General features: G+C 44.0%; 3 protein-coding genes and 1 pseudogene across 9 annotated transcripts; 2 read left to right on the top strand and 2 right to left on the bottom strand.

Annotated features, from left to right (window-relative positions):
* Nucleotides 1-1,575: 1,575 nt before the first annotated feature.
* On the bottom strand, nucleotides 1,576-10,417 carry LOC100281236 (uncharacterized). Of its 2 annotated transcripts, none has more exons than XM_008649570.3 (5): nucleotides 10,197-10,417; nucleotides 8,213-8,289; nucleotides 2,786-2,997; nucleotides 2,595-2,661; nucleotides 1,576-2,340 (listed from the first exon to the last, which is right to left on the bottom strand). In XM_008649570.3, exons 1-5 carry the CDS (start codon nucleotides 10,216-10,218, stop codon nucleotides 2,050-2,052), a joined length of 669 nt encoding a protein of 222 aa, XP_008647792.1. In that variant the 5' UTR covers nucleotides 10,219-10,417; the 3' UTR covers nucleotides 1,576-2,049. The 2 variants fall into 2 exon arrangements, with proteins under 2 accessions (XP_008647792.1, NP_001384506.1); NM_001397577.1 differs by lacking the exon at nucleotides 10,197-10,417 and adding an exon at nucleotides 9,717-10,186 and having other exon boundaries at nucleotides 1,766-2,340.
* A 15,490-nt stretch (nucleotides 10,418-25,907) lies between these two features.
* On the top strand, nucleotides 25,908-28,529 carry LOC100191773 (Protein JASON). Of its 5 annotated transcripts, none has more exons than XM_035959362.1 (8): nucleotides 25,908-26,295; nucleotides 26,377-26,428; nucleotides 26,538-26,611; nucleotides 26,755-26,850; nucleotides 26,929-26,999; nucleotides 27,098-27,821; nucleotides 27,918-27,994; nucleotides 28,108-28,529. In XM_035959362.1, exons 1-8 carry the CDS (start codon nucleotides 26,179-26,181, stop codon nucleotides 28,154-28,156), a joined length of 1,260 nt encoding a protein of 419 aa, XP_035815255.1. In that variant the 5' UTR covers nucleotides 25,908-26,178; the 3' UTR covers nucleotides 28,157-28,529. The 5 variants fall into 5 exon arrangements, with proteins under 5 accessions (XP_035815255.1, XP_008647300.1, XP_008647299.1 ...); XM_008649078.3 differs by having other exon boundaries at nucleotides 27,083-27,821; XM_008649077.3 differs by having other exon boundaries at nucleotides 27,083-27,821; nucleotides 27,912-27,994; nucleotides 28,108-28,506.
* On the bottom strand, nucleotides 28,429-48,217 carry LOC103629655 (molybdenum cofactor sulfurase). Of its 2 annotated transcripts, none has more exons than XM_020539337.2 (22): nucleotides 47,909-48,217; nucleotides 46,690-46,788; nucleotides 46,530-46,588; nucleotides 45,964-46,124; nucleotides 45,452-45,627; nucleotides 45,215-45,335; nucleotides 44,986-45,088; nucleotides 44,861-44,906; nucleotides 40,381-40,419; nucleotides 40,142-40,298; nucleotides 39,967-40,066; nucleotides 39,744-39,821; nucleotides 39,321-39,398; nucleotides 39,123-39,224; nucleotides 38,904-38,997; nucleotides 38,697-38,807; nucleotides 38,513-38,577; nucleotides 30,705-30,853; nucleotides 30,009-30,241; nucleotides 29,654-29,784; nucleotides 28,849-28,959; nucleotides 28,429-28,766 (listed from the first exon to the last, which is right to left on the bottom strand). In XM_020539337.2, exons 1-22 carry the CDS (start codon nucleotides 48,018-48,020, stop codon nucleotides 28,602-28,604), a joined length of 2,490 nt encoding a protein of 829 aa, XP_020394926.1. In that variant the 5' UTR covers nucleotides 48,021-48,217; the 3' UTR covers nucleotides 28,429-28,601. The 2 variants fall into 2 exon arrangements, with proteins under 2 accessions (XP_020394926.1, XP_020394925.1); XM_020539336.2 differs by having other exon boundaries at nucleotides 28,431-28,766; nucleotides 39,705-39,821; nucleotides 47,909-48,216.
* A 1,487-nt stretch (nucleotides 48,218-49,704) lies between these two features.
* Nucleotides 49,705-50,148, top strand: LOC103629654 (putative H/ACA ribonucleoprotein complex subunit 1-like protein 1; annotated as a pseudogene).
* The last annotated feature ends 20,709 nt before the right edge of the window (nucleotides 50,149-70,857 follow it).

Genomic DNA, 70,857 nt, shown 5'->3' with positions numbered 1-70,857 from the left:
GTGGCTGGCCTGCGCCCTAGGTTGGGCGTCGTGGAGGCTCCTCCGAAGCCGAGGTCGAGTCTGTCTTCCATGGCCGAGGCCGAGTCCGAGCCCCTGGGTCGGGCGAGGCGGAGGTCGTTCGGCAGAGGCCAGGGCGGAGTCCGAGCCCTGGGGTCGGGCGAAGCGGAGTTCGTCGTCTTCTAGGGCCGAGGCCGAGTCCGAGCCCTGGGGTCGGGCGAAGCGAAGTTCGTCGTCTTCTGGGGCTGAGCCCGAGTCCGAGCCCTGGGGTCGGGCGAAGCGGAGTTCGTCGTCTTCCGGGACCTAGCCCGAGTCCGAGCCCTGGGTCGAGCGGAGCGGAGTTCGCCGTCTTCCGGGACTTAGCCCGAGTCCGAGCCCTGGGTCGGGCGGAGCGGAGTTCGCCGTCTTCCGGGGCTTAGCCCGAGTCCGAGCCCTGGGTCGGGCGGAGCGGAGTTCGCCGTCTTCCGGGGCTTAGCCCGAGTCTGAGCCCTGGGTCGGGCGGAGCGGAGTTCGCCGTCTTCCAGGGCTTAGCCCGAGTCTGAGCCCTGGGTCGGGCGGAGCGGAGTTCGCCGTCTTCCGGGGCTTAGCCCGAGTCCGAGCCCTGGGTCGGGCGGAGCGGAGTTCGCCGTCTTCCGGGGCTTAGCCCGAGTCCGAGCCCTGGGTCGGGCGGAGCTTCCCATGGTGCCTTTGGCAGGGCCTGACTGCCTGTCAGTCTCACTCTGTCAAGCGGCACTGCGGTCGGAGTGGCGCAGGCGACGCTGTCCTTCTGTCAGGCCGGTCAGTGGAGCGGTGAAGTGACGGCGGTCACTTCGGCTCTGCCGGGGGCACGCGTCAGGACAAAGGTGTCAGGTCACCTTTGCATTAAATGCTCCTGCGACTTGGTCGGTCGGTGCGGCGATTTAGTCAGGGTTGCTTCTTAGCGAAGGCAGGGCCTCGGGCGAGCCGGAAATATGTCCGCCGTTGGAGGGGGGCCTCGGGCGAGACGGAAATCCTCCGGGGTCGGCTGCCCTTGTCCGAGGCTAGGCTCGGGCGAGGCGTGATCGAGTCGCTCGAATGGACTGATCCCTGACTTAATCGCACCCATTAGGCCTTAGCAGCTTTATGCTGATGGGGGTTACCAGCTAAGAATTAGGAGTCTTGAGGGTACCCCTAATTATGGTCCCCGACACCACCCAAGGTGTTCAAAGAACATGTAGCCGACATGAGTTTAAGGGAAAGCCTATGATTCCTGGACTATAAAAAAATAGGGCCCAAAGTTAAACTAATTGTTTCAGATCGGAGATGTGTATTGTAGCTGTCATATCTGTCGGCAATTGATTGTGACGATGAAACATGCTCTATGCACTTTACCGAGAGCAGGACTTTGTCGAGTGCGGTGCTGAGTGCCCGACAAAAAGCACTCGGCGAAGTGCCGAGCACTTGGCAAAGCCGTGGATTCCGGTAGTGCTTATCTGTGATGGAACGAGTAAAGTGAAAAATGTTGAAGTTAAAGTTTAAAGTGAACGATGAGATCAAGGGGGAGAATGTTGGATTGATCTTCACCAAGATGGGCCCAACGAACATCTTGGGCCTTTGATCGCGCCCTGATCGGGGGCGCCCAACCATATATAATTGGTGGGCCCCTGTCACACTATGCTATAAATAAAAGGGTGGGGGCCGACGGCAGAGAGGACGTAGTTCACGAGAGTCGTACTCCCCACCGACATATCCTAACACCGATCTAAGAGGGTGCGCAGCCAGTGACGGGAAAACACTGCCGTTTATCGCCATTGACAACCTCGCTGCATCGACCTTCATCAACGAACCTGATGGCGGACGGATTTACATCCTCCAACACGCCTGTGCTTCCTAATGACGGTAACAATCTAATACAGTTTTGTTCTAGAAATTAAGAACCCGAAATTACTCAATAGAATAATCTACTCCTAGAGATCCTGTTAATTTAACACTAGCATATACACACATATACAGTCGGGTACTGATGGCCTGATCACAGTCTGCTGCGGCTGTGCATGAGATGCGCGCGTACCTACGCCCGTCATGCACAGCTAGCTAGCGCCGCCAGCCGGCCGTGCGTCGGCGTGCGCCGTCGTCACTCGTCAGGGCCAGCCAATAAGACGACGAGATGGTCAGGTCCAGGTTTAGAGCCGCCGCCTCGCTCTCCTCCTTCACGGCGGCGGCACGGCGAGCGCCCGCTGCCGGAGCAGCAGGCATCAGCTCCTCGCTGATGGAGCTCGAGCCGTCGACGTCGTTGCTGCTCGCATCCTCCGCCCACAGGCCGATCGACAGCGTGAGGTCGCATCCGGTGTGCTGCTTCTCAGTGTGACTTGGCCTGCTAATCGACTTTAGAAGCATTCGATTTAGAGACATTTTCTATCTTGCCCAAGGGTCTGAAGTCTGAACCATGCATCCATGAGTAGGGCATAAACAGTAGTCAATAATACACGGCAGCACAGTATGGGAGTTTGGCAGCCTGCCACCTAATTAATCATGCATACAACTAAAATAAAGCTGGTAGGGAATGCCCGAATGGTACATGATGCATGCATGCAAGCATTATTGTTTGAGTAAATTTTGTCTGCAAATCATATGATTACCTTCTCTGTTGTTGCAAGCATTCTTGTTTGTTCCAAGCCTCTGAAGACTCCCTCTAGCGACGGTCGTCTGCAAGTAAAAACAGTCAAATTTAACTTCAAATCTGGAATTCAGACAGTTTCCTGTTCGATCGTTTGAAGATATATATATTGCGAAATTGTGACTGATTTATGCTAGTTGACGCGCTTATTACATTTGGTATGGTGTTGAGTGGCTGCAACCACAGAGCATGGTAGTATAGATGTTCTCGTCTGAAGCTGGAGTGCTGCCATCTGCCTGTGACGCATGATCTTCACGGCTCAAGAACACGCGCTTGCTGTTGCTCGCCGTGGTCGATGTCAGCTTCTGGAGGCTGGAGGACTGATTATGGGTACTGCTGCTACTGGAGCTGGAGCTTCTGTACATCTGGTCATATAAATTTTATTGGGAAGAGATTAATATAACAACGTTGTGTTTCCGTTCAATAGCTAGAAACAAAGTTATACTCCTATATATTAGCAAAGTACTTAGGGTGTGTTTGGTTTGAATAATCACTCCACCCAAAATAAGGTGGTACGGTGTATCATGGTTCTATTCTTCAAATTTGGTAGAATGACCTAAATTCTCATATTAGTAACTGTTGACACCTTTTTGGAGGCGCCAATCACTCAAAAGAACCGGCGGCGGTGCTCTCTGGTCAGGCGCGGACGGTCCGTGGCATAGAGCCGGACGGTCCGCGACCTGGCGCGAGGCGGCGGTGCTCCCTGGTCAGACGCGGACGGTCCGCGGCACAGGGCCGGACGGTCCGCGACCTGATGCAGGAGCTAGGATCCCCTGCCTGACGGCCGGACGGTCCGCGCCCTAGGGCGGACGGTCCGCGCGTGCGCAGGGGCGGCGGAAGATCGCCGGCGGCGCCTGGATCTCGCTCCCGGGAGGGACCCCGTCGGGGAGGAAAGATCCTAGGAGTTGTCTAGGCTCGGGCAGACCGACCTAGACTCCTCTAATCGACGTAGAGTCGAGGAGAGGCAGAGAATTTGGGGATTGGAATACTAAACTAGGGCTAAACTAGAACTAGACTAGAACTACTCCTAATTATGCTGGAAATAAATGCGAGATAGAAGTGGTATTGGTTCGATTATTGGGGGTTCAATCGGCCGTAGCCCTTCATCTATATAAAGGGGGAGGTCTGGATCCGTTTTCAACTGTTTCCCGAGTTAATCCCGCGGTTTTAGGTAACAAATCCCGCGAGAAACTAGGAACCCTAACTGACTCTGCGCGCGCGCGGACCGTCCGCGCCACCACCGCGGACAGTCCGGACCGCGGACCGTCCGGCCTCGGGGCCGGACCGTCCGCACTGCTCTTTTTAGAGCTCAACATATGCCCCCCTGCCTTTTGGTGAAGGTTGACGAACCAAAAGCATATGAACTAAACCTGATGTAGGTCACCGGCTTTTCGATATGGAGATTATTCAATAAAGCACCAATATAAAGGCCGTTTCGGATTGTATCTTTCTCGGCCATGACCATTTGACCAATTGATCAAAAGGAATAGAATGGAGGTGCCCCCCAGTCTGGATAGACGAAGGGACTATACATGTACCATGGATTCATCATCGTGCCATTCCATGTTTGAACAGGATAATATACCGACGATGAGTAAATAGGTGGAAAGTACCCTGGTCTCATAGAATGAATAGGTGATGCTTGTTGTGTCGCCTTTCGGGTCGTTTTGTTTGACCGTTTTGTTTTAGCAGGTGACCGGGGTTTCTTTGTTGACCGGTCACGTGGAACAGTCTTTTTGCTAGTTTTTTTGGAGAGCAACTGATCATAAGTAGGATCGACTTTGATCAGCCGATTATATGTGCTTTGACCTTGCGTCTTTTTCCTTGCTTTGTGTAGAGGTTGACACCTTTGGTCATAGGTGGACTGTCCGGCTGAGTTAGCCGGAACGTTTGTCTGAGTACCGGATTGTCCGCACATAGGTGTCAGACCATCTACGATGCTGGGGCTAGGCTGATGTGTTTGGTTTATTAACTGTGCCTGCCCCCCGGCGTCTTCGGACCTTTTAGCCTTCTCGTCCGAAGCCTTTCGAGCAATCTCCTTTTGTGATATATCTGACATGCGAGGATTGCTGATGACGATGCCCTTGCCTTTGCCATTATCGGCCATTTCGGGCCGAACCAAGACCTTTTTGCATGTGAGTTCTATTGTATTAACAGGAAAGGGTTGTGTGTCTACTTGCATCTCTTGAAAAGCCAATCGACCCTCATTTGTGGCCGATTGTATCTGTCGACGAAAAACATTACAATCATTGATGGCATGAGAAAAGGAATTATGCCACTTACAATAAGCACGCCTCTTTAATTCATCAGGAGGAGGAATAGTATGAGTTAATTTAATGTTGCCGTTTTTCAGAAACTCGTCAAATATTTTATCGCATTTGGCAACATTAAAAGTAAACTTAATTTCCTCTTGTCGATTCTTTCGAATCGACTGTAAAGCAGAACACGCTGAAGGTTTAGCCTGTCCTGGCCAAACCAGTTCGGTGCGGTGTATACATCCGTGGATTCATCGTTCGAATTATCGTATCCCACTAGATGCATCTTATGGCTAGCCGATTTTGATGTTTCCTTACTTCGGCTTTCACAGGTCATAGCCCGCTGGTGTAAGTGCACTAGTGAAAAGAATTGGGTGCCATCTAATTTTTCTTTTAAGTAGGGTCGCAACCCATTGAAAGCTAGCCATGTCAGTTGTTTTTCTGCGACATGAATCTGAAAGCATCGGTTTCTAGTGTCCCGGAATCTCCGGATATAGTCATTAACCGATTCTTTAGGCCCCTGTCGGACTGAAGCTAAGTCAGCCAATTCTAACTCATGTTCTCCTGAGAAGAAGTGTTCATGAAATTTCTGCTCTAATTCTTCCCAAGAGTTAATAGAGTTTGGTGGCAAAGCTGCGTACCATGCAAATGCAGTATCAGTAAGGGACAACGAGAATAAACGAACGCGGTAGGCTTCCCCATCAGCCAATTCTCCCAAGTGTGCTATGAATTGGCTTATATGTTCGTGTGTGCTTTTCCCACTTTCACCAGAAAACTTAGAGAAGTCTGGTATTCTAGTTTCCTGTGGGTATGGCACGGTGTCGAATCGGTGGCTATAAGGCTTCCGATACGATTGCCCTGTACCTGACACACTAACACCGAGTTTGTCCCTTAACATCCCGGCTACCTCATCTCTGACCCTCTCTGCCATGTCTGGCAACCATCCATTGAGTTTGTGGGTGGAGATTTCAGGTTGCCTGACATTACTCTGTCGGCTTTCCTCCCAGGTATGTTTGAGGTGTGTGTTAGGTGTCCTATTAATGTCACCAGCTCTTGCCCTATACCCCTCAGGCTCTCTTGTGGCTGAATAGTATTCAACCCTATGTCCATGAGGTGGTATGGCATGATTATAATGTGTTGCTGGTGGGGCACCATAATGTTGCTGCGATGAATGTGGGAACTGTGCGTATTGCGCAGCTCTCGGCTCTGCGTATGCATATCCGGACGGTCCGGCGTAAGAGGCCGAATGGTCCGCGACCTGGCCAAATGGTCTGAAGGTATATCCGGATTGTCCAGCCGTATATGGTGCTACGTGGGTAGTCTCATACCCAGACCGTCTGTCGTAAAGAACTGGACGGTCCGCGATCGGGCCGAATGGTCCAGGGCTGTACCCGGATGGATCGGCCATATATGGCGTGACTTGGGCAGTCTGCGCATGGACTCGTGTAGAGTCGGATGGTCCAGCGTAATACGTCGGCCAGTTCATGCCATATCCGGACGGTCCGACATAAGATGGCGGACGGTCCGCAACATATCCGGACGGTCCGGCGTGATGCACCGGACGGTCCGTGATGGGGCCGAAGTGTTCAGGGTTGTACCCTGATGGTCCGGCCATGTACGGTGCGACCTGAGTGTTTTGTGTGCGGGCCTGCATCTGGTCGGACGGTCCGGCGAAATACGCCGGACGGTCCGCGGTATAACCGGACTGTCTAAGATGATGCTCGGACGGTCCGGTCGCGTCCAGTACCTGCCGCGTGCCTAGTGGTTGCGACTGTGATGGTGACACGAAAGCGTGCATCGGCATACCATATGATGGCTCGGTCAAAGGTGACCCGTTTATAGCCGATGTGTTTGACGTGGGTGGCACTGTATTAGACTCTCGCGATGGAAAATTAGGAGCAGCTGATTTCTCGTATGCACGTAAATGCATTTTAATAGATTCATCTACATATTGCTTTAACGGATCTCCTCGTTGATCCATGAAAGTCGTAAGAGATAGATCTGGAGTACTTACAGCGGGACCCTGCAGTGGAGGTAGGAGAGATTCCATATCGATCTCCCCTTGACGGACGATCTTCTGGTGGCGATCCACCGTGAAGTGTGACAAGTACTTGTCCGCCGCCTCCTTGCGCCGTTCGGAGAGTTTATGCAGCAGTTCCGCCTCTTTCTTGTCGCGTTGTTCGTTCCATTGCCGCATCACCTCCTTCTCATCGCGCATTACGAGGTCTTCAAAGGGCCTTTGGTCATCAGCCGGGAGCGCCTCCATGGCCGGCTTGATGATGTTGGTAGTGGAGATCTTGGTGTGATCCTTAGAACCGGCCATTTATGGGCCGATTTTTAGTAGATCTAGACACCTATTCCCCAGCGGAGTCGCCAAAAAGTATGTTGACACCTTTTTGGAGGCGCCAATCACTCAAAAGAACCGGCGGCGGTGCTCTCTGGTCAGGCGCGGACGGTCCGCGGCACAGAGCCGGACGGTCCGCGACCTGGCGCGAGGCGGCGGTGCTCCCTGGTCAGACGCGGACAGTCCGCGGCACAGGACCGGACGGTCCGCGACCTGGTGCAGGAGCTAGGATCCCCTGCCTGACGGCTGGATGGTCCGCGCCCTAGGGCCGGACGGTCCGCGCGTGCGCAGGGGCGGCGGAAGATCGCCGGCGGCGCCTGAATCTCGCTCCCGGGAGGGACCCCGTCGGGGAGGAAAGATCCTAGGAGTTGTCTAGGCTCGGGCAGACCGACCTAGACTCCTCTAATCGACGTAGAGTCGAGGAGAGACAGAGAATTTGGGGATTGGAATACTAAACTAGGGCTAAACTAGAACTAGACTAGAACTACTCCTAATTGTGCTGGAAATAAATGCGAGATAGAAGTGGTATTGGTTCGATTGTTGGGGGTTCAATCGGCCGTAGCCCTTCATCTATATAAAGGGGGAGGTCTGGATCCGTTTCCAACTATTTCCCGAGTTAATCCCGCGGTTTTAGGTAACAAATCCCGCGAGAAACTAGGAACCCTAACTGACTCTGCGCGCGCGGACCGTCCGTGCCACCACCGCGGACAGTCCGGACCGTGGACCGTCCGGCCTCGGGGCCGGACCGTCCGCACTGCTCTTTTTAGAGCTCAACAGTAACTAACTAATTATGAGGCCTCATAAGGTGATGATGGATCAACTAATTCCATTTTACAAACTAAAAAAAAGCGAGGAGTGAGAAGATGATAGACTAGGCATTCCTTAAATCAAACAATCCATTAATACACGTATAGGCTCTTGATATACAAACAATCCATTAATACACGTAATATACAAGCAAAATATTTATGCCATATATACCTGAAGATGGCTCTTGATATGACATATGCTAACTCCCTTCACGCCCATCAACTGAAGAATTTGCTTCGGAGTTGCTTCTGCTTGGCAGAAGAAAACGAAAGGTTAACACACATGTACAATAGTACAGCTGATTCTGAGGCATGATCTTTCTCCCGATTTCTCCCAATTAAGTGTTAATTATTTCAGAGAATATGTGCATATATATACGTTATCACATAGGCCATATGATCATTTTCTTTTGTATGAAAAATAACTGATATGATGTAGGTTATTTTATGGTTGTATTATTGCATGAATATCGTTGTCAATTTCTCTGTTTAATTTGGATGGTTATATTATATGCAGCTACCTAGAGAGTTATATATAACAACATGTCCGAATTATCCGAATTTAAGTATTTATAGATATAGATGCAGCTATATATATATATATATATATATATATATATATATATATATATATATATATATATATATATATATATATATATATATATATATATATGTGTGTGTGAATTTTTTCCTTACACGTGTTTGCTAGAAAATATAATGAACTCTCATACATGACTGAGTACTGACTTATCGAATTCATATAGAAGTGTGCCTGCATGCTAACCAGTCCATATATTTGCAAACAATAATCAATATAATCAGCATGAAATAAAAAAAAGATTTATCTGAGAGAATAATTTGGAAGAAGGATAAATTTGAGAACAAAATAAACATTAGTAGTAGGTGCAAAAAAAGTTGTTTTTGCTTATGAAATAAAATTAACTTTGTCATAGATAATTATAGCTTACTAAACCATGTATATATGTAATTCAAATCTCTTTTTGCAGTAACTCTCTGAAGATCATTAGTAACTGGCTGTAGAGGCGTTTGAAGATTCCATGAACAATTATCGATCATATCTATCAGTAATTATCAGTAACACAAAAAGCTATCATCGCCCATACATGATAGAACAAAGGAGAGAGGAGGAGAATATGTAATCTCATGGATGCTCATCGTTCGAGCATGTGAATCACGTGTTTTCCTTTTCCTTTGCCGGCCGGGTGGACTCCACAAACAACAAACTTCAGTCCTCCCTAACAACCTAAACATTAAGGGCTGAATTGGTGACCATGGAAATAGAGGTGATCCATGAGGATGATTTAAATAGCAAGGGAAGAATTTATTTCCCATGGATTCTCTCTATTTTCCTGCCAAACCAGCTCTAATTAATTAATTAAGGGGAATGAGATAAATCAAAACCTCAAAACTACAAGGTGAAATGAATTAAGAAAAAGTAGCTAGCCTTAACCGGTTACCTCTCCCAACAAAAATACTATAGTACTAACTACTAAGAAGCTGTATATGGGTCCAAATCAAATTAAATCAAAGCATGCATGCATGCAGGCGCAGGCAAAGTAACTAGCAGCGCAGCTCGATCGGGCATGACTCATGTGCATGCATGCTGTTGGAGTGGAGAACGATTTGAAGGTATTGGAAGACGACTCACTCACCGTCCTGGCCACCGAGGCACTCGACGGCCAAGACGAACTGCCGGTGCAGCTCCTCCGTCCACCGCATCCGCGGCACCTCTGACCGGTTGTACTGCCGGACCCCTTTTCTCTCAAACCCTCTCATTCTCCCTAGCTGATGCCCTTCCGATCAGAGGTTTAATTTGCAGCCTTCACCTGGCTCCTCTCTATCCCCTAGCTAGCTGCTCGACTCTTTCAGGCTCCAACTTAACTAGGTTGCTTCGATCCTCATATATATGCGTAGTACCAGAGTTTAGGGGTGTGTGTGTGTGTGTTGAGAGTTTGTTGGCCAGCTTACTTGCAGCATATATTTAAGTACTTTCTTACTGCCTACCGTGCACGGGATGACAGGATGTTGTACGATACAAGGCCATGGAATGTAAAGGAGAAGAAGAGATAGAGCAGGACACTCGAATCGAGAGAGAGAGAGAGAGAGAGAGAGAGAGGGCGGAGTTTTCTGACCTAGTCCAGTCAAACAATGCATGTTCACTCTCTAAAAAGGCAGGTAGCACCGGCGAAGAAAGCATCGGTAGCGCGCCACATTTTCTGAAAGGGAAGCTGTTCATCACGAGATGACAACCAAGAACTAGTAATAATTCAGCTAGCTAGTGCTTGCATAAATCCATGCATCTGCATCTATATCTCCATTTCGCTATATTGTCCAGCAGGTCGTCGTTCTCTCCCTGTTTGACAATAGAGAGGTTCTGGCGCTGATATTTTCGGCCGGTGGTGGTTAATTAATTCAGTCGTTTCAACGCGTGCATTGAATAACAGTCCCTGTAGTCTTTGTGGGCTAGCTAGCTAGCAGCTGGTTTGACAAAACAATTTGAGGAAATTTATTAGCAGTAGTGCGTGCTGTCTACGACGTACGTTTAATCTGATTCGCGAACGTACCGGCCGGTTTGTGTAGGATTTTAATTCAGGAGTAGACATGCATCAAGCGTAATGAAGGTTTTTAAAGGTCAACTCAACTCTGGGCCCTGCTTGTATTATTTTTCTGTCCAAGAAATGGGAAACGAATGTGGTACATATACATACACGTGTATATATATAGGCGTAGCTAACACTTACACTTGGATGCATATGCATGCATGTCCAGCAGCAATTGGCCTGGCCACCGTACGTACGCTGCAATGTCAAAAGCATGTACGCGTACTTCTTGTTAGTGATAGAGTTCAAATGGCTAACATGCATATTTGTCATAATATGGAAAAGTACGTGCAGTGTGCGCGGGGAGCGGGGGACGAAGGTGATAGATATGCATGGAATTTTCATAGAAAACTATTAACACAGGCCACAAGCTAAGATATATAGCAAACACCTGCGGAGAATTTGCTAGCTATACATGCTATTGATTTGTATGCGAGAAATTAATTAACGCATATATATACATGACTTGGGCAGATCATGCTGCGTCATCGTCTGAACGATTCATATATAGGAGATGGCGCCCAAACTCATCTCACAATGCAGACCATATATATATGTTCGTCCAATAATATATATAATAACTTGATATAAATAAAGCGCGTCTGGTCGATCCGGCCGGGGCATTAAACCGACGAGGAATTCTTGGGTTGGTATTGTTGGAACCTTGCAAGATGGAATTAATGCATGCATATGCTTATGAAGTCAAGGTAGCAGTTTGCAATTACCTGTCAGCATTAATATTATTACAGCAGTGACGACAGATATGGCGGGAAAATGATAGGACACGAAGGACCCAGCGCATTCTCTACGTACGGGCAATGAATTGTGGACTTTTGGAACACATTCTTGTCGTCCTAGCTAGGCAAAAAAGAGGAGGAGGCCAGAGAAGTACTAGTAGCAAGTGTCACATCCGATCCAAATTTTCGTAGATGCATCCTCTCGCTCGATCGGCACACTTCAGCTCGCTGACAGGGACCAGGACACGTACGGTCTTTTGAAATTCTTTCCCCCCGGCACGCTGAGCCAGACTTTTTTTTTCATTCAAAACATGAATTAGTTATTTCTTCTTTTTAGAGGAGTGTTGTGTGGAATCATCTACGCCCCTTATTGTTTTTGATGGTTGACGCGACAGTATAAGATTAGTATTAGATTATTATGACTAATTAACATGTGTGCAGAGAGACAGATTTGAGCATATAACGATGGAGAATAATGTTTTCGGTAATGATGTATGGTCTGTATGCCCCTGGGGCTTTGTGGATTTCATTCTGGTTTTCGAAAGAGTAATAAAAGAACATGTCACTAGTAGAAAAGAGCTCATAGCCTGCGGCACCCATAAATTATCACTGGCGGTTTCAGTTATCGCGCGTCAGTAAAAAAAAATAAGGTAGGCCCGGCTTAGGAACCGCTAGTGGAAACCTATTTCCACTGGCGGTTATCTTAACACAACCGCCAGTGGAAATAGGGTATTTACACTGGCGGTTGGTGTAACAGAACCGCCAGTAGAAACCAATTTCCACTGGCGGTTGGTGTAACAGAACCGTCAGTGTAAATACCCTATTTCCACTGGCGGTTGTGTTAAGATAACCGCCAGTGGAAATAGGTTTCCACTGGCGGTTTTTCAAGCCAACCGCCAGTGAACTGTCTGTTATAAATACCCCTCTTCTTCCCCGTGACAGTGAACTGTATGCTCGCAGCCAGCTTCCATTGGAGGCGATTTTGGAGGTCCAGATTTCACAAAAATATAAGGGGGAGGTTTTGGTCTTCATTTCTTGGAAGAAGGTGGATAAGAAAGGTTGGTTTATGTTTCTTTGTCAATTTTTGTTCATTCTTGCTCAATTTTAGCCACATTTTGGATCTAGGGTTTTACATGTGAGAGAGAAGAGTATAGCTAGGTAATTTTCTCTATTTCCTCAAATGAGGTTGCATAAGATGGTTAGTTTTTGTCTATTCCCTCTCCTTTTTCATGTTTAGTTCTCAAATAAGTTTATCCATAACACATATTTAGTTGCTTAATGAATGGTGAATGTGTTGTATGGAAGGTTGGTTTAATTATGTTTCAATTGTCAGTTATTGTTTATTTTTGCTCAATTTTAACTACATTTTGAAACTAGGCTTTCACCATGTGTTAGAGATAGGTTTGGGTATTAATTTTTTTTTGTTTATTAGTTGCTAGGAAAGTTTGGCTTATGTTTCTTTTGCCAAATTTTGTTCATTTTTCCTCCATTTTAGCCACATTTTGGATATAGGGCTTCACCATGTGTTAGAGATAAAGTAGTCTAACTACTTTTATTGGAAGAGATAAAGTAGTCTAACTACATTTTTGTTAGCGACAAACCGAAGCATGTAATTTTACATGACTTTCTAGAGAGGAGAGGGAGAGGGAGAGAGAGCTATTGTTGCCAATGCGCTCGGAGCAGGTGCAGCACTTACCGTCCGTGCGGATGCAGCACTTTGCACATCTAGAATGCCCGTTCTTGCACTGATTTTACACAGAGCAGAGCATCATGCTGGAGTCTACCGATCAATATGTACTGTATATATACATGCATGGTAATCTGACTTTCCATGAAAACTTCGGACTGGAAGGGTAGGCAGCAGATGTCGCACTCCAATGCGTCCTTCTCCATGGATAGTGTCACAGTCGCCTCTTCCTCATCCTCCAACCCCGCCTCTTCCTCATCCTCCATAGAGAAGCCGTGGTCTTTTCCCCGGTCATGGTTTATCACCTAGAACGCGAGGTAAAATAAAAGCAAGGAGGACTATTCGACTAATATATACATATCAGGCAGTAAGAAACAGGCATCATCTTCAAAGAACATGTTGTGAAAGAACTTGGAAAGATGTTTACCAGATCTGATACTTGTGAAAGAACTTCACACCAATGGTGATGAGATACACGAAGCCAGGAGACGACGTAGTATTTAAACACTGCAAGAGGAGAGAGAGAGATAGAGGAGAGAGAGAGATAGAGGAGAGAGAGAGGAGAGAGAGAGAGAGGGTTTCACATTTTAGCCACATTTTTGGATATAGGGTTTCACCATGTGTTTTATGTTACTTTTTTACAGGTGATGATGGAGAGGATATCCTGGATGTATAACTTATCAAGGCTAGATCCATCATACATATCTGAGGTCCATAAGTTTATTGTTGTCGCTAAGAACCATGCTTGGAGAACAAAGACAAAGCACATATATTGTCCATGCATGGACCGCAAAAATGCTGTTGTATTTGATGACACAGAACAAATCATATCTCATCTGGTATGTCGAGGATTTGTGAAGGATTACATAATTTGGACAAAGCATGGAGAGGGTAGCTCTTCGCCTTATACAGCTGGAAACCCTGCGAACATCGACGACAGCTTTCAGTTCGTTCACGAGACACAACAACCTCTTCCACAGAGCGAACATGTAGTGCCAAATGTTACTGATCATGGTTACGCTGGAGGAAATGAACGTGAAATAACCCATGTTCTGCCAAATGTTATGGACGAGGAAGATGCAGAGTTGTTAGAGGCAATGTTGTGTCGTCATACAGATCTATCGATGTTCTTCATGAAAGGTATGGAGTCCCTGAAGAAGGCAGCAGAAGAGCCTTTGTACGACGAGTCTAAGGGTTGTACCAAAGAGTTCACGACGCTCCGGTCTGTGTTAAAGTTGTTGATGTTAAAAGCTAGATATGGTCTGTCTGATGCTGGCTTCGATGCGTTCTTGAGTATTGTCGCAGACATGCTTCCAAAGGAGAACAAAGTGTCTGCTAACACGTACTATGCAAAGAAACTAATCAGTCCACTCACTATGGGCGTGGAGAAGATCCACGCGTGTAGAAATCACTGTATCCTTTATCGAGGTGATGATTATAAAGACTTGGAGAGCTGCCCAAACTGTGGTGCAAGTAGGTACAAGACGAATAAAGACTATCGAGAGGAAGAGTGTGTTGCATCTGTGTCTAAAGGGAAGAAGCGAAAGAAAGCCAAAAAAAGACTTCAAAATCCACGAGCAAAGAAAAAGAAGAAGTAGACTATTATGCGCTCAAAAAGATTCCTGCTTTGGTGATGTGGTACCTCCCCGTCGTCGATCGATTGAGGTGTTTGTTCGCTAACCCTGAGGATGCCAAACTTATGAGCTGGCATGCTTCTAATGAGCACAAAAACGATGGGAAGCTTCGACATCCAGCCGATGGGAAGCAGTGGCAAGATTTCAATGAGAACCACCGAGACTTTGCCGATGAACCAAGAAATGTTAGGTTCGCAGTAAGTACTGATGGAATGAATCCATTTGCTGAAAGGAGCAGCAAGCATAGCACATGGCCAGTGGTCCTCACCATATACAACCTTCCTTCATGGTTGATGCAGAAACGGAAGTACATTTTGCTAACCATGCTTATTTCTGGACCTACACAACCTGGAGTTGATATGGATGTATTTTTAGAGCCCTTAATGGAGGATATGAAAATATTGTGGGTAACGGGTGTTCAAATGTTGGATGAGTATCGTAAAGATTCATTCACGCTGAGAGCAATTATTTTTGTTACGATCAACGATTACCCTGCACTCTTCACATTATCAGGCCAGTTTAAGGGAAAGGTTGGCTGCACAGTATGCATTGATGAAACTGCTTACGTGTCCCTTACTGCATCTAAGAAGATAGTGTACATGAGGCACAGACGCTTTTTATTGGAAGGACACAGGTATCGCATGCGAAAGATGGATAAGTACTTTGACAATAATGGTGAACTACATTCTACTGCTCCATCGGGTAACAATAAAGGTCATAGAGTTTTTGAAATAGTCAAGAATATCAAGTTTGTTTTCGGGAAGAAGACAAAAGACGAAAAAACAAGGAAAGATGTCAAACCAGCTCCGGGGGCTATATTCAAGAAAAAGTATATTTTCTTCGAGTACTTGCCTTACTGGAAAGAGTTAGATGTGTGACATGCGATCGATGGTATGCACGTTCAGAAGAACGTGTTTGAAAGCATAATTGGCACCTTGCTAGACATAAAGGGCAAAACAAAAGAAGGGCTCAATTCACGCATGGACTTGGTAAATTTAGGCATAAAAAAGGAACTACATGTTGTTCTTCAAGAAAATGGGAAGTATCATCTCCCAGCAGCAAGCTACAATCTCAATGTAGATGAGAAACATGTGATGTGTGTTTGGCTTAAGAATTTGAAAGTCCCATCCGGATTCTGCTCTAGCATACGAAGTATTGTGTCAATGAAAGACCTGATAGTCACCAACTACAACTCACATGATTGTCATGTCATGCTGACTACATTCCTACCTATTGCCATCAGGGCTATAAATCCTTTGTTTTTAAAGATGACAATCACACGGTTGTGCTACTTTTTCAACAGAATTTCACAAAAGGTAATTGACCGTGATGAGTTGGCATCTCTTCAGGAATTTGCAGTGGAGACAATAACACAGTTTGAGATGTGTTTCCCTCCATCGTTCTTTGATATTATGGTGCACCTTGTGGTGCACTTGGTGCCACAAATAGAGGCATTGGGTCCTATGTACTTGCATGAAATGTGGACGTACGAGCGTTTCATGTTAATACTGAATGGCTATGTATCAACCCGTGCTCGTCCCGAGGCATCCATGATAGAGGGGTACTGTACCAAAGAGGCCATTGAGTCCGGAGGTCCATTCTGCAATAGTATCCTAAAAGATCAGGTTGCAATAGGTCTGCCTCCGTCACGACACGAGGGTAGATTGTATGGAAGCGGGAGGATGGGACGGAAATCTTTCATCCCACCAGATTACAATACAGTACTTGAGGCACATCACACCATCCTACATCAGCTAGCGATAATAGAGCCATTTATCCAACAACACATCAATGAGCTTCACGAGCAAAATCCTGGGCATACGACTGATTGGGTAATGAAGCAACATAAGCAGCGGTTCAACACATGGCTAATGGTGAAGGACATTCCACGTGGTGAAACAATAGAAGAAAAAACCATCAAGGGGTTGGCATCTGGACCTTCACGCCAGGTCACAACATGGCAAACCTATGACATTAGTGGATTCACATTTTGTACAAAGTCCAAGGACAAAAAGAGCATGTCACAAAACAGTGGTGTTCGATGTGAGGCCATAGATGATGAAACTGGTGAGATTATTACATATTTTGGCTTTATTGAGGACATATGGGAACTAGACTATGGTACATTTCAGATCTCGGTTTTTCGATGTCAATGGGTTGAAGACAAACATGTCACGGTAGACAACTATGGTGTCAGAGTTCTTGATCTAAGTAAGGTAGGTTACAAAGATGACCTATGGATCCTTGCTAATCGTGCTGCACAGGTCTTCTATGCTGAACAGATCATTTCTAACAATGAGAAGAAAAGCACCGACAAACCGAAGCATGTAGTTTTTCCTGGAAAACAACAAGCTATAGGAGTTGATGGTGTATCTGATTTAGAGGATTTTAACCAGTTCAACGACATGTCTCTTTTCATAGACCATCCAACCAAGATAAGGAACGTTGAGCGAAGCATCCCACGCAATTCGATGCCCTGGGTACGCCACGATGGACAAGGCAGAACAATAGCTCCCTAGATTATATAGTTGTCATATAATTGATTATTGTTAGGACATGTCATGTAATTGATTATTGTTAGCGACAAACCGAAGCATGTAATTTTACATGACTTTCTAGAGAGGAGAGGGAGAGGGAGAGAGAGCTATTGTTGCCAATGCGCTCGGAGCAGGTGCAGCACTTACCATCCGTGCGGATGCAGCACTTTGCACATCCAGAATGCCCGTTCTTGCACTGATTTTACACAAAGCAGAACATTATGCTGGAGCCTACCGATCAATATGTACTGTATATATACATGCATGGTAATCTGACTTGCCATGAAAACTTCGGACTGGAAGGGTAGGCAGCAGATGTCGCACTCCAGCGCGTCCTTCTCCACGGATAGTGTCACAGTCGCCTCTTCCTCATCCTCCAACCCCGCCTCTTCCTCATCCTCCACCACCACCTTGGCTTTCTTTGGAGTGCCGCCATCAGAGGAAGAGGCAAAATAAAAGCAGGGAGGACTATTCGACTAATATATACATATCAGACAGTAAGAAACAAGAATCTTCAAAGAACATGTTGTGAAAGAACTTGGAAAGATTTTTACCAGATCTGATACTTGTGAAGGAACTTCACACCAATGGAGATGAGAGACGCGAAGCCAAGAGACGACGTAGTATTTAAACAACATGTTCTTTGAAGAGAGAGGAGAGAGAGAGGAGAGAGAGAGGGAAGAGATAGAGGAGAGAGAGGAGAGAGAGGAGAGATAGAGGAGAGAGAGAGGGAAGAGAGAGGAGGGAGAGAGAGGAGCTAGGGAGAGGAGAGAGAGGAGAGAGAGAGGAGAGAGAGAGGGAAGAGATAGAGGAGAGAGAGGAGAGATAGAGGAGAGATAGAGGAGAGAGAGGAGAGATAGAGGAGAGAGAGAGAGAGGGAAGAGAGAGGAGGGAGAGGGGAGAGAGAGAGAGGAGAGAGAGAGGGGAGAGAGAGAGGAGGGAGAGAGAGAAGTAATATATAAATATATATATTATGTATACTAAATATATATATATATATATTTATATAATTAATATGTATAAAAATATATATAATTAATGTATGAATATACAATAAAAAATAATATACTAAAAACATTACTACTGGCGGTTCACAACGAAAACCGCCAGTATAAATTATTTCTACTGGCAGTTGTCGATGAAAACCGCCAGTAGAAATGGCCTCCACAGTCTGTGGATGGCATTTCTACTGGCGGTTCTCTATGACAACCGCCAGTAGAAAAGATTTCTACTGGCGGTTTTCGTTGTGAACCGCCAGTAGAAATATCTCCTATATAAAGGAGCGCGCGCGGGGCCGAAAAATTTCACTAAGTCTCTGGCGCCCTGTCTTTCCATCTTCCCGCCGTCAGGCTGCCAAAAATTCGCCCGGCGATTTTCTCCGCCGTGCGCCGCCGTCGTTCACGCCGTCGTCCACGCCGTCGTCCCCACGCCGTAGGTAAGTTCTTCTCTCTCTCTATCCCTTTCTTCGACTATGATCGCTCGGGCATGCGCGCCGCCGCCGCCGTGCAAGCGCCGCCGCCGTGCATGCACCGCCGTGCACGCGCCGCGGCTAAACCCTAAGCCTAGGAAGAGTGAGAGAGTGAGAGGGAAGAGAGAGGAGGAAGAGGGAAGAGAGGGAGACCCTGTGCGCGTCTCTGCAGAGAGAGAGAGAGGGAGAGAAGATAGAGGAGGGAGAGGGAAGAGAGAGGAGAGGACCTCTCCCTCCTCTCTCTTCTCTCTCTCTCCCTCCCTCCACTCTCTTTCCTCTCTCTTCCCTTTCCCTCTCTCTCCGAAGAGAGAGGGAAAGGGAAGAGAGAGGAAAGAGAGTGGAGGGAGGGAGAGAGAGAGAAGAGAGAGGAGGGAGAGGGAGTGTATATATAGGAAAGAGAGTGGAGGGAGAGAGAGGGAAAGGGAAGAGAGAGGAAAGAGAGTGGAGGGAGGGAGAGAGAGAAGAGAGAGGAGGGAGAGGGAGTGTATATATAGAAAAGAGAGTGGAGGGGGAGAGAGAGGAGAGAGGGGGAAAAGGGAAGAGAGAGGAAAGAGAGGGAGAGGGAGGGAGGGAAGAGAGAGGAAAGGGAGGGAGATTAGAGAGAGAGGAGAGAGCAACGGAGAGAACAACATATTCTATTGTATTTTATTGTAAACAATGTATTCCATTATAAACAACATATTCCATTGTAGTACTATTAGCTAGTGAAATTAGAAGACGACGTATGACACACTTGCGTTGTTTCGATTAAGAGCAACTCATCAGAACCCCACTTGACCAGAGCGAGTTCTCATCACCTCTCTCCCTCTCTCTCTCTCTCTATACGTTCTATACGACTCTCCATCTCCCTCTCTCCCTCTCTATACGTCCTATACGACTCCTCCTCTCTCCCTCCCTCTCTCTCTACGTTCTATATGACTCCTCTCTCTCTCTCTCTCTATACGTTCTATATGACTCTATATGTCCTATACGACTCCTCCTCTCTCCCTCTCTCCCTCTCTATACGTTCTATACGACTCTCCATCTCCCTCTCTCCCTCTCTCCCACTCTCCCTCTCTCCCTCTCTCTCTATGTTCTATACGACTCTCCATCTCCCTCTCTCCCTCTCTATACGTCCTATACGACTCCTCCTCGGTAAGGGTAGGGTATTTGTTAATACAAATTTAATTATTGCTTATGTTAATATGTAGCTCAATGAGTTCTCCAACCAAGGACCAAGGATTAGGGCCCGACCACATGGACAAGAGTGTTGCTCAAGAAGAATCCAGCAGTGAAGGATATGAAACGCCTAGCGACCCTTTTCCTACCACTAGGATAGATAGGGCCGCTGCGCGTGAGTTGCAACATGACCCTACTTATGATCCACAAGAACATGAGGTAAATTACACATCCTTAATTTCGTGTGTGTACCTAATTAATTAGCTGATTTCACAATGTCTATTACACATGCATGATTTCTTGTGCATTTTATTACATGAATAGGAGGTCTTGTCTGAATTTCGTGCGATGCTCGAAAAAGCTGCGGCACGATACCAAGACGCACCGGAACCGATCCAAGGCGCACCGGAACCGACCCAAGGCGCACCGGAATCGACCGAGACAACCACCGAGAGGTCAAGGAAAAGGAAACAGAGCGATCGGAACAGAGGTGACAGGGGGCTAAACAAGTTTCCTGACAAGACATATAAAATCACAGACGTGAGCCCGAATGGTCAGCCCCTAGCTCCAGAAGAGGCACTGCCTAAGTTTTGGAATGCACTTGGGTTCTTAGTTAGAGATAATCTTGACATCACAATCCGACAGTGGAGAGATATATCAGATGATGTCAAGAATCAAATGTGGAATAAGCTAGTAACGAGGTTCGTTTTGCCTGGGGGTTCAGAAGAACTCGTGAAAAATACACGATGAAGTAGTTTGCAATAAATTTCCGAAACTGGAGGTCTGAGATGAATACAAAGTTTGCAAAGAAAGGCCTAGACCCGACGAAAAAATATAAAATCTCAGCAGGTCAGTGGGCAGTATTTCTAGAGCAGAGGAGCAGCCCTGATTTCATATCGCTAAGTGAGGCAAATTCAGAACTGTCTAAGAAGAACAAATACCGCCACCACCTTGGCACAGGTGGTTACAAGCGTCAGGTTCCTAAATGGAGACAAGAAGACGCCGAGAAGAAGGCTGCAGGGTTGCCGACGCTGTCCGAGCAACTCGGTGAAAGGACAGCTAATTGGATCCGTGCTAGAAAACCAAGGGAAACTGAGTCTGGTGTACCTTTTGATGATCCCGCTGTCGAAGAAGCGGCAAAAAACATATATGCAATTGCAGCTAAGCAGAGCGAAGGAACATTTAAGCCGCAAAGGGAGAAAGACATTCTAACGGCTGGTCTCGGTAACCCTGAGCATCCTGGTCGTGTACGAGGAATATCATCTAAGGAAGGATGAAAGGAAGGATTCGGACCACAATGGGAAGGTCTGTACAAGAAACGTGATCGATACAAGGAAGAGATGGCAAATTATTTTAAGGAGGAGGCCAAGAAAGAGTTTAAAGGCCTCATGTCTGAAATGCTATCGAATCCTCCTCCAGAATTGATGCAGCAATTGGTGATGGCGAGTGCGATGTCTGTTCAACAGATGATCACTCCACAGATGCAAATAATTCCAGCAGCTCAAACACCGGCTGCCACCGAGGGTACGACCATCCCAAGCTCTGTCGCGTCAACGGGAAATAAGGTCCGCTATCCAGTTGATGACATCACAAGGCCTGTGGCATGCACACTAGTTATAAGATATGGTATTAACAATAAGCGTACAAGGAAAGTAGCCACAGGCCTTGCGATCCCAGGACGCAAGTTCCATGGAAACGACATTCCAGAAGAATATTGCAGGGTAGAAGTGACGACAGTCATCCAAGGATACGAGGATGACATGCTAGACATCCCTGGGCCCGAAGGTATCGAGACACTTGGACAAGCTATCAAGAATTTTATCCTTTGGCCTCGAAGAGATGTCGAATTGGTTGATTGGTCGATTTCGTCGCAGACCCAACCGTCTCCGCCTTCTCAAATTGTTGTTCCTATTGTACATCCATCATCACCTCCTCAAACTTCACATGCTGCTCCTCATCCTCTTTCTGACCCTCCTTCTCCTCATCCTCATGGTGGCCCACCGTCTCCGCCACATACATCGCCCTTCAGGGATCCACCTTCTCCACAGCCATCTCCACGACCATCAAAGAAATCTAAAGTTTCTATACCAAAAGTAGTGTCCCCGTATGATAAGAAAAAGAAGAGTAAATCCACTGCTGGCACTGTTCGTTTTTTGAAAGGGATTGGACGGAGCCTCACGTCAGACAATATTGATTTGGCCGATCTCGAGGAGTCCGCAAAAAAGGCTGAGGCAATGGCCGCAAAGATAAAGAAGCCAACTAAGGCAGATTATAAAAACGTGCCTAAAAAATATGTGCCGGGCAGACCACTACTCACTTTTGAGAAACTAAGGAAGGTCCCGACTAATATTAAAAGGTTGCATGATTGGTACATGCGGGCATCTTTAGTTGGCATCGACACCATCAGTGTTAATATACCAGCCCATGCTTTTATTGGTTCAAATCAAAAAGTCGTTGTTACATTCGAGGACATGTGGTTAATGATGAACCTTCAGAGACTCGACGTGCAACTTGTAACCATATTTGCATTGTAAGTGTCACTCATACTCCACATATATGTGTTATTATTAGTGAGTTGTATAAATTTTCAATATCTGACATGCACGTGTGCGTTGCAGAATGCAACATGATCAGCAGGAGATCCTTTATGGTACCAATCCCAATGCTAGTGCCAGTAAAAGGGTTGGGTATCTCAACCCAATAAAGATATGCGAGGATAACCACACTTTTAAAATCGGAAAAGGCAACGAAGCATTACAGGGGCTAACAGACGAAGATATTGAGGTGCGTATCCAGGATCTGAAGAAGGATTTTGAAGCAAGATACGCCACCTACATAGGACACACAATGCTTCAATTTCAAGACAGGGAATCCATAGTGGCCCCGTACAACTTTAAGTAAGTGTGATTTTGCATAAATAAAATTAATAATTTCAATACACATGTATCACAAGTTTGATTCGTACAGGGACCACTGGATATGCTTCTTCATTTATCCTAAGGTTGGAAAGGTGCTGGTGCTCGACTCCTTGCACACCGAGCCTTCGGCCTATTCAAAATTCCTCAGCATCTTAGAGCTGTAAGCCTTTTCTATGCATGCATACTTATATCGATGAGAATTGTAGAATAACATGGTGATTCTATTTGAGATCACAGGGCATTTAGGTTTTATAAGCTACAAGGTGGAAAGTACGACACGTCCAAAAAAGGCGTGCCACTAGACATTCATTATAACTGGCCGGTAAGTATGTGAATTTATGAATACATATCATACATGTACGTACATAAGACAATGTTGCAACTAAATAACCAATCTCCCGTTATGTAGTGCCACAAGCAACCACCCGGATCGGTCCTATGTGGGTTCTACGTGTGCGAGTTCATGAGAATGAACGGACGATACATCACGAACCCTGACAAGGTATTATTAGTAATAGTCACGTATGTATTTATGTCATTAAAGATGCAAATGTGTTATTATTGAGTATAAATAGATGATGTTTATAAACTTCCTTTACAGCAATTTCAACAAGGAAGCCCGGAGAACTTGACTGAAGGTGCATTGTATGGCATAGTTGAGGACCTGTGCACATTCATATTGAAAGAGGTCATTCCCGCAGAAGGGAAATATCACGATGCTTCCGGAACATTAGCTTTGCCAGAGTTTAGAATACTAACAGAAATTAGTAGACTATCTCTTAGCCGAGATAGTTATTAGAGCTTAAGTGAAAACTTTGATGTATATAATGTGTGATGCATACATGGTTGTAAACAAGACTTTGATGTATATATATGTATGATAGAATTTAATTCCATGTTGCTTTTAATATCAATACTACATGTTTATCAATATCAATATCAATACTACATGTTTATCAATACTACATGTATATATATGTTTTGTGTGTGTAAATATATATAAATTTCAGTACTGATTGAAAATTTAAAATAAGGCGGGAAAACTTTCCACTGGCGGTTTTCTTTATAAAACCGCCAGTGAAAATAGCATTTCCACTGGCGGTTTCTTAAGAAAACCGCCAGTGAAAATAGCATTTCCACTGGCCCCTAGCACTGGCGGCACTGAAAAGCGCCAGTGAAAACGTCTCTAGAACCGCCACTATAGAGGCTGTGTGTACTAGTGTGTTAAGGATAAACTAATTCTAAGTGTCGATCTATTGAAGTTGAAAGACACTTAAAATACTTCAAAGGCTTTGTTTCTTCGTTGACCGTACCATAAAACCGAATGTGCATGTATATATGCGTGCCTAGAAAGTTTACTCACGCATACAACAACGTCATTATTAGCGATAACAATAATCCATATCCAGCGTGAAATATCGTTTATCTTATTACATATGGACCCATATAGGTCAAAGGAGAAAAAGGTACATCTGTTACATCTAGTGGCGAAGCTAGAGCAAAATTAAGGATGGTGCATTTGACTTGTGGATACATAATAATTTATTTTAATGGGTGCATATATGGTGAAATTTTAACCAATTCTATGGATTTTGTGTTTTTTGGGGGTGCATTTGCATCCGCTACCTATAGTGTAGCTTCACCCCTAGTTACATCAAAGATCGGAGGAACTAGCGGCCTCCACGGACATCGGTCGATACCACAGGTAGCCTAGTAGTCTTCCGCACTGTCTTCGTCCACGTAAACTCAGACACTTCCCTCGGTTGAGCAACAATGTATATGACAAGTTTGAGCATTAATTATACTCAGCAAGTGTGGTGAAGATGTTATGCAAGCTAAATTCAAGTAAGGCTAAGCTCAGTTCTTTTGTTCAAAATGCTTTTAGTTTAAATTTATTTTATAAAAATAATTATTATCTATGTGATTCTCAAATCATAATTATCAAACCACAAACACATAAAACCAAACAAAACATATCTAATCTAAGTGCGAGGATTCACGCCACTCATAGTCGTTAGCAATGGCTGTCATGACAATTTTATCTCTCCAGAGAGGTCGTACACACACAATCCCCACGAAAAATGACTTTATTTCCCTATCCTCGGAAGTATGAATATCTCCATCTAATCTATGGTTACAAGCTAGCCATAGATTCCAGAGAGAGAGAGAGAGATGTGCAGTTTCCTGGATGTTTCGTCAAGAGAACACTTTCACTTTATTGACCCAGCTTGTTCAGTGAAGTGTCGTTGTAACTCAAGCAGAAAGGAGTTAGTCAATCAATCATGAAGCAATCATATATACTTTCAGCCTAATTTCTTGTACAGTAAAGGGACATGTTTGTTTACATCGTTGTTTTATTCAGATAGTCTCTGAGATCCAGCCATGCATTTTAGTATGGGCCAATTCCTTGTATGTGATCGAAAAATATATTTATTCCTTGTGTGCACTGACCTCACATGTCATATACATAAAAAAATATATTTATATGTCACTTAGTGGCACATAAAGAATAAGTATAAATTCTGATGACATAGAAGGAATTTTGCCTTTTAGCATCAGTCCGTGCACACACCTCGCACCAAACAAACCAAAACCATTTTTTTCAAAGTAAATCACTATTTTTATTATTTGATGCACGTGCAAATTGAAGTTTGGTTGTGTGCTGTATCCGACTTCTCACCTACCCGTGACTTTATCCCTGCCGAACCGAATGGGAAAATGCTGCTCATCCATAGCCAGAGAAAGCCCAAAAGGTGCAGATGGGATCCATCCAGATAGGCTTGGATCCTAGCTTCTTCATTCCGTTTCGTCTTTCGACTCCGCATCTTCCAAACAGATCACGACCATCTTCCAAACAGGTCATGGCATTCAGGAGCTGACGTACGGGTAGGAGCTGGATCGGAGGTCGATCAGCCAGCAGACGACAAGTTCAGAGACGACGGGCGGCCAGGCCAGGCAAGACAACGGCCGGGGTTACTGCTGCTGCTGGTGTTGTTAATATTGACTCGGGCAGCTTTGGCGCGGAGAAGAAGCTAGCCCAGCTTTGGCGCCGAAACAAATTCATTGGCCCATATTATTCATAAGCCCAGCCGCGACATGACGGATTGGGTATGCAAAGCCCAGTCCATCAACGAAGACACGACACGATTCCCGTGCCGCTCACTGGCCGTGGGCCGGTGGCCTCCCCTTCATTCCCTCTGCTCCCCTCCCTCCCGTCCCCATTTCAAACGCATCTCCCCCCTCACCTCGCTCGCCTACGTACGTCTCTCTCTCTCCGCCGCGACCCCCCACAGGCGGCGCCGGCGCCGGCGCCCGCGCTGCAGCTAAACCAAACCCTAAGCCACGGCCACCGCCCTACGCCGCGGGCTCTCCGCGATGCGCCGGTGCGCGGAGGCGATCGCGAGGGCCGTGGTCGAGTTCCTCGACGCCGTCATCCTGGCCTTCATCCGCTCGTGCTTCGGCGCGCGCCCCCGCCGCGGCTCCGGCCTCCGAGTAAGACCAACCCCTGCCCCTCCTCGCTCTCCGTCCCTAAGCGCTCATCTGGCGGCTGTCTCGTGGTCATCATCGTTTCAGGATGCGCTCGTGCGCGGGGATCGGGCCGCGGAGGTCATCTGGGATGAGGAAGGTACTGCGTCTATTTTCATGATCATTTCCTCGTGTTCGGTTGTGCGTTAGAACTCGGCTGTCAGGGCGTTTTACGTATGTGTTTGTTGTTGTTGTTGCATCGGGAAAAGGCTTGGTAAGGGACGGACGATTTCATGAGGATTTGGCTGACGGGTGTGGAATTGATGAGGAGCTCAGACGCGAGGTACGCGTGCCACATTGACGCACTGCTGCTTAATTTCTTATAAGGCCTTGTGAAACACATTAAACCGTCAGTTTTTACTCAAAGGGCTTAAGATGGTTAACCTCCTCTAAGGTGACTTTCGTGGCACTCCTAACTCTAACCAGGCAAGTTACCTGAAGCTATGCGGCACTATCTCTGAAACCCCAGCTGAACTACGCAATGAGCAATCGTATGAAAACAATTTGGAAACTACTAATGAGGTGGGATCGTCCTTAACGAAAAAAAAACTGCTCCATTACTAGCTCAGCTGTCTGATGCCCTTCATTCTGGAATTGCAGTGTGATAGCAAGCTCACGTATGGACCACCGGCAAATTGCAAATTGCTGTTTGAAGCTAATTCATCACAAGGGTAAGAACTGCTCTCATTTTCACAAGTTCCAGAGTTTTTTTTTGGTATTGTCATGAGATAAAAAATAAATAAATGCCTCCTAGGCAACGCAATCCCAGATGTGAGGAGCGTCACTCGCTCAGGTCTATACTGAACAGTGAAGATGCTGGGCGTCATCATGGAGCTGAATATGTTCCTCGTTCAGCTTCCTCGGAAAAGAGGCTGTTTCAAAACATGCAACACAAGCCACTTGATTCTGGTGGTTCGCCGTTTCCAACTCCTCTAGTTCTCAGGGATGACATGCAGACCCCTGGGACAGCATACGCTTCACACAGAGGGACCTCTATATCTGGAAAGCGTGTGCGGACTCGGAAACAATTCATATACCCTGTCCTCAGATCCATCGAGAACAGACTTCAGCAGATTGAACTGACAGAAGACTCTTCACCATTGGCATCGTCCGATCCTCTAAAGGAGAGAGACTTGGGAGCAGATTCTACCAAGGATCCAACCCAAGCGTCTTCAACTTCAGTGGTCAAATCAGGACTGTCTGAAACTCCATCATATTCTGCACCTGATCCTAATGCCTCATATGGAGTAGAAGAATCACTGTCAAAATCCAACTCGGATGAAAAGAACGCTGCACTGAGCCTGTCCCGCTGGCTGAAATCTTCCTCCGCAGATGCTGAGAATCAAGATGATGAAGACTGCAGCTTTCTAACTGAGAAGCCTGTCTTCATGGTTGCACCTGATCTCAACTTGGATACCAGTAACCCTACTCCTAGGTTGCCCAAGGCATGGGATGGCAACGGTATCCCCAACACAACGACCAGATACAGAGAGGTACTCATTTGTCACTCTATCCAATGCTTTCTTTCCTTTTTTAACGTGTGGTTATATATGCGCTTTTGATCTAAATGTAACCGTTGTTAGGATCAGAGGGTCAGTTGGCACACCACGCCATTTGAACAAAGACTGCTGAAGGTGTTGTCTGATGAGGACCGTTGCCCTCCAAGGTCTGTTGCTTTTTGCGTTAGCCTAAAACTAACGTGTTTATCCCACCTTTTTTTTCGTACACCATGGCACCGTGTGCTACTTATTCTCATGGTAAAATCGTGACTGAATGCAGGAAAGTCGTCCGGGGGAAGCTGTTCCATCTCGAGGAGACAGCTGAGTAGCGGGCAGGGTTATCATATTAGCCCAACTGTGATGAGGCTGCCAGCGACCTGTTATGAAACTGAGCTCAGAAGCTGGTACCGTCATGCATGCTGCTGAAGGTGCCGTGTACAAATAGCATAATTTCTGTTGGGGTGTGATGCTGTGTATAAATGACAGTTTGAGCTGGGTTGTGAATATGAGTTACTGTACCGTCATGCATGCAGCATTGTTGGCTCACTGCTCACAAGCACACCGGTCTGTAGCTCACTCTATGGTCGCACCAGCACTGACATGAGTGAAACGTACATTTGTTTTCTATGTATTTGTGTCTGAATACAGGCTTCAAGGCCTTATGTGTCACATACAGGCATGAAAAGAAAATTGTTACATACATATGGCACCACTTTCTTGTTAATAACATCTGAAAGTCTATATTTTTTCACGTATTGTGACAACTGTTACCCGTCAGCCTCTTGTGCAGGTGAAACTTCCGGGTATGTATGTGCACAAGTCATCATTGAGGTATGTATGTACCTCTTGCCCCACTTTGATCCATCTCTCTACAACGGCATCATCTTCTCCCTCCATGCCGTCTTCATAGTTCAACAGGACACCAAACAAAATCTTCCCCTGGCGCATGTGAAATTTTGTAGTTTTAAGATCACAGAAAACAAAAAACGACAGACAAGCAAGGCATATCACATGAACCCACCTTTTTTCGTCTATACGATGCTAAAGTTGCCAGCGGTTCCTTTGACTTGATCACCTGCCCTGAGCTCTGATATTGGTTGATCATCTGACAACGGTTGCATCCTCCCATGGACTGTACATTGAACGTTCCAGAAAAATGAGACAAGTATTCAGCAATCAACAAATAAGTCAAATGTGCCCGAAAGCTAGTTTAGCAGCCACTAACCAAGTAGCTAACTCCTTTAGGGTTTTTATTATTGGTGGAATTAGCACTCGGGCATGATCATTTACAAAGACAGATGGCAAAATTTCTAAATTGGTATATTTTAATCTCTGAAGTGTGATACACTCCCTCTGACTCAAAGAATTTGTTTTAGAAGTCTCAATTTCATTCCAAATACATGTCATCCTGGAACTTCAATGCACCTCTTCCCTCTTTTCTTCCTTTCTTTCACTTGCTGAATAAATGCCATCTCTCACAAATAAATTAACACATCTTTCCAACTAAGCGTAAACGAAGAAGCTAGCAAATATCGTTTGATCCATTTTGTTAACCTTTTTGCACAACTCTAACCGGTATTTTCAATCGAAGGAAGTAGCGAATCAGTACGAATTGTACAGGGGCTTGAGAAAGAAAAGTATAAAATTGTATAGAGTGCAACGGGTAATCATCAGTTTTGTATTGTGTCTCTGCAAACGTGTCCCAGCAGCCAATTTTGCTTTAATATTTGACGGTCACCCTAATACGGCAAAGGCACCTAACTATTAGCACACAATCGATCAAAGTCCCCTCTGACGACTGGACCCGAAGGGGAAAAGGCACTTACAGTAAAATAGGCCTCCCCTATGCGAAGCCTTTTCCAGTTATCCTCATTGTACGGTGTGGACCCAGAGACAACAATATTTGGACGAAATCTCATTGCATCAACCAACACCCCTTGCTTACCATTTCCATGACCTGGCACATGTGTAACTTCAAGTGAGTTATCATGACAAGGTTATCAAAAGAAATTTGGTGTGCAGACTACACAATATCTGCTGTTAGTGTCAAACGAACTGGATATATTGGCTAAGTTCTGTAGAATGGGTAAATTTTGGTCCTTTTGAGCAAAACAGAGAGCACAAAAGACGAACATTTTTTTTGTTCCTTTTGACAAAAAAGGGGAAGCAAGAACTGCATACTTGAACTTAATCGGCTGTTGAGATCAGATATACTTTCTTCAGAAACAAGAAGCAGCTGTCCTTCATTCACAAAACTAAGTTTGCTTCGAGTATCCCTACAGAGGCGATCCCTCCCACCATTAATCGTGCAGGAACGGTACTTGGAACTTGAGCATCTCATAAAGGTACAAGGACGTCCAATAGCAACACTGAACCAGGAGTTCACCTTGTCACCATAACTTTGCACCTCATACCTGAAACAATTGCCGAAACTTGTTGGTATTATCACAATAAAGCTCAAGTTATCTGTAAAATCAGAGTAGGTAGTGTCAAGAGAATGAGCTTAAGAGGGTGTTTGGTTTCTAGGGACTAATTTTTAGTCCCTCAATTTTATTCCATTTTAGTCACTAAATTGCTAAATACAGCAACTAAAATAGAGTTTAATTTTCCGTATTCAGCAATTTAGGGACTAAAATGGAATATAATGGAGGAACTAAAAATTAGTCTCTAGAAACCAAACACCCCCTAAGTAAACCAAATACTAATTGTTGTAGGAACAAGAACCACAAAATCCCTAGAAACTACTTTTATTTTCTGATTTCCTTTGAGTTCAAATAGTGCGACATGAGGAATATGATAAAAGATGGCAGAAACAGATGTGTAAAAACTGCTATTGTCATAGCACAGTTGAACGTGTACACAGTTATACAACCATACCTTTGACCATATACATCTACTTCTTCACTCAGATGAGCCAGATTATCTAGAAGAGAGATTTGCAATTTATCCTTGCATTTTGGTGACTCTAAGAAGAGTTTCTCAAGCTCCAGGTCAATCAATGTGCAGATAGAGCTCAATTCTGGAACCTGAATATATGAAAATTTCCAAAGATTAGAAGTAAGCTCTCAATACAGATTTCATTTGATAAATTCTGCATTGGGTGTGTGTTGCAAGGGTTCTTGCCCCTTTTCCTTTTTTATATAAAGATATCCAGCTTTCATGCGTGTCCAAGAAAAAAAAATTGCACAACTCTAATTGTGTATCATGACAGGAGTATGGACAGCATATAAAAGTGCAAGGTAACAAAGAAGACCACAAAGCGAGTTGTAGGTGTGGCAAAGGGTAAGGCATACGAGAATCTTTACCAACGCTTGAGTACAAAGGAAGAAGAGAATAACATATATAAGATCAATCAAGTTAAGTGCATTAAGGATAATACAGAGCAGCTCTCAATAAGGAGGATAAGATCAGATATAGATGGCGAGAGTATTCTAACAAATTGTTCAATGGAGAGAATAGGAACACAACCTTTTAATTGGATGACTCTTTTGGTGACACCAATAGGCGTTTTGGGCGTAGGATCCAAGAATCTAAGGTTAGAGAGGCATTGAAAAGGATGGAAGTGGTAAGGTGATGGGCCTTGGTGGTATCCCAATTGAGGCATGGAGATGCCTTGGTACATAGCTATAGACCTATAGTATAGCTAACCAAGTTGTTCAATCATATCTTTCGCTCGAACAAGATATCTAACAAGTAGAGAAGTATATTAGTACTAATCTACAAGAATAAGGGAGATATATGAAGTTGTACCAATTACCGAGTAATTATGTTGACAAGCCACACTGTGAAGCTATGGGAGAGAGTTATCGAACATCATCTAAGGAATAATGAGGATCTCTACGAATCGACTTTGTTTCATACTCAGAAGGTTAACCATGGAAGTCATTTTCATAATAAGACAAGTGATGGAGCAATATAGGGAGCAAAAGAAGGTCCTACACATGGTTTTCATCAACTTGGAGAAGGCTTATGATAAAATATCGAGAACTGGTATGTGGTGAGTTTTGTACAAACATAAAATTCTAACGAAATGTGTTGGACTCATTAAGAACATGTACGACAATGTTGTAACTAGCGTTCGAAGAAGTGATGGGGAACAAATGACTTCCATATTAGAACAGGACTACATCAAGGGTCGGCTTTGAGCCCTTGCCTCTTTGCCTTGCGATGGATGAGGTCACAAGGGACATTTTTTTTGAAAGCGCAAGAGAACTGCGCGAAAATATATTAAGAAGGAGAAAAAAGGTCCAAAGGTCACAAGGGACATACAACTATACAAGGGGATATCCCTTAGTGTATGCTTTTTACGGGCGATAGAGTGCTAGCTGATGAAAGTCGGGCAGGAGTAAATAGATAACTGGAGTTACGATAGGGGACTCTAGAGTCCAAAATTTTTAGACCGACTTACAACACTACTACACATGAGGAAGGAGATGTTAGTTTGGAAGGTCAGTCTAGGAAGGATACCTTTCGGTATTTAGGATCAATGCTATATAGAGATGAGGATATTGATGAATATGTTAGCCATAAAATCAAAGCAGGGTAGAGAAACAGGGCTCCTCCTACTGGTTGCTCCATTCGCAGAAGTAGACGATGAAGGAATATGGGGAGGCTACACTAGCGCAAAACAAAAAATTTGACCCAATAAAAACAAGAACTACTGCGGTTATAGGTTATGGAATTACCACTAGACGCACAGGGCAGCGAAAAACGTCTCAATGTAGACGAACGCATCGAGCATTTCTGTGCAGTCGCTGGCGTCCTTCACGTCCTCGCGCGGTTCGTCCTAGTGCTCCAGATGCGGCACTCCGAGGTAACCACATGTACAGGGAGGAAGCGTCGCGTTCCGAACTGCTAGGTTCGCGACGGCGGCTAGGCGAGTGCGAGGGGCGGGCGGCTGCTCGTTTACTGGTGGCGAATTAGGGTTCTCTTAACCACGCCCCTGCCCCTCATTATATAGGCGTTCTGGTGGGCTTCTGACTCCGAGGCCCATCAGTAACCCTAAAGCCCTGTCTAATTTCGGATCTAATCCGAGTTAGGCTTCCTTCCCCTTAAGTGTGTGACCCTATAAGTTCACGTACATATAGACATGCCCAAGTACTCTTACTTGGCCCAATAATTGACAACGGCCTCTAGCAAGACATGTCAACTCCGATGCGCACGTAAAGATCATATCAGACGAACCATTGCAACATTACGTACATGTTGTTCCCTTTGTCTCACGATATTTGGTCTGGCTCTAAGCTGACCTCTCTTTCTCGATACTATGAATTGGAATCTTTTCATTGGTTAACACTTAACCCTAGCACGACCATGCATTTCTTGATCCAATCACTCGAGGGGGCCAGAGATATCTCTCTCAAGAAGAGAGGGACAAATTCCATCTTGACTGACCATGCCTCACAACATGCTTCCTGACAAACCCAAAACTAACTTTATAACTACCCAGTTACGGAGTAGCGTTTGAAAGTCCCTAAGTAAGTCAATTCACATCTTGAGAACATGCGACGATCTCAGGTATAAGGACACATTATACATGTTGCAAAAAGAGAAATATATTACAATAGCTCACGTTGGGTCGGTCCAGCCTCATATCATACATGCGCCAACATTATTAGTTTAACATCTTCATCCATGACTTGTGAAATGTAGTCATCAACTAATACATGTGCTAGTCAACGACTCTGACTAGGGACATTATTTAGAATAACCATACAAGTAAAAAATCTCAAATAATTCATATAATTGTTAATCAATACAAGGTGCCTTTTATGTATATTCAATTAAACAATATATATATCATGAATACAAAGAAATATGTTCATCTCTGTGATTATCTCTAGGGCATATTTCTAACAGACGGGTCGCGGGGGCTCAGCCATGTTCACTAGGACCAGTAATCAGCGTTGCTCAAAAAAGGGTCATGGAATCTTTGGGTTTTGGTAATCACGAGAAGTTCGACCTTGAAGAACAGGATAAGTACAGCAAGCTCTTTGGGGATTTACTTGCAGAATAACATGTCAGCAGCAATCTTTGGCTGGACAGTTGGGGAAGGAGAGCAGGTTGCTCGACCAGAATTCTTGCTGGTTTCTGAGTCCCCTCTTTGCTCCTGGTTGTTCTTCATTTCCCTGACCCAATGAACCCCTCTTCAATTTTAATTTGGAATGCGAGGGGCCTGAATAACAAGGCTAGGCGTGATTCTGTTAGAGAGGTCATTCAATCTTGTAAGGCTGATATTATTTGTATCCAGGAGACTAAAGTAGCTGTTATGAGCTCCTCTCTGTTCATTTCTGTATGTGGTTCAGAATTCGATAATTTTGTGACCCTGCCACCAAGTGGTACAAGGGGGGAGTTCTGATTGCTTGGAAAAATAATATTTGCCTGGCTGTGGCTACAAGGGTGGATAATTTCTCTGCATCAGTTCTCTTTGCTGAACCTGAAGGTCAGAATTGGTGGTTTACGGGTGTCTATGGACCTCAAGCAGATGAGGACAAGGTGATGTTCTTGCAGGAGCATTAGAGGATTATGCAATGGGCCTTGGATGATCGCTGGGGATTTTAATATGTTTTATCAGGCGTCTGACAAAAATAACTCTAACTTGGATAGGGCTATGGTGGGCAGATTTCGCCATTTCTTGGATGATGTGGATCTTAAAAAAACTCCTTTGGTGGGACGAAAGTTTACTTGGTCAAATGAGCGCAGATCCCCGACTTTGGTTCGCCTGGATAGAGATTTTTGTTGCCAGGATTGGGAAAACATCTTCCCTAATTCAGTGCTTCAAAGCAACGCTTCTACTGTCTCAGAACATTGCCCTCTGATCCTTGGTCTGAAAATTCAGTCAAAAGGAAAGCGTCGTTTTCACTTCGAAAGTTTCTGGACAAGAGTGCCGGGGTTTCTTGAGGTCGTCCAAGTAATCTGGAGTGCTCCTGTGCAGTCTACCTGTGCAGTTGAGGGCCTATTTCTGAAGCTGCAACGTCTCAGTAAAGACTTACAGAGATGGGGGCAAAGAAATGTGGGAAACATAAAGCTCCAGCTTGAGATGGCAAAAGAGATTTTGCATAGGCTGGAAGTTGCTAGGGATTCCAGGGAGCTTTCTGATAGTGAGTGGTTGAGGAAAAAACTCAAATTGCATTGTCTTGGTTTATCTTCCCTGGAACGAACCATTGCCCGGCTGCGCTCTAGAAGTTATATCTTCGTGAAGGCGATGCTAACACCTCGTTCTTCCACCAGCAGGCCCGTTTCAGGAAAAAGAAGAATTTTATTGCCAAGTTGCAAACGGAAAGCTCTCAGGCAGTCACACAAGAGGAAAAACATGAAGCAGTTTCAGATTTCTATGAAAATCTGCTTGGAACAGCAGCTCATAGGGATTTCACGCTTGATTTTCCTGAGATTGGGGTGCAGCAACATGATCTTTCAGTTTTGGAAGTCCCATTTTCAGAGGAGGAATTTTGGGATTCTATCCGGGGCCTACCTTCGGATAAAGCACCGGGTCCCAACGGTTTCACTGGTCGCTTTTATAAAGTTTGCTGGAGCATTATCAAACATGATTTATTGGAAGCTCTTACTGACATTTTTCGAGGTCATGTGACCAAGTTCAGGTTACTTAATTCTGCCTTCATCTCCCTCCTTCCCAAGAAAGTTGACGCCTCACAAGTGAAAGACTAGTAGACTACAGGCCCATTAGTCTGATTCACAGCTTTGCAAAACTAGTGACAAAGATCCTATCAAACAGATTGGCACCTCTGCTACCTTCTTTGATCTCAGCCAACCAAAGTGCTTTCACCAGGGGTCGAAACATACATGATAATTATATTTTTGTACAGCAGATGGTCAGGGCCTTGCACAAGAAAGAAGCTCATGTGCTCCTCAAACTTGATATCTCTAAGGCATTCGACTCCATTTCTTGGCCCTTTCTGCTAGTGCTAGAGACCATGAAATATGTGGGTTTTGCACAGCGTTGGTGCAACCTCATTTGTTTGCTCCTTTCCACTTCATCCACCCGAATTCTTGTCAACGGTGAACCTGGTATGCCTGTCCACCATGGCGTGGACTTCGTCAGGGAGACCCCCTTTCTCCCATGGTCTTCATCTTGGTAATGGATATGCTTAATTATCTGGTTGATTATGCTATGAGGAATAATATGTTAAGCCCTATTGCTATTCAGCACGGCAGACACCGGATTTCTTTTTATGCTGATGACGCAGTGATTTTTCTAAGGCCTGACCGGATGGACCTGCTGGTTATCAAAGCCATTCTTGAGCTCTTTGGTCATGTCTCAGGGCTGCAGACCAATTTATCAAAAAGTTCAGTGGCTCCTATACACTGTACCGATGAAGAAAGGCTCCAAACTGAGGAAATTTTGGCCTGTTCTATCACTGATTTTCCTATTACCTACCTTGGCCTGCCTCTTTCTATTCATAAACCACCTAAGGAAGCCCTACAGCGGCTTGTGGACAAAGTCTCTGATTACTTGCCGGGTTGGAAAGCCTCTTTAATGAATAGAGCGGGTCGTTTGGTCATGGTACGTGCTGTTCTAACAGCCTCCCCCATTTATCAAATGTTGGCGGTTGACCTCCCTAAATGGGTCATCAAAGCTATAGACAAAGGAAGAAAAGGTTTTCTGTGGAAGGGAAAGGAGAAGGCTAATGGAGGCAATTGCCTTGTGTCTTGGGAAACGGTGCAACGCCCTCTAGAATATGGCGGTCTGGGAATTCTAAATCTGGAGAAATTAGGCTGGGCTCTGAAAATCCGTTAGTTACGGGCCCATAAGGTGGACTGGCCCCGTCCTTGGGTTGGCTTCCAAATTGGGGTCCCTCGGAATGCTACGACCTTTTTTTGATACAGCCACTTCTCCAGTGCTTGGAAATAGTAAAAGGATCCTGTTTTGGAAAGACAAATGGTTAAATGGTAATTCCATTGCTGATTTGGCCCCCTACCTGATCCAAAATATTGCAAGAAGAGTGATCAATAAAGAACTGTAGCTGAAGCTCTAAATAATCTCAAGTGGGTGGTGGATGGATATTCAAGGGGCCTAACCATTCCAGTTCTGATTGATTATGTCCAGGTCTAGGATCAAGTGCAAGGGGTTATCCTATAGCCAGAGGTTCCTGACACTTTTAGATGGAAGCTTTCAGATTCAGGGGAATATTCTAGCAGGTCCGCATATGCAGCTTTCTTTGTTGGATCCATCCGTTTTTCTCCATGGAAGAAAATTTCGAAGAGTTGGGCACCACTTCGTTGCAAGTTCTTTATATGGCTGGTGTTCAAGAAGTGTCGTTGGACAGCCGATAGGCTGGCCAAAAGAGGGTTACCCCACCCTGAGGTTTGCCCCCTTTGTGATCAAGCAGATGAGACCATTAATCACATTCACATTCTAGTTGGTTGCAGTTTTTCTAGACAGCTATGGTTTCATATGTTCCAGGCACTCCACATTCCAGGTCTATCTCCCACTCTGGATGATTATTCTTTCCCTGAGTGGTGGAGAAAGGTGGTTCGTTTGACGCCAAAGGGAAGGCATAGGGGGCTGAACTCTCTGATCATCCTTGCTGCCTGGAAAATTTGGAAGCACCGAAATAGCTGTGTTTTTTATAATGGAAGACCGTGTATATCTGATCTTCTAAGGAAGATTGTGGAGGAATGCAAAATGTGGTGCATGGCTGGAGCTTCAAAGCTACAGGAGTTCCTGGTTGGGTCGCTAGATGGTTTAGTTTGAGTTTTTCTTTAGGGTGTTCTTTTTGTTGGTCGTGGTTGAGGACCCTCGTCTGAGTTGTGGCCTTGTGGGTTTTGTTGTGTTCCTTTTGTAATCGGTCTGGCCTTGCCAGACCTCTTGTTTTTCTCTCCTTAATTGAAATGACATGCAGATCTCCTGCGTTGTTCGAGAAAAAAAAAACAGGGTAGAGAAAGTGATGTCAAACATCTAACGTTCTATGTGACAAGAGGGTATTGTAGAAGCTAAAAAGGCAAGTTTTATAGGGCGGCGATTAGGCTTGCTATGTTGTACGGTACAGAATGTTGGCCTATAAAAATGTCATATTCAACAGATAAGTGTTGCGGAAATACGTATGTTGTGTTGCATTTGTGGCCTACAAAAAAGGGATTGAATCTATAACGATAATATGCGGTAGGCTAGGGGTAGCACCAATTAAAAAAAATTGTACAACAACGATTGAGATGGTTTGACCATATCTGATGAAGACCTCTAGAGACTCTAGTGCGTAATGGGATCGTAAGACAGGATAGTAATGGGAAGAAAAGCAGAGGAAAACCGAAGTTAACATGGTAAGAGACAGTAAAAGGAAACTTAAAAGGATGGAACATATCCAAAGATTTAACCTTGAATAGAAGCGAATAGAAAATAGCTATCCATGTGCCTAAATCTTGGTTTTTGGCTTTTGGTAGGTTTCAACTCTAGCCTACGCAACTTACTCGTTTTGTTGTTGTCAACTTGTTATCATATCTGTCTTATGCTAGATGTTCTAGCCAGAAGAATAAGGATTTAAAATATAAAAGAAAGATGACAGTTAAAATATACTAAAAAAGTAAAGTTCCATACAAAACAACATCTAATGAACATTTCCCTACTATTCCAAAATTAGTTTGGACAAATAGTGGATGGTTGCAAATAATGCAGTCACTTTTTCAATTTTTTGGAGAACAGAAAACACACCAGAACATAAAACCGTTACCTTTTTTTGCGTCAAAATTTCACCACCTAATCCTTGGAGAAGCCATTCTCTGTCATATTTTAAACCTAGGTAAAAAGAGCCAATATAATTTATGAATCACAAATATAATGCAACCACAATACTGTAGCAAAGCTACAAAGATGAAAAAAACTGAACTGCTGAAGGTCTCAAATTAATGCATTACCACCAGTTGTCAGTGGCCAGCTCTGCACACTAAATCCTTGGCAAGATTTTACAGGATAGATAGTTATGGATTTCAAGCGAATAACTGAAAGAGCTTGTTGGCTCCAATCATCTGCAATTAAACTATACAAATCAAAATTTTAAATGAATAAAAAGATTAAAAATCAAATATCACCATTTTCATATTATAGGGTAATTATGAAATTACCTACTAAATTAAGAGTATCCATATTCACCATGTATTCATTGTTCAATCCTACAGGTTTGGACACAAAAGATGACCGTAGGAACTTCAGAAATTCCTATTGGAAAAAAAAAGAGTTATAAGATGAGTGGTAACAGGTTAGAGATGATCTTGCACAGAATTGACCAGTCAGAAGATGTAGTTAAGCCTTAAAAATAAATAAAATGGAAAAAAATATCAGACCTCTGCATCTTCATATGTAGACATATAGCCAAATGATATCCTCACAGCACCAGTTGGTTTCCCATTTATTACATCATTACCATCCCAACAAACATGCCCAGCCTGACATGTAACACATTTGCTTTACTTAGATGCAAAACTGTAAGGTATTACATTATTATTGTTGTTGTACTGAGCAGATAAGGTCGCATTGTGTACCTCAAAATTGGAAACAAGATCTGAGTGCGACAAACCAACATACTTAGCACATGCACCAGGGTTACAAAAGCAGCCCGTCTGCAAAACAGTGGAGAAGCTACATCAGCCAAGATCAGAGAAGCACTCAAAATAGTCCTAAGTGGAAAGAAATTACTGATCTCATACGATTGTCAGCTAACATGTGTCAAACATGCATACATGTGTCAGACATGCATAGATTTGCACAACCCAAACGTATGATACTTTTTGTTTATCCAGCATAGTATTCGTTCATAAATCTAGAAATGATGGTGGTGACTGAAATGCTTATTCTCTACTGAGCCCGATAAAGGAAGTACCAATAAGAACATAGTTTATAACACATGCTAAAGCAGAGGCCCCTACACGCAAATGAATTCTTGACAGTGAGGCAAGCTTCTCCACCTCACGATATCCAAACCAGGTGTCATCTTCTCTTTTCAAATTGAATGTGATTGTAGGACCCATTTTCAGATGATTCACCTACAAATAAGTCAACATAAATAATAAATATGCTAAATTAACAAATGTCAAGAGAAGTGTACCTCTTCTACTGATTGTGATAATTCCCTAGAGGTCAAAGAAAGCAAAGAAAAACTGAAGGCATGAAGTGACTGGGTAATAGTACCTTAGAAGTCTGTCCATAGATCATGCAAACATTTTTCCCATTGCTATGCTTCAGCTCTAGCATTTTATTTCTCACATAAGTAGCAAGAGATGCAGTATGCCTACAAGAGAACAACTCAAATGAGAAGTACGCCATAGACAGGATATCAGGACCAAAATATATCTCTGACAGGTACCGTGCAATAGCCGAGATAGTTAGCATATTGATTATCTTAAATCCATGTCGAAGAGAAGATATGCTCAAGAATGAGATTGTTCCATCCTCAAGAGCTTGCTCAATGCTTTTTCTTTTCTGAACAAAGTCGATGTCAGCAATTGAAGCAGCTACCGTTCCTATGCCATAAGAATTACAAAAGAATACTAAAAACAAAGAAAACAAACAAACATTAAAGGCAGTGCATGACTAAGTGCTAACCTCCACTGAAGTATGTCTTGTTCAGTAAACTAGCAGCCTCTGCCATTGAATAAAAAAAAGGGAAGGAGTCATTAGAGAGTTTGCCCCTTGCTTGGGAGGTCGATCACCAGCATCCATGTAGAAGTTGTTGTAGTAACTTAATTTATAGGTTGTTTGGATTGGTACCATTACAATTTTGCAAGTTTTGAGAATTACCATTACTATCCACCTATTATGAGGTGCATCAATACCATTTTTCCTCCCTTTGAAATATGCCATGGTTTACGCTTGGGGAGGCCTTGGGTCCAGCTGCAGGAGTATCTTGCGACCACATATTTCCGTATGGACGATTATGCTCTCTCCTTCAAATGAAAAAGGGTTCCACAACCCTTGCTTGGACCCAGTCTCACAATCAGAGCCGGCTCTGGCCATAGGCCAAAAGGGCCGTCGCCTAGGGCCTAGCAAAATAAGGGGCCCAATATTATATATAATACTCAGTACATGCCGCCATCCAAAAAACAAGCAAGCAGCCGTCGCCGCGGCGCCGCCTTAGAAGAAGCCTCCATCAATACAGCACTATAGCAGTATGCGATAGAAAAAAGCAAGCATCCGCTGGCCGGCTGGCCGCATCCAGAAGCAAGCAAGCATATTCTTCGCTCAATCCAGCAAGACGTCAAGCATCCAGAAGCTGGAAGAGGATTGAATGCCCTAGATCAACGTCATCCAGCAAGACGTCAAGCTCAAGGTTGATTAATTTAAATTGCGTATTTATCTTTATAATTAAGTTAGATACATGTTCTTTGCTCTAGAATTTTGAATACATGTTAGTTATTGTTTTTGTTAGAATGGACGCACTAACCAGTTCAACCCAAAAGCTTAAGCTGATGTGAGAAGGTAGCCAATCCACTTATACACTTCAACACCCCCACTCACGTGCAGCCAGAGAGAAAGGCGCAAACACAGCCAGAGAGAAAGGCGCAAACGTGGAAATAAATGGGTGGAGACATAAATAAAGCCTCTGCCAGGATTCGAACTCGAGACCTCTGGCTTTGATACCATGTTAGAATGGACGCACTAACCAGTTCAACCCAAAAGCTTAAGCTGATGAGAGAAGGTAGTTTATCCACTTATACACTTCAACACTGTTAGAATGGACGCACTAACCAGTTCAACCCAAAAGCTTAAGCTGATGGGAGAAGGTAGTTTATCCACTTATACACTTCAACACCCCCACTCACGTGCAGCCAGAGAGAAAGGCGCAAACGCAGCCAAAGAGAAAGGCGCAAACGTGGAAATAAATGGGTGGAGGCACAAATAAAGCCTCTGCCAGGATTCGAACTCGAGACCTCTGGCTCTGATACCATGTTAGAATGGACGCACTAACCAGTTCAACCCAAAAGCTTAAGCTGATGTGAGAAGGTAGCCAATCCACTTATACACTTCAACAGTTTTTAATCAGCATATCATTATTTATAAATTTAGGTATTAACGAGTGTTAAAATGTTGCCTACAAAACATTTGTCTGGTGCTCAAAAGAGGAACAAAAGAAAGCGAGAAAATCAATTAATTGAATCACAGAAAGGTGCTATTCATAGATTTTTCTCAGCTAGCACTAATGTTCCTCCTAAGGATAATCCTAAGGATTTAGAGGAAGATGACCAGGATACACACAATCAAGAACAGGAACAAAATTTAGATGAAGTTCAAATCAATCATGACGATGAGGATAATCAGGTCATTCAGGATGGTGATGGAGAAGAATCTTTTCCTGAAATCTTTGATCCTAAAACATGGGATAATCTAGACAATAAAAGAAGAGATATTTTAATTGAAAAGGGGCCTATGAGAGAATTGAATCTGCAGTTCCCTAAAGACAATCTTGGTAGGTATTTTTCCTATATTTTCTACCAGATAAAGTTAAGTAATTCTGAGATTGTTGATAGAAAGTGGTTAGTTTATTCTAAGCATGTGGATAAAGTTTATTGTTTTTGTTGTCGATTGTTCAAATCAAATGAGACCAAGAGTTTACTGGCACATGCTGGATTGAGTGACTGGAAGCATCTGAGTGGGAGGATAAAACAACATGAAAATAGTACTGAGCATATGAGGAACATGAATACATGGAATGAACTCAAGTCGAGGTTAAGCAAAAACAAGATGATTGATGATGATTTGCAACGTGAAATTGCAAAAGAAAAAGAGCGATGGAGACAAGTATTGGTATGAATTGTTGCTGTTGTGAAGTTTTGCGCTAAAAATAATTTGCCCCTTCGAGGAACAAATGAGAAAATTTATCAAGACAGTAATGGTATTTTTCTAGGCTCAATTGAGATGATTGCTGAATTTGATACTGTGATGCAAGAACACATTAGGCGCATTCAAAATAATGAAATTCATCATCATTATCTTGGTCATAATATTCAGAATGAGCTCATTCTACTTATTGCTGACACTATGAGAAGATATATCTTTAGTATCATCAAGGGTGCCAAATATTTCTCTATTATCTTGGATTGTACTCCAGATAAAAGTCATGAAGAACAGATGACTTTAATTGTACGTTGTGTCAATATATCAAGTAGCACTCCAAGAGTTGAGGAGTTCTTTTTATACTTCTTGCCAGTAGATGACACATCAGGATTTGGTCTTTTTACAGAATTGATGGATCGTTTGGAACTTCTTGAATTGAATGTTAAAGATGTGAGAGGTCAAGGTTATGACAATGGCTCTAATATGAAGGGAAAACATCAGGGTGTTCAAAAGCGTTTTCTTGAGATTAATCCAAGAGCTTTATACATGTCATGTGCATGTCATAGTCTAAATTTGACCCTTTGTGATATGGCATAGTCTTGTACCAAAGCTATTTCATTCTTTGGTGTTATACAACCGATATATGTATTGTTCTCAAGTTCTACTAAAAGGTGGAAGATTTTGCTTGACAATGTTCCTAAACTAACAGTCAAAGCTTTGTCCACTACTCGTTGGGAGAGTCGAATAAAAAGTGTACAAGCTATCAGGTTTCAAACTCCCCAAATAAGGGATGCTTTGATGGAAGTAGGGAGATGTTCTACAAATTATCCAAAAGGATTAAGTGATGCTCAAGGTTTAGTAACTGCACTTGAAAATTTTGAGTTTTTATGTGGTATGGTTATTTGGCATGATATTTTATTTTCTATAAATATGGTGAATAAGAAACTGCAATCTAAGATTGTGTGCATGGATGCTGCACTCGAACAAATTAAAGGGGTCATTTTATATTTTAAGAAGTATAGAGCTGAAGGCTTCAGTCGCATCATCGATATTGCAAAAGTGCAGAAGAGATGGATGTAGAGCCAGTATTTCCTAGAAGCCATCAAGCTAAAAGAAAGAAACATTTTGATGAACAAAATGATCAGAATGAAGAAGAAGCATTATCAGCTATAGAGTCATTCAGAGTTAATTACTTTCTTGTCATGATTGATATGGCAATTGCTTCATTGAATAGTCGATTTGAGCAGATGGAGATATTTGAAAACATTTTTGGTTTCTTATTAAACTCAGAAAGGTTGAAGTCTTTAGATGATCGAGATCTGAGAAAGTGTTGTACTACTTTTGCAAAAACTTTTACTCATGATGACTCATCTGACGTTGATCTCAATGATTTTATCAGTGAATTAGAAGTGTTGCAAGTAACTTTACCAGATGGTTTGATGATAGCATCTGAGATTATTCAGTTCATTACAATTGCAGATTGTTATCCAAATGTCTCTATTGCATATCGGATTTTATTGACCATACCTGTCACTGTAGCCTCAGCCGAAAGAAGTTTCTCAAAATTGAAGTTGTTGAAAAAATTATCTAAGGTCAACTATGACACAGGAAAGGTTAAATGGCTTGGCTACTTGTTCTATCGAGAGGATGTATTGACAAATGTTGACCTAAATACTGTCCTTAATGATTTTGCTTCAAGAAATGCTCGACGCAATTGTTTATTTTGAGAAACATTGTATAGTGTCAAATAAGGTACCAAATTTTTACTAGTTTAATATATTCGTAATGATGTTCATATAGACTTGTTTTTTATTTATAGTGTTGTTTTTAACGATATGCAAGTATATAAGGGCCAATAAATTTAGATTGGCCTAGGGCCTTCTAAAATCATGAGCCGGCCCTGCTCACAATCTTCCACTTGATGGTGAGGGCAGAATCGACCATACGGAAACACATGGTCACCAGAGACGCCTGCAACTGGGCCCAAGGCCTCCTTGGGCATGCACTGTTGCATATTTCGAAGGGAGGAAGAATAGTGATGGTGTGTCTCAGAGTAGTTGAAAATGGTGAATAATAATGGTAGTTCTCAGAACTTGCAAAATTGTAATGGTACCAATCCAAATAACTTATCATTATAAGTGTAGATTATATCCTATTGTATGTTACATACAAAAAAAGCCGATTGTATGGAGAATAGAAGGAAAGAAAACGAAATAATAATAAGATTACATGATAACTGCTTGTTGCATACCATTTTTTACGATTAAGGCACCAAGACCAGTTGGATAGCCAAATATCTACATGTTTGTCAAAAGATAACAAATGGTTACATGTCTGGGAAAAGACTTATGAAAGCAAAAATAGGTGCACATTTACCTTGTAAAACGAACAGACAACAAAGTCAGCAGAATACAGGGTTAAGTTTGGTGGTTCAGTTGTACATCCTTTTGCAGCATCTATCAGAACCATCCACTGGCCCCTGCAAATGATGAACTTGATAAGTATGTCAAAGCTACATCCAATGAAAACGGGATGATGACTGCTAGACAAATCCAGTTACTTGTCTAGACATCTAGAACAGCCTTGTATGCATCAAATATCTTACTGCTGCTGTGATGGCAAATCCATAAATTTCCCTTCCTTGATGAACTTGACCAAGCTGAGGTTGAACTTATGTCCTGAGAAATTGCACTCTGAAGGGAATGCAAATAGATTTAAACTGTTTCCTACATCACATGAAGAGAATAATATGAATCACCCCAGAATGACAATCACTGTTCAGTTGGATGAAAGAATAGGTGTCACAGCTGAAGAAAACACATTATGTCTATAAGGTCCTTACCTGAAATAGGTGCCAGGCTCCCATTCTGATACTTGTGCAGAAGCACATCATCACCTCTTCTTTGATTTAGGTGTTTTGAAACCTTAAACATACTGTCACTTTCATGACTCTTTGATGGATCGATAACCTCTTGAACATCAACTGCTGATGCAGTAGCTCCTTTGCTCAGAGCATATCTGTAAATATATTAAGGGGACAAAATCTACAGTTTGTATTGGACCAATGCACATTCTGGTACACTGTGTCAGTTTGAATTTCTCAGCTTTTGAAATAGACTGCTAATGAAAGAACCCATTTTCAACAAAAAACAATTTTAGAGATTTATAAAACCTATTGATGATGGGGTAGAAAGGAAAATAGTTGTTTTGCCATACATCTGAGGGCACGAGGCTATAAAGATATGTAGATAAAGCATCTATGACACATTGCACCATTGGAGCGTGTACTTGCATAGTGATATATACATTAACTAGCCAGTAAGTAGAGTTGTAATTGTAATCATGGTAGGATACTCCCTTATCCCAAGCACACTATTATGATTTTCCATTGTGTACATATAGCAGCTGTCTCTACTCCATGGAAAACATTCACCAACAAGTTTCAGAGCTGCTGTTGCCCCTGATGTAAATATACATTTGTAGTCCTTTGGTGATGCATTGAAGTATTTTAGGACCTGTGAGAATAAAGATTGCATCATAAGCAAGAGAAGGCTGGTTGCAACTTCTGACGATCACATACAGTTGTGTAAGATGTTAGCACCAATTCACAATTTCTTTGATCGGAACGAAGCATGAAAAGTATATACATACTCCTTTTCAACTTCAATTACATATAATTGAGTATTTCCACTTTAGAACATACGCTGAAATAGACATTTAAACATTTGTTGTAACTTGTGAGCATAAAATCAATAACGGATACCAATCACCAGCACTGACTTTCTTTCAAAGGAACTGTTAGAATACCCGTCTAGGGTTTGGGGTCTTCCCCGTGTACTTGCTGATTTTTAAGGAAGTGTTCTATAATTGAAAACACAGACATAAGAATGATAAGTCCAGATATTTATAATATGCAGTACCTGATGCCGCGCAGAAGTAACAATATCACTTGTAGCCATGCTTGGATCGTTCTGACTATCTAAAAGCATGTCAAAGAACACAACCACAATAATTTTTCTAAGTAAATAGCTACCAAGGAAAAAAGAACTTTCGTGACATAAGACCCAAATTTAAGGATACGAGGATTCCCATAGACATTAGACATAAGGTCTCTAGCAACATCCGTCATCTGTGCCTCTGAGTACAGTGTCGCACCAGCATGGTCCAGGTAAACCATCCCTGCTCAAAACCAACACATCTTTAGAAGCTAGCATAGCAAACTTCAATTTCCATATATGTAAAGCTTAAGGTCCCGTATGGCTTCAGGAACTAATCTTTAGTCCTTGGTTTTTAGTCATGTTTAATCCTTTTTGCTTTAGTCTTTAGTCTCTCAAAGGGTAGCTAAACGTGACTACAGCGGATTTATTTCTTCCTGCCCTTCATTTATTGCCGTCTCTCTCTCTCTATGTGACGTCTTATGCATACAAGGGGTATTTCAGTCTTTCGATAATGCATTTAATGTGTTCTGAACCTGTTTAGTCTTGGAGCCAAAATAGAGATTAAACTTTAGTTCTAGGACTAAACTTTAGTCCTAGGCCTAATCGGAATCCAACAAGGCCTAAGATTATCCTCTCATCCTAATCAAGCATGCTCTCAGTCACGTCCGCAAAATGCAAAATTGGCGTCACTCCTCTCTTAGCCACAACAACAAAACTCAAAATTCCCAATAAAGGAGTGTATGCGAATGAGTATGACAAAAACATTAATGGTTAATTATATCTGTGTCATTATAATTTTCTACGTTTTGATATGTGTCACTAAACTTCTTAAGATTGCACATATACCATTAAACTTCTATTCAACTCTGAAATACACAATCTGAAGTACCACCGGCACACGTATTTTCGGATTTCCTTTTTTACCTTTGTTTGTCAGTACATCAACTGTGCAGCTCTAGCGAGGAGTGGAGCGCAGCTACGATGGGCGTGCAGCTCCGGTGGCGGCTGCTAGGGTTACGGAGCGCATGTTTGGAGAGACGAAAAGTCACAAAATGGCTGCGTTCGTAGCAACGTTTCTGCTGGGTTTACTTTGAACAAGGGTAAAAAAGGAAATACGAAAATGTGTTCTTATTTAAGAGTTACGTCTGATTCAACAAAATGGTGTATTTAAGAGTTGATTAGAAATTTCATGGCATATTTACAAGCTTAAGAAATTTAGTGGCACATATCAAAACGTAGAAAATTATAATGGCACGGACATAATTAACCCAAACATTAAATAGCTGTCTTCATTTTTACAGGAACCAACAAATTCAATTTCAAGTTTTCGCGTATGAATTGAGAAGGACGCGAAATCACACCTTCCAGCCGCTTGAACTCGGCGGCCCGCAGATCGTCGATGCCCCTGGGCGCGTCCGGGTAACCGTAGTCCCCACCGAACTGCTCCAAAAACTCCGCCTTGCTCTGGCCCATCTCTTCCTTTCTCTCCCGCAACTCCCAAATCGCAATCTCAAGTTCTCGAACCGACCCAAACCGATCAGATTACGCTCCAATAGAACTTAGAGGAGCAATTCTTGTTGATGTAACTGGGATTAAGTACTAGCGAAATCGGAGTGTAACGCACCCACTGGGCCAGTCCGCCCGGGCACCTCGCTCTCAAAACCTAAGCTGAGAGAGAAGGGAGGCCCGCCCTTATAAGTGCAACACGGCCCCCTTGGCTAGGCGAGGTGGTACTAACCCAGGGCGTGCATACCGGTCCCTTACATCCCACCCCCCTAAGAGGCCCAAAGCTCTCCCAGGCAGCAGCGGCAATGTAGGCTCCGATACCAATTGTAACGCACCCACTGGGCCAGTCCGCCCAAAGCCCACCATCGCCACACTCGACAGCTTCGGGCGTTCATGCGCTCGTGGGCCGGCCCAGCCAAGAGAGCCCACCACTCACATCCCAAAAGCCAGGCTGATGGGAGGAGGGAGACTCTCCCTTTTAAGCTGCCCACGGCCCCCTTGGCTAGCCGATGTGGGACTAAAGCCGGGGCGCTGACTACCAGCCCCTTACATCCCACCCCCTTGGGAACCCCCCCCCAAGGCAGGCATGGGCCAAACCGGGCTCTGATACCAGATGTCAGCGTCCAACCCCCGGCCCAGCCCACACTCGACAGCTTCGGGCGTTCATGCGCTCGTGGGCTGGCCCAGCCAAGAGAGCCCACCACTCACATCCCAAAAGCCAGGCTGATGAGAGGAGGGGGACTCTCCCTTTTTTAAGCTGCCCACGGCCCCCTTGGCTAGCCGATGTGGGACTAAAGTCGGGGCGCTGACTACCAGCCCCTTACACGGAGGTGGCCACCAAATCGGGTTCTGAAGTGGTCGGGATCGTGCTTCAGTTTCTCCACTCGTGCTGGTGGATACGGCGTGGGGCAAGAAAGCCTAGGGTCCAGCAGGCGGGAGGTGGAACTGTGGAAGGCTCGAAGATGCGTAAGGGCTCACGCAAGATTTCACACCTCCATGGTCAATGGAGGGCGACACGGCCGTACGGAGCTTCTGCAAGCGTCAGCAATGGCGTGGGAAGCAGACCGGCACACTCTTTCCCCCACCACTCCTCCCATCCCATAGGTGTACATTTGGGTCGGGCCTGATGGACCGGCCCGAAGCACGAAAAAAAAACACAGTCTAGACACGGCACGACCCGAAATAATTTAGTGCCGGGCCGGCACGGCCTGATATATCGGGTCGGGTTTGGACCGAGGTCGCAGCCCATGGGCGGGCACGAGCACGACCCGTTTAAGGCAGGCACGAAATGGCCCATATAGAGGCGCGAAAAGGCACATATCTCTACTAACTATTAAGACTATAATGTAGACTGCCCGCCTCCCAACGCCCGCCAGCCCGCCCGCCGCGATCCACCCGCCCCTGCGCCGCAATCCCCCCCCCCCCCCCGCTCGCCGCAATCCCCACCCTCCCGACATCGACGCCTTCCTCCCCCGCAACGCTCCGACCATGGCGTGGGGAGAGGACGAGGCTATCGACCCCGACGTGGCCTCGATGGGTCTTCACGTCTCGGAGCGGATCGGCCGCGACGCCGTTTCCTCTCCGCCGCCAAGACCATCCTCCGCATCCAGCTCAGCCAACTCTCCTCGAGCCCAAAAGCACACCGCGCGCCATGTGACCACCGAGAGGGCGAGGCGGTGGTGGCCGGTTCGGCGGAGGAGGTGGCCGGGGCCACGGCGGGGGCCGATTTGGCGGTGGTGGCCGGGGTGGCGGTGGGGGCCGCTTCGGTGGCGGGTTCCGCGACGAGGGCCCGCCCACGGAGGTCGTCGGTCGGTGCCACCAATACTCCTACCCACTCCCCGTCAGGGTATTGGCTCCTTTTCTGGTATTCTCGTTTTTTTCTGACCTTCTGGTGGGGTTTCTGTTTGTCTTGGCGTGCGCAAAGGTTTCGACGTTCCTGCACGCGTGCGAGGGGGAGGCGATGACGAAGCTCACCAACGAGAAGGTGCCCTACTTCAACGTGCCCATCTATCTACAGAACAAGACCCAAATCGGCAAGGTTGAAGAGATCTTCGGCCCCATCAACGAATCTATGAGCACCTCCTCGCCTCCCTAATCTAAAAAACTACTTTTTTTACGTCCTCGTGGGTATTCGAGGTTGTGGTGCATTTCTAATGTGGTAAGAGCAATAATATTGGCGTAGCTTGTTGAAGGTGTTTTGCTTATAGACGGTGAGGATTTGGTGCGCGATTTTGCATATTTGTAGTCTTGTAGTGAGGTCCTTGTAATAGCAGTGCACCACCGCCGCTCAAACCCTAACCGTCGAGGATGCCAGCACGATGGCCCGCTACGACCCCGCCATCACTATCTTCTCCCCCGACGGCCACATCTTCTAGGTGGAGTACGCTCTTGAGGCCATCCGCGGCACGAACACCGTTGTCCTCGGCGTCGAGAAGAAGTCCACACCCAAGCTCGATGACTCCAGGTAGCAAACCCTTCGCCCCTCCTTTCTATCATCCGAGCAGATCTCGTGATCCTCGCCCGACGCGGACGGAGGAGGAGGTGCGACGACACTACGAAGCGCTGGTGGAGGACGTGGCCGCTATCCAGGCTGGCCAAATCTCGCTCTCGCGCTACACTGGAGAGGAGTCGTCTGTAGCGACACCTGAGGGATCTGGAGCCACCGCCGCCACACCCCAAGGATAGAGGAGGAGGGAGCAGGCAGCCAGGCACTGACGCGAAGAATGGAAGAGCGGCACCGATGCTGATGTGGGGAATAGTTGCTTCAAGGCCATGCAGGAACGACGCAAGAGCGTCCCGTGGACGGAAGAGGAGCACAAGTCTATACTCCGCCAGGGAAAAAAATCTCCATGCATTCTTGCCTTCAAATAAAGCTTACATCTTTCATACTAAGCTTTTACAGGAAGGTTCAAGGAATGTGTAATTAGTAGCAGCCTTCCAGGGTGCATATATTCATCATTTGACTATCTCACCTATGTGAATTATGTGTTCATCACCACCACTTTACAACTCCTTTTTTCCTTCTCAAGCATCTCAATACAGTTGCCCCACCGCAACGATTGTTTTCAAACAGTGTTTTGGTTTAAGATTGAATTGGTCTTGTTTTAGTTTCAGTGCCCCCTTGGTGCTTTGTCGGTAAAAACAACCTGATGCGCCTAAGGATGGTGTTAGGAAATCTGACGTATACAAGACGAAGTTCGGTCCCGTTCAGTATGAGCATGTCATTTATCGCATGGCCGAGGTTTCTTCCTGTCAACTTGCCTTAGGGTAGAGTTTGCTTGATTTTGTGTAGAAAGTATTTAGAGATGTTACCGTGTTTAACATGCATATGCTTGTGTTTTAGATATTTTAAGGACTTAGGCTTGAATATTACATGTCAGGGCATACGTGAAAGGGAATTAGGCTTACACCTATTTCCTAATTGATTTTGGTGGTTGAATTGCCCAACACAAATAATTGGACTAACTAGTTTGCTCTAGTCCTTAAGTTCTACATGTGCCAAAGGTTCACAATAAGTCAATAAAAAGACCAAGAATGGGTTCAAACAAAGAGAGCAAGGGACAACCGAAGGCTGCCCTGGTCTGGCGCACCGGACTGTCCGGTGCACCACCGGACAGTGTCCGGTGCACCAACGGACAGTATCCCGTGCACCAGGGTACTCCAAGCTGAACTCTTCACCTTCGGGAAATTCCAGAGGCGCTCCACTATAATTCACCGGACTGTCCGGTGCCCCAAGGGAGAGCAACTCTGAACCCTCCAGCTTCGGGAATCCACTCCGCTATAATTCACCGGACTGTCCGGTGAGTCACCGGACAGTGTCCGGTGTGACAGCGGAGCAACGGCTACTTCGTGCTCAACGGTCGACTGCAACACATTAAATGCGCCAACACGCGCAGAGGAGCAGAGCACGCGCGGGTGGCACACCGGACAGCCTACAGGGCTTGTCCGGTGCGCCACCGGACAGCCAGGCGGGCCCACAGGTCAGAGCTCCAACGGTCGGAACCCAACGGCAGGCTGATGTGGCTGGCGCACCGGACAGTGTCCGGTGGCGCACCGGACTGTCCGGTGCGCCATGCGACAGCACACTTCCAACGACCATTTTTGGTGGTTAGGGCTATAAATACCCCCAATCACTCCACATTCAATGACATCCAAGTTTTCAACATTCCAACTACTTACAAGAGCTCTAGCTTTCAATTCTAGACACACCAAAGAGATTAAATCCTCTCCCAATTCCACTCAAAGCTTTAGTGATTAGAGAGAGTGATTTGTTGTGTTCTTTTGAGCTCTTGCGCTTTGATTGCTTCTTTCTTTCATTCTTTCTTGCGAACAACTCAATTGTAATCGAGGCAAGAGACACCAATTGTGTGGTGGTCCTTGCGGGGAAGTTTGTTCCCGATTGATTGAGAAGAGAAGCTCACTCGGTCCAAGGGACCGTTTGAGAGAGGGAAAGGGTTGAAAGAGACCCGGTCTTTGTGACCACCTCAACGGGGAGTAGGTTTGAGAGAACCGAACCTCGGTAAAACAAATCCTTGTGTCTCACTTCTTTATTCGCTTGCGATTTGTTTTTACGCCCTCTCTCGGACTCGATTATATTTCTAACGCTAACCTGGCTTGTAGTTGTGATTAACTTTGTAAATTTTTAGATTCGCCCTATTCACCCCCCCTCTAGGCGACTTTCAATTGGTATCCGAGCCTAGTGCTTCATTAGAGCCTAACCTCTCGAAGTGATGTCGGGAGATCACACCAAGAAGGAGATGGAGACCGGTGACAAGCCCACTACAAGCCACGGGAAGGCTTCATCGGAAGAGTCCCGCAACAAAGGGAAGGGGAACAAGAAGAAATCTTCTTCCCACAAGTCGCATCGGAGAGGTGACAAGCACAAGAAGATGAGGAAAGTGGTCTACTACGAGACCGACTCTTCATCACCATCGACCTCCGGCTCCGATGCGCCGTCCGTAACTTCTAAGTGCCATGAGCGCAAGAAGTATAGTAAGATCCCCCTACGCTATCCTCGCATTCCTAAACATACACCTTTACTTTCCGTCCCATTAGGCAAACCACCAACGTTTGATGGTGAAGATTATGCTAGGTGGAGTGATTTGATGCGATTTCATCTAACCTCACTCCACAAAAGTATATGGGATGTTGTTGAGTTTGGTGTACAGGTACCATCCGTAGGGGATGAAGATTATGATGAGGACGAAGTGGCCCAAATCCAACACTTCAACTCCCAAGCCTCAACTATACTCCTCGCCTCTCTAAATCGAGAGGAGTATAATAAAGTGCAAGGGTTGAAAGGTGCCAAGGAGATTTGGGACACGCTAAAGACCGCGCACGAAGGAGACGAGGTGACCAAAATCACCAAGCGGGAAACGGTCGAGGGGGAGCTCGGTCGCTTCCGACTTCGCCAAGGGGAGGAGCCACAAGACATGTACAACCGGCTCAAAACCTTGGTGAACCAAGTGCGCAACCTTGGGAGTAAGAAATGGGATGACCACGAAATGGTTAAGGTTATTCTTAGATCACTTGTTTTCTTAACCCTACTCAAGTTCAATTAATTCGTGGCATTCCTAGATATACACTAATGACTCCCGAGGAAGTAATCGGGAATTTTGTGAGCTTTGAATTGATGATCAAAGGCTCAAAGAAGATCAACGAGCTTGACGGTCCCTCCACGTCCGAAGCACAACCTGTCGCATTCAAGGCGACGGAAGAAAAGAAGGAGGAATCTACTCCAAGTTGAACACCCATCGACGCCTCCAAGCTCGACAACGAGGAGATGGCGCTCATCATCAAGAGCTTCCGTCAAATCCTTAAGCAAAGGAGGGGGAAGGATTACAAGCCCCGCTCCAAGAAAGTGTGCTACAAATGTGGTAAGCCCGGTCATTTTATTGCAAAATGTCCTATTTCTAGTGACAGTGACAGGGGCGACGACAAGAAGGGAAGAAGAAAGGAGAAGAAGAAGTACTACAAGAAGAAGGATGGCGATGCCCACGTTTGCCGAGAATGGGACTCCGATAAAAGCTCCACCGACTCCTCCTCCGATGAGGACGTCGCAAACATCGCCGTCACCAAGGGACTTCTCTTCCCAAATGTCGGCCACAAGTGCCTCATGGCAAAGGACGACAAAAGGAAGAAGGTAAAATCAAGATCCTCCACCAAATATGAAACCTCTAGCGATGAGGATAATGCTAGTAATGAGGAGGATAGCTTGCGCATTATTTTTGCCAACCTAAACATGCAACAAAAGGAAAAATTAAATGAATTGATTAGTGCTATTCATGAGAAGGATGATCTCTTGGACACCCAAGAGGACTTCCTTATTAAAGAAAACAAAAAGCATGTTAAGGTTAAAAATGCTTATGCTCTAGAAGTAGAAAAATGTGAAAAATTATCTAGTGAGCTAAGCACTTGCCATGAGACTATTGACAACCTTAGAAATGAGAATGCAAAATTAATTGCTAAGGTTGATTCAAATGCTTGTGATGTTTCAATTCCCAATCTTAAAAATGATAATGATGATTTGCTTGCTAAGATTGAAGAATTGAATATCTCTCTTGCTAGCCTTAGGATTGAAAATGAAAAATTGCTTGCTAAGGCTAAAGAATTAGATGTTTGCAATGCTTCCATTTCCAATCTTAGAGATAACAATGACATTTTGCGTGCTAAGATTGTTGAACTTAATTCTTGCAAACCCTCTACATCTACCGTTGAGCATATTTCCATTTGCACTAGATGTAGAGACATTGATGTTGATGCTATCCATGACCATCTAGCTTTAATTAAGAAACAAAATGATCACATAGCTCAACTTAATGCTAAAATAAAGCATGACTTAGAAAATGAAAAGTTTAAATTTGCTAGAAGCATGCTCTATAGTGGGAGACGCCCTGGCATCAAGGATGGCATTGGCTTCCAAAAGGGAGATAATGTCAAACTTAATGCTCCTCCTAAGAAATTATCTAACTTTGTTAAGGGCAAGGCTCCGATGCCTCAGGATAACGAGGGTTACATTTTGTACCCTACTGGTTATCCCGAGAGCAAAATTAGGAGAATTCATTCTAGGAAGTCTCACTCTGGCCCTAATCATGCTTTTATGTATAAGGGTGAGACATCTAGCTCTAGGCAACCAACCCATGATAAGTTGCCTAAGAAGAAAACTCTTAGTGCATCAAATGAACATAGCATTTAATTTAAAACTTTTGATGCATCTTATGTGTTAACTAACAAATCTGGCAAAGTAGTTGCCAAGTATGTTGGGGGCAAGCACAAGGGGTCAAAGACTTGTGTTTGGGTACCCAAAGTTCTTGTGTCTAATGCCAAAGGACCCAAAACCATTTGGGTACCTAAAGTCAAGAACTAAACTTGTTTTGTAGGTTTATGCATCCGGGGGCTCAAGTTGGATCATCGACAGCGGGTGCACAAACCACATGACTGGGGAGAAAAAGATGTTCTCCTCCTATGAGAAAAACCAAGATCCCCAACGAGCTATCACATTCGGGGATGGGAATCAAGGTTTGGTCAAAGGTTTGGGTAAAATTGCTATTTCACCTGATCATTCCATTTCCAATGTTTTTTGTAGATTCTTTAGATTATAATTTGCTTTCCGTATCTCAATTATGCAAAATGGGCTACAACTGTCTATTTACTGATGTAGGTGTCACTGTCTTTAGAAGAAGTGATGATTCAATAGCATTTAAGGGAGTGTTAGAGGGTCAGCTATATTTGGTAGATTTTGATAGAGCTGAACTCGACACTTGCTTAGTTGCTAAGACTAACATGGGTTGGCTCTGGCACCGCCGACTAGCCCATGTTGGAATGAAGAATCTTCATAAGCTTCTAAAGGGAGAGCACATTTTAGGATTAACAAATGATCATTTTGAGAAAGACAGGATCTGTAGCGCATGCCAAGTAGGGAAGCAAGTTGGTGTTCATCATCCGCATAAGAACATCATGACGACTGACAGGCCACTGGAGCTCCTACACATGGATCTATTCGGCCCGATTGCTTACATAAGCATCGACGGGAGTAAGTACTGTCTAGTTATTGTGGATGATTATTCTCGCTTCACTTGGGTATTCTTTTTGCAGGAAAAATCTCAAACCCAAGAAACCTTAAAGGGATTCTTAAGACGGGCTCAAAATGAGTTCGGTTAACGATCAAGAAAATAAGAAGCGACAACGGAACGGAGTTCAAGAACTCTCAAATTGAAGGCTTCCTTGAGGAGGAGGGCATCAAGCATGAGTTCTCTTCTCCCTACACGCCACAACAAAATGGTATAGTGGAGAGAAAGAATCGAACTCTATTAGACATGGCAAGGACCATGCTTGATGAGTACAAGACATCGGTTTTGGGCCGAGGCGGTCAACACCGCCTGCTACGTCATCAACCGGTTGTATCTACACCGAATCCTCAAGAAGACATCATATGAACTCCTAACCGGTAAAAAGCCCAATATTTCATATTTTAGAGTCTTTGGTAGCAAATGCTTTATTCTTGTTAAAAGAGGTAGAAAATCTAAATTTTCTCCTAAGACTGTAGAAGGCTTTTTACTAGGATATGATTCAAACACAAGGGCATATAGAGTCTTTAACAAGTCCTCAGGACTAGTTGAAGTTTCTTGTGACGTTGTGTTTGATGAAACTAACGGCTCTCAAGTAGAGCAAGTTGATCTTGATGAGATAGGTGATGAAGAGGCTCCGTGCATCGCGCTAAGGAACATGTCCATTGGGGATGTGTGTCCTAAAGAATCCGAAGAGCCTCCAAATTCACAAGATCAACCATCCTCCTCCACGCAAGCATCTCCAACAACTCCAAATGAGGATGAGGCTCAAGTTGATGAAGGAGAAGATCAAAGAGATGAGCCACCTCAAGAAGACGGCAATGATCAAGGGAGAGATGCAAATGATCAAGACAAGGAGGATGAAGAACCAAGACCGCCACACCCAAGAGTCCACCAAGCAATCCAACGAGATCACCCCGTCGACACCATCCTCGGCGACATTCATAAGGGGGTAACCACTAGATCTCGTGTTGCACATTTTTGTGAGCATTACTCTTTTGTTTTCTCTATTGAGCCACACAGGGTAGAGGAAGCACTTCAAGATTCGGATTGGGTGGTGGCGATGCAAGAGGAGCTCAACAACTTCACTAGGAACGAGGTATGGCATTTAGTTCCACGTCCTAACCAAAATGTTGTAGGAACCAAGTGGGTCTTCCGCAACAAACAAGACGAGCATGGTGTGGTGACTAGGAACAAAGCACGACTTGTGGCCAAGGGATATTCACAAGTCGAAGGTTTGGATTTCGGTGAAACCTATGCACCCGTAGCTAGGCTTGAATCAATTCGTATATTATTAGCCTATGCTACTTACCATGGCTTCAAGCTTTATCAAATGGACGTGAAGAGTGCCTTCCTCAATGGACCAATCAAGGAAGAGGTCTATGTTGAGCAACCTCCCGGCTTTGAAGACAGTGAGTACCCTAACTATGTCTATAAGCTCTCTAAGGCGCTTTATGGGCTCAAGCAAGCCCCAAGAGCATGGTATGAATGCCTAAGAGATTTCCTTATAGCTAATGGCTTCAAAGTTGGAAAAGCCAATCCTACTCTATTCACTAAAACTCTTGACAATGATTTGTTTGTACGCCAAATTTATGTTGATGATATTATATTTGGGTCTACTAACGAATCTACATGTGAAGAATTTAGTAGGATCATGACACAGAAATTCGAGATGTCAATGATGGGGGAGTTGAAGTGTTTCTTAGGATTTCAAGTGAAGCAACTCCAAGAGGGCACCTTCATTAGCCAAACGAAGTATACTCAAGACATTCTAAACAAGTTTGGGATGAAGGATGCCAAGCCCATCAAGACACCCATGGGAACCAATGGGCATATCGACCTCGACACGGAAGGTAAATCCGTAGATCAAAAGGTATACCGGTCGATGATAGGTTCATTACTCTATTTATGTGCATCTCGACCGGACATTATGCTTTCCGTATGTATGTGTGCAAGATTCCAAGCCGACCCTAAGGAAGCTCACCTTACGGCCGTAAAACGAATCTTGAGATATTTGGCTTATACTACTAAGTTTGGGCTCTGGTATCCTAGGGGATCCACATTTGATTTAATTGGTTATTCGGATGCCGATTGGGCAGGGTGTAAAATTAATAGAAAGAGCACATCAGGGACTTGCCAGTTCTTGGGAAGATCCTTGGTGTCTTGGGCTTCTAAGAAGCAAAATTCTGTAGCTCTTTCTACCGCCGAAGCCGAGTATATTGCCGCAGGCCATTGTTGCGCGCAATTGCTTTGGATGAGGCAAACCCTTAGGGACTATGGTTACAAATTAACCAAAGTTCATCTTCTATGTGATAATGAGAGTGCAATCTGCATGGCGGATAATCCCATTGAGCATAGTCACACTAAACACATAGCCATTCGGTATCATTTCTTAAGGGATCACCAACAAAAGGGGGATATCGAGATTGCATACATTAATACTAAAGATCAATTAGCCGATATCTTTACCAAGCCATTAGATGAACAAACTTTTACCAAACTTAGGCATGAGCTAAATATTCTTGATTCTAGGAATTTTTATTGATGTCTTGCATACATAGCTCAGATTTATACCTTTGATCATCTCTTTTATATATACTATGACTAATGTGTTTTCAATTATATTTCAAACCAAGTCATAGGTGTATTGAAAGGGAATTGGAGTCTTCGGCGAAGACAAAGGCTTCCACTCCACTCCATTAACTCATCCTTCGTCGTCGCTCCGAGCAACTCTCCAACTTTGGTATAATCTTCACTCATATTATTGGTTGCCAAAGAAGGAGAAAGTAGTTCCAAAAGGGCCTATATTTCACTCTACGTATCCGTTTTTGGCGATTCATGCCAAAGGGGGAGAAAGTATTGGCCCAAAGCAAAAGGACCGCACCACCACCTAATTTTAAAACTCATGATTTTCAAATTGGTATCTTATTGTGTTCAAAAGGGGGAGAAAGTAGTGTTTTCAAAATTGATGTCTTAAAACTCTCTTGAACACTAAGAGGAAGTTTTTGTTGAGGGGGAGTTTTGTTTAGTCAAAGGAAAAGCATTTGAAACAGGGGGAGAAAGTTTCAAATCTTGAAAATGCTTCTCTAAATCTTATTCATTTACCTTTGACTAGTTGCAAAATGTCTTTGAAAAGATTTTACAAAAGAATTTGCAAAAAACAAAATATGTGGTGCAAGCGTGGTCCAAAATGTTAAAAATATAAAGAAACAATCCATGCATATCTTATGAATTTCTATTGGCTCAATTCTAAGTAACCTTTGCACTTACAAATATGCAAACTAGTTCAATTATGCACTTCTATACTTGCTTTGGTTTGTGTTGGCATCAATCACCAAAAAGGGGGAGATTGAAAGGGAATTAGGCTTACACCTATTTCCTAATTGATTTTGGTGGTTGAATTGCCCAACACAAATAATTGGACTAACTAGTTTGCTCTAGTCCTTAAGTTCTACAAGTGCCAAAGGTTCACAATAAGTCAATAAAAAGACCAACAATGGGTTCAAACAAAGAGAGCAAGGGACAACCGAAGGCTGCCCTGGTCTGGCGCACCGGACTGTCCGGTGCACCACTGGACAGTGTCTGATGCACCAGGGTACTCCAAGCTGAACTCTTCACCTTCGGGAAATTCCAGAGGCGCTCCACTATAATTCATCGGACTATCAGGTATACCACCGGACAGTGTCCGGTGCCCCAAGGGAGAGCAACTATGAACCCGCCAGCTTCGGGAATCTGCTCCGCTATAATTCACCGGACTGTCTGGTGTGACAGCGGAGCAACGGCTACTTCGCGCTCAACGGTCGACTGCAACGCATTAAATGCGCGCCAGCACGCGCAGAGGAGCAGAGCACGCGCGGGTGGCACATCGGACAGCCTACAGGGCTTGTCCGGTGCACCACCGGACAGCCAGGCGGGCCCACAGGTCAGAGCTCCAACGGTCGGAACCCAACGACAGGCTGATGTGGCTGGCGCACCGGACTGTCCGGTGCGCCATGCGACAGCACACTTCCAACGACCATTTTTGGTGGTTGGGGCTATAAATACCCCAACCACCCCACATTCAATGGCATCCAAGTTTTCAACATTCCAACTACTTACAAGAGCTCTAGCATTCAATTCTAGACACACCAAAGAGATTAAATCCTCTCCCAATTCCACTCAAAGCTTTAGTGATTAGAGAGAGTGATTTGTTGTGTTCTTTTGAGCTCTTGCGCTTGGATTGCTTCTTTCTTTCATTCTTTCTTGCGAACAACTCAATTGTAATCGAGGCAAGAGACACCAATTGTGTGGTGGTCCTTGCGGGGAAGTTTGTTCCCGATTGATTGAGAAGAGAATCTCACTCGGTCCGAGGGACCGTTTGAGAGAGGGAAAGGGTTGAAAGAGACCCGGTCTTTGTGACCACCTCAACGGGGAGTAGGTTTGAGAGACGAACCTCGGTAAAACAAATCCTTGTGTCTCACTTCTTTATTCGCTTGCGATTTATTTTTACGCCCTCTCTCAAACTCGATTATATTTCTAACGCTAACCCGACTTGTAGTTGTGATTAACTTTGTAAATTTTTAGATTCGCCCTATTCACCCCCCCCCCTCTAGGCGACTTTCAATACGTAAGTATATGTTTTGAACCTTTGGTTTGCATTCATCATTCATGTCATGCAGCGTCTTTTTATTAGTTTGCTGATGTAAAGATTTTAATCCAGATGGGATAGTGGGATACGATGGATACTCATAGGCTCGTAACACTTGCTAGACACCAAGGTTATGACAAGCAAAATGATCTTGTTAAATAATTAACCATCTTATTTTCCTTCTTGTTTATTTCTTTTCACGGGAAGTTTGGTAGTATATCAATATGAATGGGTTGTCGGTATGATTTTGTTATCCCTTTTTATCTCCAGCTTGGGACATGAAGCTGTATAGTAGAAATTACCTTTTGCTTTCTACTTACATGACATCTATTAAATATAAAATTTTGTACAACAATTTCATGTTAGGACAAGCTCAGCTCCTCCAAACTTGGATGAACAAAAATGTAATCAGATATCTTGTCTTATCTTATTTATCTGATATTCTGATGTATGTTATTCTTATTTGTTGGTTCAGTGCTTGTTTATTTGACCTCTAGAACTTGCAAAAATATTGAATGTTCCATGATTAATTTGCCTTGCCAAACACACAACACTATTTTCTTATTACTATCTATATGACAAAATATAGCAACTGAACTGGGTATTATAGTGATGCATGGTGTGCTCCATAAATAGCCTTCCAATCAAACGCACTAAACGAAGAAAAAGGCAAGGTAAACTTTTGTTACCTTCATCTCAGTAGTAATGTTGTTGTGCATCTATACCGTACGTTTAGACACTTAGACAATATCTAAAGATTATGCGATCATTTGTCGTCCTACAATGCAATAGAAAATAGACTGAAACATTTCAACATTTTGAGTGCTGCAAACATATGAGTCTTTTAAGTAGATGTTGTTATCTGCTCATATCATGCACTTTTGCTCTTCAAGTGGTGTTGTTTTAAATACTAGAGTATATCTACAAACCTTCTTTCAAGGTTTGCTGCTTTGATTTATTTCTCAAGTCCTTTTGTTCTTTTAGGCGCAAAGCTATGTTTGCTTTTTTTGGGTTGCAAGAGGAACTAGAACCGTAAATGGGGCTGCCTCGGCGAAGGCACCATTCAAGCTTCACACTTAGTTTTCTGTACGGATGAGAACAACATACGAGGCAAGTGGTGAACGGTGGGCAAATATACATGGAATTACATCTGCAGGTCTGATGTTGTCTCTTCTTCCCACTATCTCTTTCGACTCCATTCAATTTTCCTCTCCAATTTTACTCTTTTCGATCAAGGCAATTCAATAAATTACACTTGAACCTTTATCCACTTTGTTATTTTATCTACTGGCCTCTTCAGCCTCTGTGGTGGATGGTGGAGGCAGGCTCTCCCTCACGCAACATCATGCCTCCCATCCTCGTCGCCGACGTAGCTGTCGTCCGGCTCACCATATCCCGCAGTAAGGAAGGGATGCACCCTTCTTTGATTTCCCCATTATGCCTGCCTTTTCTATTTGTTTAGATCTTGTCTTATTTTGGATGTGACTGCTCTTCTCATGCAGGTTGTTCTCCGTGTGTGGCCAAGGGGAAGAAGAAATCACATTTTTTACGATGAACACAAGTAATTCCCCTTCCTTGGTCTCCCTCAGAAGTCACATTATGAGTTGTTGTGTGTTTCATTATGCTCTCTGTTATCCACATAACTTGCATATGCTGCTAGATGCTGACTTTGTATCTTGCTAGAAAGTAATCCAGAGCTTATTCACCGCATAGTAAAAATCTGAGGTTTTATACACATCAACACTGGTATAATTCTTCTCCGCGACGACTACACTGGTATAATTGTTCTCCAAATGGATATGGCTCAACAGCGCCATATTAGTAGCAGAGTTGTATTCCAAAATATGAGGTTTTATGGCTTTGAAGAATGTTTTGTGCTGATATCCATTTTTTGGATAGAAAATAAAATAACATTGTTACATGGTGCATGGTAGGAGCGGCCGTGAAGATCGTCGCACTCCGCCTGCAGCTCGAGAACAAGGACCGGGAGGTGGAGCGGCTCAAGGACCTGTGCCTGCGGTAGCGGGAGGAGATCAGGACGCTCAAAGATGTCGTCCTGTTCCTGCACGTGGAACCGGAGCCAAAGCCCGACCGCCGCCTCCGGGACGATATTTCCATGCTCACCAACCAGATCCAGTGCCTCGCGTAGGAGCTCGCTCAGGTTCGTTCTTCCCCTGTCACGATCTAGCCGCGTGTTATTTGCTTTTGCGCCTCGGCTGTTGATCTCTGATGCTCCGTCGCCTGATGTTTCACTCTGTGCAGGAGGCTGAGAAGCACTCGGCAAGGTCGTGCTTTGACGAGGACGGATACTGCTCTTCCCCTAGGACGTCGGGGTTCAACGAGGATACTGCTTCCTCTCTGGTGTGTTCGATTACTCCATCATCTCACTCTCACAGCGAAACAATTGGCATATCGATACACTATTTCCAAAATTACATCTTGAGTTAAGACCTGGTTACCCATTAATTTGTAGGTTGAGCATAATAAGTTGGGGGAATCAGTTCACTGCTTTATTTATAGTTTTTTAAACTTGCAGTTTGCATTTCTTGGCAAGACCAGCTATTTGGGTTGCTGCTGTACAATAAATATTCTTTCTCTTCTATCTAATTGCTTATACCATTTTGTGTTAATTCGTTTTATGTATTACAAGGGGAGTACCGCGGAAGTAAACTGGAAAATGCTTACTTCGCAAATTAGCTAGCACTTGCAACTGCATAATAATAAACTATCATCGGCCTAATTCCAATGATGATATGATAGATGTACTCCGCTTGTTTAGCTTTCTCTAGCTACTGTTCTTACTTACCTGCACGGCATGACATACTTTGGTTCTTTTTTATTCTTAATGTGATACAACAGCATTTGCACAGTGCAACTTGGAACATTTTTCAGTCGCCTGTTACCTTGTTAGTTCAAACTCATCATAGTGTTATTTGCTGTCTATTCTTCATTGATAATCTATTCTTGCTATTGGCTGTCTAAAACAGGAGTGCAGCATTGGGGAAGCTGAGACACCAAACTACGGTAGCCCAGACGAAATGTTCAGCAAGGATCTTAATCCTTGCCTGACCAATTACTTTGGCGAATGAAACACTGATGTCTATTTCTGACTGACTGTGCGGGGTTGGAGGTAGAGGTGAGGTCGTTGGTATGTGCTCATTCTTGCTCTATAATTTCTCTACCCTGTCACTCTGGGACTCTGTTTCTGTTTCTGCTTTGATCATGGCCACCAACTGCCATGATTGAATGGTTCACTTTGTATGTGTTTTGAAACCAGTGTAACATTTGGCTCCTGTTTCCATTGTTTCTTACCGGTCATACGTTTCTTGTTTTCGAAATTATAGTTCTGAGATATATGACACGAGAAGTCACTCTATAACATTTATCTGGCCACTAAGGATGGTGTTAAGTGATAAGTCAAGCCCTAAACTCAGAGGTAAAACTTACCATGGAACGCGTCATTTGTTTTTCAGTTTCTAATTACTATTGGAATGCTCTTCAGTGTTTTTTTAAAAAATACCCACTGTTGTGCTAACCATGAGGCTTCAAGATTTTTTTAAGGAATCTTTTACTATGTACATAGTTGTCAGAAATCTTGGAAGCACTACTATATAAACATTTTAATATAAATTGAGTGAAGATAGCCTTAATGTGTCTTTCTATTTAACGGGAATACCCTTCCAAATGGTGGCATCTATGTTGGAAATTTAGCTGGATTAGTTTCTCTCGTGTCGGGTGGATGCCGCCACACCGACGTCATTTCTGATCGACTGATTCAGGCTTGCTAAATTTGCAGGTGCATATTGTGGTTCTGGAAGGGTACAACATCGCGGAGCTGCTGGTGATATATGAGGCGGAGTCCGGCGTCTGTAGCCTCGTGCTCGGATCCACCTCCCACTTATACTCATTGTTTTTAACCTGTACAATTTAAGTGCCTCAATCAAGAACTGGTAAAAATCTGGCCATTTGTTAATGAGTGTGCTAACTTTTTCAAGGTCTTTTAGTATTTCACACTTCTCATTTTAGCCCCGCTCTCTAAGATTACTCTTGTGTGAGTTTGGTTATCTACAGTCAGAGTAATACGAGAGTCAAAGGTCGTGGTTGTAGGCCGCATAAGAGTTTATTAAAACTTTTATGGAGCCTGCCTCTTATACTCATGGCCCTTGATCTCTACTAAAGAAATACTTATTTGTTGACTTTTGAGATGTTTAATTGGATGCAGAAATATATGTAACCTAAGCAGTTCAAAACATTTGGAAAAGTATGCTCATTGGAGGGACTCTTGTTATGTTAATGCAGGTCTGTAGGATCTCTGGATGCATACCTGTATGCAGAAACCAGAACCAGAATTCCAGTCTCTTGGCAATATCCATTTTGAGCATGCTAGGAATAGTTTGGTCTCTTTTACTGTCAAGGTAGTCTTGATAGGCCCTGTTTATTTGTTGGCGATATATGTCATCTGTTTTCTTATTTTAGTTCATGGGGAAATAATATTATCTACTACCTAGAATTTTAATTTATCGTCCTGAAAGAAACAATTGATGACTTTGAATGGTGAGGTTCCATCATCTAGATTCGAATGCAACCAGATCTTTACAAAAAGTGCATCTGATCCCTGTTGTAGCTTACATGATTCTTGTTTGTGTCCATGTCATACATTGTACAATATATTGCAAAAAGCTTTCAGCTTTCTAAGAGCTAATAGAGAAACGCTACAGCAAGTTGACTGCGATATTCAGGTTAATTCCATTTTTTTTCTTTTCATTCTCCTTGAATCATTAGGTTTGTGCACTAGCCAATGGCATGGCTTTAATACAGTTATCCATGCCCCTGGAAGATATTTAATAGTCAACAGTAAAGCATCTGACAACAATCAAGAAACCTCACCAAATAACTTAGCACCTTCTTAAGAAAAGGTATAACTAACAACCCTTGGCAAGTACAGTAAAATCCAGAAGATGGAGAAGCAAAATATGATACAGGAATGGTACATGAACTGACCAAGTCTAGGAAGCCTTCTCCTGACATATGAAAAGAAATACTATATTATTTGTTCTCACATGCCTAAAGAGAATTGCTATTATTTCAAATATTATTATATGGCAATGTACATATCGCTTTGAAATTTTGTTATCTCCCGTTGCAACGCACGAGCCAAATACCTAGTATATTTATTAAAACCACACTTCATTCCACACTTTCATGTACTTGATAAAGAACATAAAGCTAGAGATAATGTTAGTTAGATGTTTTTTGTAGCTTTGAATTAGAGTATGTGATGTAATTTTATTTTTGTTATGAACATTAGATAATGAAATAAACTTACGAACTATATATAGAGCTGAATATACTCTTTTTCTTTCTAACAAAATGATTTGTAAACGAGGTAGTCATTGCATAGCTCTAGTAACTTAATACAAATATTAAGTTTGCTTTTGGTCAAATTTATTTGTCTTATCTTTTATTTGTTTTAATAAATTTGTTTTGAATTTCGGGCTCTGATGTGAATTTCGGGCCCTGATGTGAATTTTGGGCCAAAAACTGAATTTCGGGCCAAAAATTGAATTTTGGGCTTTTATAATTTCGGGCCGCCCGAAATAAGCCCGTCACGTTTAAGCAATTACGGGTCGGGCCGTGGGACGAGGGCTAGGCCCGTGGGCCGGCCCGGCACGGCCCGAACAGGCCCAAAATTCAAACAATGCGGCCCTTTTTGGACTTGGGCCGGGCCAGGCCGGGCGGCCCGAATGTACACCTATATCCCATCCGCACGAGACTTTTGGCATTATAGAACACGGCAAAGTTGGCTTCATAGAAACGGAGGCGTAGGTGAGGGTTTCGATGATATGGAAATAAAGAGAACGCGCAGCCGCTGAAATAGACTGAAAATCATTATTAGCCGTTGAGGTGAACCATTAAGGATCCTCCGTCGGCGTCCGTCCGTGCGCCGTTCTCTTTAGCCGTCACAGCCGGTCTCGCTCCCGCTACTGAGGTATCTCCTCTCTTCTTCCAGATCTCATGTTTCTTCATTCTCCATTTCCCTCCCGTCGCTTTCTGTCCGTGAGATCTCTCTGTCCGCTGCTATCACGGGAGAAGCTAGGCCCTAACGGCCTCAAGTTGTAGACCTTGAGTGTCGCCCTCAAGTCGAAGACCGAATGCTAGAAGGACCGGCCGCGGGCCCTTGGCCGGGGCGCCGCCACAGTCTCCTCCATGGATGCAGCAGCTCCGGACACCAACACCGAGGTCGACGAGACGTCCCCCAAAGGTATCCCTATCTGTTCTTGCTTGTACCATGGAGTCTTTGCAATGTCATGATTTGTCCTAGCTAGTATAATGGAATCTAAACACTCATGCATGTACCAGTGGAAGGCATAGGATTGTCTTCCAATCTGAATGTAGAAGATGAATCTTTGTTTGATTGGTATTCTATGGTTCTCGGTGGTTTGTGGGAGGAGGAAGGAAGATGTGATGTTCCTAGTGGGATGCATATGTATTCTCAACTTGGACTTATTGAAGAGGATGAGGCAGAGGAAAATAGAAGAGATGAAGCCTTACGAGGTGGTGCAACTAATTTGGATGAATCAGACCATATTGATTCAAGAGACCATAATATAGACCAACAATGTGAAGACTACCTACTGGACGAGAAGAGAGTTAAGTATGATAAAATAAATCCCTCAATGCAGCCAGGCAGTTTGTTTCCGAACATGAAGGAATTTAGAATTGCTATGAGACAATATGCCATAAAGCATGAGTTTGAGCTTGGAATCAATGTTACTTCGACTACTCGATATGTTGGCTATTGCAAAGGGGGTGAATGCCCTTGGAGGATCCATGCACGGGAGGAAAAGAAAGGATTACCGACCATTGTGGTATGTAATTTTCCTTTTTTGCTAGCAATCATTTTTCAATTTTTTGTTGTTTAAAAAATCATGAACCGATAATTTGCAGGTTGTTGTCTTGCATGACGTGCATACTTACACATCTAGTAGTAGGAGGAAGACGACGACACCAAGTAGTGGATGGGTAGCATTTCACGCTATTCCACTACTTATGAGGAAACCACAAATGGGTGCTAAGGAGTTGCAAGGAACACTACAAGGATTTCATAATGTCACCATTGGTTACGACACTGTTTGGAAGGGGAAGGAGAAGGCATTGAAAGAGTTATTTGGTAGTTGGGAGGAGAGTTTCAAGCTACTGTTTTCTTGGAAGGAGGCAGTACTTGCTAAGGCGCCCGACAGTATTATCGAGATTGATGTTGTTTTAGAGGATGGTAAGTACTTTTTCAACCGTTTTTTGTGTCCTTGGGCCATGCATCTCAGGTTTTCGGGACGGTTGTAGACCTTACCTAAGTGTCGACTCAACTACACTTAACGGTAGATGGAATGGGCAGCTAGCTTCAGCAACACGTGTTGATGGGCATAATTAGATGTTTCCTTTAGCTTTTGGCCTTTTCAAGTCTGAGACTGTTGAGAGCTGGACCTGGTTCATGACACAGTTGAAGAAGGTTATTGGAGATCTTTCAGTACTCGCTATATGTTCGAACGCTCAGAAAGGTTTAATTTATATACCATTGTATCGCTCTTCGTAGGAAGAGGAAGCCACGGAAGAATACGACGAAAAATTGGATACCAAAAGAGTTGCGGACTGCCACATCACCAGATATTCAAGCTGCAAATGAAGAGGAAGCACCAAGTGGTGAACTAGTGACAAGGGCACCAATTGTGGTAGTTGCAATTGAAGATGAAGCACTAATTGTGGTAGTTGCAAATGAAGATGAAGCACCAAGTGGTAAACTAGTCACAAGGGTACTAGATATTGAGGCTGCTAATGATGAAGCGCTAATTGTGGCAGGGGCACATGAGAATGAAGTTGAACACACGACTGCTACTTCGCCACCTAGAAGTGTCAAATGGGTAGTTAAGAAAATTACCCCCCGAAAGAAACGGAAGAACCGTGCAAATCATAGATAGTAGATCTGAAACTGAGAAAGTGTTTTATGTATTTGTTCCTAGAACAAAACTGGTTTATGTATTTGATCCCAGAACTTAACTGAAGTGTTGTCTGTTTGTTCCTAGAAACTGAACTGAACTGTTGTCTGTTTGTTCCCAGGCAAACTAGCTGTATTGTCTATTTTGAACTGAACTATTTTCTGGCAAACTGTCTGTATTGTCTGTTTTGTTTCCTAGAAAGAAACTGAACTGAATTGTTGTCTGTTTGTTCCCAGAAACAAACTGAACTGAACCGAAAATAAACGGACAACGGTTCTCATAGCATTTGATCACAGAAAATACAGCCAACAGACAACAGTTCTCAAACCGAAAATACAGCCAGCCAGTTTGCATTTGATCGCAGAACTGAAGGAGACAAATGGTTCCCAGAATTTGCCAGAACCGAAGGAGACAAATGGTTCAGTTGAGTAGATAGTCTTCAGTAGACAATCGAAAATACAGCGAACATCACCAATATAGCAAAGCAGTTCACAGAATATGAACATTAACCATAGATTGCATAGATAGTCTTCAATACATAGATAGTCTACATTATGATTGCGTAGATAGTCTTCAATACATAGATTGTCTTACATAAACACAACCACATCATAGAGAGAGATGTTACAAGTACATAGTCTTGACATCACAAAAGTCTTCATAACTGGTTACTAGTTCATCTCATGACACAAACTCGCTACAAGTTCATCTCATGACCACAAAAGAAAAACCACAGAAGAAACATACTAGTAGTCTTGGCAACTTAAACAGTATGATCCAAAATCTCGTCGTAGTCGTAGCCCATAATACGATAATGCTCGGACAAAGAAACAACCACTTTATTCTCCTCCCACTTCATGTCTTCAAACACCATTTCCCACAGCTCTGGATCTTCTAACACGTATCCATCCACTTGGTTCTCAACATCAGAAAGGTCAGAGTGGTCTTCAACATCTGAAGGGGGATGATGAAGGTCCCAACTAGGAGATTTATTCTCCAGATCTTCTTCACAGAAAATACAAGTCTTCTCGAGGTTCTTGCAAACATCCTTCAAATGGGCAGCAAGCTTTCCAACCTTACCCCCTTCAACTTCTGGGATACTACAACACATCCTATTCATGTTATGTAACAGTGAAGATTGCCTCCTCATCTCTTGAATGACATCTCGCAGTGAGTTCTTGATGCTAACGTGATACTTCAAATCAACATGTTCCTGTAGAAATAAAACTAGAATGTTGATTAGGTGGATGACTAAGTTACCATGTTTATGAAGAACTAACCCTAATTCGAATGAACAGCAGCCCTAAACCCTATTCCAAATGCGGCAAAGGAAGAGAGAAACAAAATCAGTCACCTTGGAGTTATCTTCAACAAAGCTTCGATACTTAACAGCTTGGACGACAAGTTGAACCTTATCGACGACATTACTAGCAGATTCCACCGCCGCTCGTGCCTCCTTCTCAGCCACCAACGTCGCACATCTAACCTCCACAGCTGCAACAGCCGCAACACGAGCAGCATCAACAACTTCTGCCACAGCGACAATAGGAGCAGTTCGATCCATGGGTGCGGCGGCTAGGGTTGGGTTGCGGCGGCTAGGGTTTGGTTGTGGAAGGGAGCTAGAGGAAAGGAAAGAACGGCGATAACTCAAGACCAGCTGGGTGCGGCGGTGGTGTACTTGTAACGATACCGGGTAACGGCTATGTGACGGCGTCAGTATTAGTGCAATAATCATTGTCCTTACCTAGTAATGGAGTCGTCATGTCCATTTTAGAGTGTAGGCTTTCCCCTGGTTTTCATATAGTCGAATCTCTCTCCTTAGCCTCCATTTCGTCGAAGCCACATCCGCGGTGTTTCATAATGGCAAAATTCTCCATCTGCATAGGCTGGGTCAAATTCACGGCAGGTGGCCATGTGGGCCCGGATACATGGTTTACAAAACCAAACGGACACCGTCATGCCGATTGAAATATCGTTTAGAGCCGACTCATCAAATCTATTACTACTCTATTAAAAGTGTAATGAGGGCATCTACAGCCCTGATGCCCCCGCCTGCCTCCGCTCCCGCGATCTTTGCCCCTGCCACCACGATCCCAAGCCCCAACGGGCGCCATTACAGG

This window comes from Zea mays, chromosome 6 (genome assembly GCF_902167145.1).
Source record: "Zea mays cultivar B73 chromosome 6, Zm-B73-REFERENCE-NAM-5.0, whole genome shotgun sequence".
Lineage (NCBI taxonomy): Eukaryota > Viridiplantae > Streptophyta > Magnoliopsida > Poales > Poaceae > Zea > Zea mays.
Note: the sequence above shows the minus strand (reverse complement) of the source record. Positions and strands in the feature narration are given on the sequence as shown.

What these genes read in the sequence shown, in the direction of transcription:
- LOC100281236 (NM_001397577.1), bottom strand. Translation starts at nt 9,840, where the DNA reads ATGAGAGGGTTTGAGAGAAAAGGGGTCCGGCAGTACAACCGGTCAGAG. An exon ending in CACTCAACACCATACCAAAT is followed by an intron (nt 2,662 to 2,785) that starts GTAATAAGCGCG and finishes TTTTACTTGCAG; the next exon opens with ACGACCGTCGCTAGAGGGAG. An exon ending in TGCTTGCAACAACAGAGAAG is followed by an intron (nt 2,341 to 2,594) that starts GTAATCATATGA and finishes ATGCTTCTAAAG; the next exon opens with TCGATTAGCAGGCCAAGTCA.
- LOC100191773 (NM_001137198.1), top strand. Translation starts at nt 26,179, where the DNA reads ATGCGCCGGTGCGCGGAGGCGATCGCGAGGGCCGTGGTCGAGTTCCTC. An exon ending in GGTCATCTGGGATGAGGAAG is followed by an intron (nt 26,429 to 26,537) that starts GTACTGCGTCTA and finishes CATCGGGAAAAG; the next exon opens with GCTTGGTAAGGGACGGACGA. An exon ending in CAACGACCAGATACAGAGAG is followed by an intron (nt 27,822 to 27,911) that starts GTACTCATTTGT and finishes AACCGTTGTTAG; the next exon opens with GATCAGAGGGTCAGTTGGCA.
- LOC103629655 (XM_020539336.2), bottom strand. Translation starts at nt 48,020, where the DNA reads ATGGGCCAGAGCAAGGCGGAGTTTTTGGAGCAGTTCGGTGGGGACTAC. An exon ending in CGAGTTCAAGCGGCTGGAAG is followed by an intron (nt 46,789 to 47,908) that starts GTGTGATTTCGC and finishes GGTTTTGAGCAG; the next exon opens with GGATGGTTTACCTGGACCAT. An exon ending in AAATTTTGACGCAAAAAAAG is followed by an intron (nt 30,854 to 38,512) that starts GTAACGGTTTTA and finishes TCATATATTCAG; the next exon opens with GTTCCAGAATTGAGCTCTAT.